The sequence below is a fragment of the Oncorhynchus clarkii genome, unplaced genomic scaffold (assembly GCF_045791955.1).
Source record: "Oncorhynchus clarkii lewisi isolate Uvic-CL-2024 unplaced genomic scaffold, UVic_Ocla_1.0 unplaced_contig_3748_pilon_pilon, whole genome shotgun sequence".
NCBI classification, from domain to species: Eukaryota; Metazoa; Chordata; class Actinopteri; order Salmoniformes; family Salmonidae; genus Oncorhynchus; species Oncorhynchus clarkii.
The window spans coordinates 1-56421 of record NW_027258749.1 but is presented as its reverse complement, the minus strand read 5'-3'; the positions used below and the strand labels follow the sequence as shown (position 1 = coordinate 56421).

Below are 56421 nucleotides of genomic sequence, written 5' to 3'. Positions count from 1 at the left end.
TAACTTTAAACATTAGCTATCTGAGCAGCTAACCCATCGCTGCAGCTGTACATAGCCCATCTGTAAATAGCCCACCCAATCTACCTACCTCATCCCCATATGGTTTTTATTTACTTTTCTGCTCTTTTGCACACCAGTATTTCTTTCTACTTACACATCATCATCTGCTCATCTATCACTCCAGTGTTAATTTGCTAAAATGTAAATACTTTCCTACTATGGCCTATTTATTGCCTTACCTTCTCACACCATTTGCACACACTGTATATAGTTTTTCTATTGTGTTATTGAATGTACGCTTGTTTATTCCATGTGTAACTCTGTGTTGTTTTTTGTGTCGCACTTCTTTGCTTTATCTTGGCCAACTCGCAGTTGTAAATGAGAACTTGTTCTCAACTGGCCTACCTGGTTAAATAAAGGTGAAATAAAAAAATAATAATAATGTTTAAAAAACGTTTAAAGTAGGGGAAATGTTTGAGAATCTTTTGGGGGGTGTAGTTACCTTTTATTTTTCTAGTGTGCAGCTATCAAGAGGCTGTTGTTTAGCAGTATTTTCTGTAGGGCACATGTGATCAGTGATGTAAATTACTTGAGTAAAAATACTTTGAAGTACTACTTAAGTAGTTTTTGGGGTTATTTGTACTTTACTATTTATATTTTTGACAACTTTTACTTTTACTCCATTACATAGAAAGTACTTTTTACTCCCTAAAGTTTCCCTGACACCCAAAAGTACTAAATATCAAATGCTTAGCAGGATATTGTCCAATTCATGCACTTATCAAGAGAACATCCTTAGTCATCCCTACTGCTTCTGATCTGGCGGACTCACTAAAGCAAATGCTTCGTTTGTAAATGATGAGTCTTGGAGAGTGCCCCTAGCTTTCTATAAATAAAAAAACACGAAAATTGTGCCTTCTGGTTTGCTTAATGTAAGGAATATGAAATAATTTATAATTTTACTTTTGATACTTAAAGATGCACTATGCAGAAATGCTCCTCCATTTCATGGTTGCTAACATTCTAATAGTTCACCTAATTTCAGTTTACAAAACAAGCAAGTAGATTGTAGAGAGTCATTGTGCCACCTAAACCGCTATATTTTCCATAACCACAAATGTTGTATTTTCAGCTGTTTGAAGCTGGTGTACAAAACTGAAAGTAAAATATTAAATTCTCCATATTGCAGATTTAGTAGGGCCCTAGCCTTGGCCTCTGTTGACCTGCTAGCTAACATTAACCGTCTATCTTATGTAGTCATACAAATCATAACGTATCATACTAGTATGGCGTACCAGATTTACTATTACTATGTTACGTCTAGTGTATGAGACCAGGCTGGCGATTTACGTCATCATTTTGGGCAACAGGCGTGTCCGTATAGCCTCTCCCTGGAGGAACGCGCCCTTAAAGAGAAGGCAGCGACGCTGACATCACTGAGATGTGCCAATTTGATAAATTGTGATCAAACGTTAATATACTGTCTGTATTGTGTGTCAATAACTACTTTTACAGCATGAGTTCAGATTCTGTCATTTTGTTGGAGACGGTTAACTTCGCTGCTGAAAAGCACCGCAATCAACGACGTAAAGATGCTGAACAAACACCATATATCACCCACCCAATAGGTACAGTTATGACAACGATCTAACGGCTATCCAGCTAGATAGGTCCTTAGCAATAACTATCTCTCTACTCGGACTTCATTGTGTGAATATCTGCATTTACATTTGCTGTGTTTATCATTTTGCAGGAGTGGCAAGGATCCTAAGCCATGAAGGTGGGATCACAGACATTGAAGTTTTGCAAGTAAGTGTTTTGTGTTTCAGACAGACTCAAAATGCTGCTTTCCACAAAATCGCACATCCACAAAGTCAAAATTGTCCATATTGTAACGACCCTTGGTTTATAAGTGCGGAAATCGACCCTGGCGCACGAGCATGCTTTTGCCGCACAGTCAATAGCGCCGCCGGACCTCGGGCTCGAAGGTCGAGGGTTCGAGACCTGCCCCCTGCTGTTTCATTACAATATATAAAAATTAAAAATAAATGTTTCAGGTAAGTGTTAGCTGTTTGGTTAAGGTTTGAAGATACATTTTATCATCAGGTGGGGTTTATTACTTTGTAATGATACATCAGTCAATGGGCAATGTTAAGCTCATTAAAACGTTCAACATTTATTGAGTTTGTGTTAGCCAGAGTTTGTTAACAGGAATGACTGGTATTTCACTGATATTTGTGTCTTTTCCAACTGTCCTCAGGCAGCTTTGCTCCATGACACAGTGGAGGACACTGACACCAGCATAGGAGAGCTACAGATCGTCTTTGGGCAAACGGTGGCGCGGCTCGTCCAGGAAGTGACAGACGACAAAGCACTGTCCAAGGAGGAGACAAAGCGTAAGCAGGTGGAGTATGCACCTCATGCCAGCCACCAGGCCAAACTGGTCAAACTGGCTGACAAACTATACAACCTGAGGGACATCAACCGCAGCACGCCAACAGGTGATTGTGCGCTCTGTCTGTCTGTCTTCAGCCTCTTGATGCAACCAACTGACTAGGCAAATGTCGTAGGCTAGACACAATAAACTGATACCCTATCAGGATACTTCTCGTTCTCGTTCTCTCTCTCTCTCTCTCTCTGTTTCGTTGCTTGTCTTCACTTGCTTCCCTCTGGTTGTCTGACTGTCCCTCTCTTTACCCATATCTTATATTTATTCTGTATTGTGGTTGCCAGGTTGGTCGACAGAGCGTGTTCAGGAGTACTTTGTGTGGGCAGCCCAGGTAGTGAGAGGACTGAGGGGGACCAACCCAGCACTGGAGAGACAACTAGAGGAGCTCTTCAAGCAAAGGGGGGTTGAGCTTTGACACCTCTCTACTTCTGATACAGGGTGGCACAACAGAGCAACTCTTGATGCACACTTTTTGTAAAGAGTAAGACTTTAAGCAAATTGTCTTTGTTAGCTTCTCCATGGAATATACTTTTATATACTCTTAGCTCTCACAAGGAAAAGGCCCACTTACTTTGGATTTATTTTTTATGGATGATTTGATTCTTCATTTTAAGTACAGTGATTTGTATACATTGTGTGTTCCTATAGGAAAACCAACAATGTCACCTTGAGTTCTAGCTGTATTGACTAAAGGAATGCTATGCACTCGTAATGGTGAACATTGTTCAATTATAATATTTCATGGTGATGCAGAACCTGTAACTACTCTGTCATGTCACACTGAACTCAAATATATTTTTGTATAGATTATTTTTTTTTGTGTGTGTGTGTGTGTGTGTGATTTATTTTTGTAAGTATATAAATGTAGGGGGTTAGGGATACAATTAGCTATACATTAAAATGGTGATATGTAAATTATTCCATAGTAGCCTGTATACATTTTGCCAGTAGAATGGGTTGGAAGCTATTTTTCCACTAACCTGTTCATGCTTCTACTTTCTTTGTTCTCGATTCGAGAAGACATGTGTACCTTAATGTCTGTGTTCAGTTGCAGGTGCTTCTCCAAAAACCAGAATATACTCAGAAAGAGTCAAATACACGTTTTGTATCGAGTGAGAAATGCCTCTTGCATGTGAAGGTCTTTTTTTTGTCACACTGTGAGATGTGCTGTCATCTACTTATACAGTGGGACAAAAAAGTATTTAGTCAGCCACCAATTGTGCAAGTTCTCCCACTTAAAAAGATGAGAGAGGCCTGTAATTTTCATCATAGGTACATACTTTTTTGCCCCTCTGTATATGTGGCTGCGTCACATAGAAATGACTAGTTCCTGCAAAGATGTTGGGAAATACAAGATGTCTGGCAGCTAAAATGGCGAGGGAACATTTGATAAGATTCACATTTCTTCCGAATTGAGAACAAAGATCATATCTCCAATACCAAGTTAGTTGAAAAGTCCAGGGCAACGTTTTGTATAGGCAAACCTGTAATGCCCAGTAATGGATATCAAAAATCTTTGGTTATATTACATTATCTGGTGTACAATCTGTAGCTAGGTAGGCCTATCCTTCATCTGAATGTTTCAGGCTACTGTATATTACCTTTTCTGTTAGATTCTAATTATCAGAGTAAGAACTCAACGGACACTATGAAAGCTTGAACCAAGTTTATTCTTCTCAAAGGATTGAACAGCTGAATCAACAAAGACATGGTTACAATAGTGGTGGTATATGTACCCCACTTTGGGTGGAGTCTGCCTCCTTGGTAGGCTCTCAGTTTCTATCTGTACCTGGCCTTCAGTCTCTGGCCCTGGTTGCAGGTTCACACTGTTCTGACTTAGGTTCCCAGACTCCTATCATACTGCTCGTCCCCCAGTCCTCTGTTGTTCTAGGTCCACAGTTCCCTGTACTGGTCGCCCCTAAGTTTGTTGTTCTGCCAGGCCCTAGGTATCCTACCCAGCTAGGCCCCACAGTCGCTGGCCTATCTGTAGGTCTGCAGTCTTCTGCCCTGCACAGATCACAGCCCCCTGCCTTAGCTGTTAGACAGTTGCCTAGCCTGCCTGGTTTAGTGCCTACTAGGCACAGAGTTTGCTGCACTAGCTTGCTGTCTCCAGACATATTCAGTCTGCCGTACCCTGGCCCACCAGGCTTAGAGCCTCGTGCCCTGCTAAGCCACCAGTTATCTGTGCTGGGTTCTCAGCCCTTGTCTGCCCTCAGTCCCTAGCACTAGGTCCTCAGTCTCTGGCTGCACTAGGTCTGCTGTCTCCAGCATTGGTCGGACCTCAGTCCCTAGCCCAGGTGGGACATCAGGCTCCTTCCCCGCCAGGCTCAAAGGTACCAATCTTTCCAGTTGGCCCTGAGCCCTACTGCTCTCCTAGCCTTCAGTAGTTTTATTTTCCCTCTCAGTTCCAGAGTCAGTTTCCATGGCAGGTCCAGAGTCAGTTTCCATAGCAGGTCCAGAGTCAGTTTCACTGGCTGGTCCAGAATCAGTTTCCATGTCCCATCCAGACTTTTTCTCCCTCTCAGGTTCAGAGTCGTTCTCCCTTTCAGGTGCAAAATAATCAGCACTGCGCTCCCAGCCTTCAGCCATTCTAGTTTTGCTGTCTCCAGCTCTAGTTGGACCTCAGTCCACTGCTCCGCCAGGCGATAGGTTCTCTGCCCCACTAGGTGTGCAGTCCCTGCCTCTAGCCAGTTCGCAGCCCCCAGCCTTAGTCTGCAACCAGTCACCTAAACTAGCACTAGGCTATAAGTTTCCTGCTCAGCTAGTTCTGCAGCCTCCCACCATAACTGGCTTGCAGTTGTCAGTCTTAGGGGTAGGTTAAAAGTCCACTGCCCTGTCAGACCCTGAGTTTCCTGCACTGATAGGTTCAGCCCCATGACTTGGGGGACCCACTGTTCCCTGACCCGGGGGGATTGCTGTCTCTAATTCTGTGGGGCCGCTCGCCTCCTGCCTTGGACAACTCAAAGCCCTGCCGATGTGGGAGACCACCTGACCTTATCTCTGGGGCCCAGCCGGCCCCTACATCCAGATCCCTGATGATCCTCGACAGTTGTGGCCGATGTGCAACATTCCTCCGCCGCAGTAGACCATACTCAGCGTTCAAAGATGGGCCCCAGCTGCCCTGCAACAGCTGAGTCAGAGGATCCTCCGCCACACCCGTGGTATTCCATGGGGTAGCCCAGGACTGTCCCTGCGTCTCCATGCACCTTCTTTATTGGGCGGCCCATAATCCCCTTGTCGGCACCCTACAGGCCCTCATGGTCCTCTAAAGTGACAGTAGTAATAAGCTTCCCTTCACTGCTCTGCCCCTTTGCCCTAACTGTCCTTCTAAACAGGACTAGGCGCTTAAGAACTAAGCCCCCATTGCGACCTTTTCCAAGTTGTTTGGATTTCCATAAGAAATCCAGGGGCGGCTGTAAAAACCATTGTGGGCCATTGAGAGATGGCGAAAGTGGATGCTTGAATCAAACAGCGCCTTGAGCCAAGTTGATGAAGATGAATGTCCTGAATGGACAACAGTAGTGTCGAAAAGTAGAACAAAAAGGGTGGATATCTCAGCTGTCAATCACAGCCCTTTGGTTTTTGGCCAATCAGTTGGCTTGGACACACATGTGGACACTGCACCTGCCCATTCTAGCTTAGGGTTTGGTCGACTTCGCAAGAAGAAGACAAGAAGAAGACAATTTTGGATGGTGACTAAGTTTACAGTTTACTCTTAAGAACATTGTGAGTGCAACAAAGGAAAACATCAGTAGATTCCTAAGTAACTGAAGAGTGTGTGTGTTAAAAGTATACAGTTGAAGTCGGAAGTTTATATACACCTTAGCCAAACACATTTAAACTCAGTTTTTCACAATTCCTGACATTTAATCCTAGTAAAAATTCCCTGACTTAGGTCAGTTAGGATCACCACTTTATTTTAAGAATGTGAAATGTCAGAATAATAGTGGAGAGAATTATTTATTTCAGCTTTTATTTCTTTCATCACATTCTCAGTGGGTCAGAAGTTTACATACACTCAATTAGTGTTTGGTAGCATTGCCTTTAAATAGTTTAATTTGGGTCAAATCCACAAGCTTCCCACAATAAGTTAGGTGAATTTTGGCCCATTCCTCCTGACAGAGCTGGTGTAACTGAGTCAGGTTTGTAAGGCCTCCTTGCTCACACACGCTTTTTCCGTTCTGTCCACAAATTTTCGATAGGATTGATGTCAGGGCTTTGTGATGGCCACTCCATTACCTTGACTTTGTTGTCCTTAAGCCATTTTGCCACAACTTTGGAAGTGTGCTTGGGGTCATTGTCCATTTGGAAGACCCATTTGCGACCAAGCTTTAACTTCCTGACTGATGTCTTGAGATGTTGCTTCAGTATATCCACATAATTTTCCATCCTCATGATTTCATCTATTTTGTGAAGTACACCAGTCCCTCCTGCAGCAAAGCACCCCCACAACATGATGCTGTTGTGAAGTGGTTGAAAAACGAGTTTTAATGACTCCAACATAAGTGCATATAAACTTCCGACTTCAACTGTATGTGGTAGTAATGAAGATGAATAAACCTCCTGGACTGAGAAGCATCCATGCTGTTTTTGCCAGACAGCTTGTAGCAAATCAGAACCAATTTTATCAGCATTAAGTTCTAGTGGGTAAGGGCATTCACAGCCGACCGCTCAGACGGGCTCCCGCTTGCTGCATTTTTACAATTGGAGTGGAGGATACATGTATGAGCGATAATTAATAGTTTCTGTTTGGGATGCGTATGTTGAGTAAGGATGCAGATGTGGGAGACCTGTTTGACGTGTTGAAAATGGTGAAGTATGCTCTGGGAAAAGTGGAGTCTATCAGAGTGACCAGGAGTGGTCTTATTTTGATTCATTGTATTTCTGAATAACCTACAGTACCTACGCATGTGAAGCTTGGTTATGTCAGATATTCTGTAAGAGCTTTCATCCCCAAACTCCTTCATGTTTCATGTGTGTACAGATGCACGGAGTATACTGAAGAACGGTGTGTAGAAGGACGACGGTGGGGAATTCAAATCAAATCAAATCAAATTTTACTTGTCACATACACATGGTTAGCAGATGTTAATGCGAGTGTAGCGAAATGCTTGTGCTTCTAGTTCCGACAATGCAGTAATAACCAACAAGTAATCTAACTAACAATTCCAAAACTACTGTCTTGTACACAGTGTAAGGGGATAAAGAATATGTACATAAGGATATATGAATGAGTGATGGTACAGAGCAGCATAGGCAAGATACAGTAGATGGTATCGAGTACAGTATATACATATGAGATGAGTATGTAAACAAAGTGGCATAGTTAAAGTGGCTAGTGATACATGTATTACATAAGGATACAGTCGATGATATAGAGTACAGTATATACGTATGCATATGAGATGAATAATGTAGGGTAAGTAACATTATATAAGGTAGCATTGTTTAAAGTGGCTAGTGATATATTTACATCATTTCCCATCAATTCCCATTATTAAAGTGGCTGGAGTTGAGTCAGTGTCAGTGTGTTGGCAGCAGCCACTCAATGTTAGTGGTGGCTGTTTAACAGTCTGATGTCCTTGAGATAGAAGCTGTTTTTCAGTCTCTTGGTCCCAGCTTTGATGCACCTGTACTGACCTCGCCTTCTGGATGATAGCGGGGTGAACAGGCAGTGGCTCGGGTGGTTGATGTCCTTGATGATCTTTATGGCCTTCCTGTGACATCGGGTGGTGTAGGTGTCCTGGAGGGCAGGTAGTTTGCCCCCGGTGATGCGTTGTGCAGACCTCACTACCCTCTGGAGAGCCTTACGGTTGAGGGCGGAGCAGTTGCCGTACCAGGCGGTGTTACAGCCCGCCAGGATGCTCTCGATTGTGCATCTGTAGAAGTTTGTGAGTGCTTTTGGTGACAAGCCAAATTTCTTCAGCTTCCTGAGGTTGAAGAGGCGCTGCTGCGCCTTCTTCACAATGCTGTCTGTGTGAGTGGACCAATTCAGTTTGTCTGTGATGTGTATGCCGAGGAACTTAAAACTTGCTACCCTCTCCACTACTGTTCCATCGATGTGGATAGGGGGGTGTTCCCTCTGCTGTTTCCTGAAGTCCACAATCATCTCCTTAGTTTTGTTGACGTTGAGTGTGAGGTTATTTTCCTGACACCACACTCCGAGGGCCCTCACCTTCTCCCTGTAGGCCGTCTCGTCGTTGTTGGTAATCAAGCCTACCACTGTTGTGTCGTCCGCAAACTTGATGATTGAGTTGGAGGCGTGCGTGGCCACGCAGTCGTGGGTGAACAGGGAGTACAGGAGAGGGCTCAGAACGCACCCTTGTGGGGCCCCAGTGTTGAGGATCAGCGGGGAGGAGATGTTGTTGCCTACCCTCACCACCTGGGGGCGGCCCGTCAGGAAGTCCAGTACCCAGTTGCACAGGGCGGGGTCGAGACCCAGGGTCTCGAGCTTGATGACGAGCTTGGAGGGTACTATGGTGTTGAATGCCGAGCTGTAGTCAATGAACAGCATTCTCACATAGGTATTCCTCTTGTCCAGATGGGTTAGGGCGGTGTGCATTGTGGTTGAGATTGCATCGTCTGTGGACCTATTTGGGCGGTAAGCAAATTGGAGTGGGTCTAGGGTGTCAGGTAGGGTGGAGGTGATATGGTCCTTGACTAGTCTCTCAAAGCACTTCATGATGACGGAAGTGAGTGCTACGGGGCGGTAGTCGTTTAGCTCAGTTACCTTAGCTTTCTTGGGAACAGGAACAATGGTGGCCCTCTTGAAGCATGTGGGAACAGCAGACTGGTATAGGGATTGATTGAATATGTCCGTAAACACACCGGCCAGCTGGTCTGCGCATGCTCTGAGGGCGCGGCTGGGGATGCCGTCTGGGCCTGCAGCCTTGCGAGGGTTAACACATTTAAATGTCTTACTCACCTCGGCTGCAGTGAAGGAGAGACCGCATGTTTTCGTTGTGTCAGTGGCACTGTATTGTCCTCAAAGCGGGCAAAAAAGTTATTTAGTCTGCCTGGGAGCAGGACATCCTGGTCCGTGACTGGGCTGGATTTCTTCCTGTAGTCCGTGATTGACTGTAGACCCTGCCACATGCCTCTTGTGTCTGAGCCGTTGAATTGAGATTCTACTTTGTCTCTGTACTGACGCTTAGCTTGTTTGATAGCCTTGCGGAGGGAATAGCTGCACTGTTTGTATTCGGTCATGTTACCAGACACCTTGCCCTGATTAAAAGCAGTGGTTCGCGCTTTCAGTTTTACGCGAATGCTGCCATCAATCCACGGTTTCTGGTTAGGGAATGTTTTAATCGTTGCTATGGGAACGACATCTTCAACGCACGTTCTAATGAACTCGCACACCAAATCAGCGTATTCGTCAATGTTGTTGTCTGACGCAATACGAAACATGTCCCAGTCCACGTGGTGGAAGCAGTCTTGGAGTGTGGAGTCAGCTTGGTCGGACCAGCGTTGGACGGACCTCAGCGTGGGAGCCTCTTGTTTTAGTTTCTATCTGTAGGCAGGGATCAACAAAATGGAGTCGTGGTCAGCTTTTCCGAAAGGGGGGCGGGGCAGGGCCTTATATGCGTCGCGGAAGTTAGAGTAACAATGATCCAAGGTCTTTCCACCCCTGGTTGCGCAATCGATATGCTGATAAAATTTAGGGAGTCTTGTTTTCAGATTAGCCTTGTTAAAATCCCCAGCTACAATGAATGCAGCCTCCGGATAAATGGTTTCCAGTTTGCAAAGAGTCAAATAAAGTTCATTCAGAGCCATCGATGTGTCTGCTTGGGGGGGGATATATACGGCTGTGGGTGGGGATCATGATCCCGAGTTCCTGGAGTGCCATGTAAGGGTGAAGGAGATTGAGATGGCAAAAGTTAGAGCGGTCAATCAAATCTCCTATGTGGAGGAGATTAAAATAGTTGAAGAGATGGTAGTGGGCGCACCACAGCCTGTAGGAAATGTTTGTTGTCAGTCAAACTGTGTGTTAAAAACGTGGATTTTGTGGAATTCATTGCCACAGTTATAAACTGTATGGCTGAAGTCTCAAAGAAGTCAAAGAAACTGGACATTATTGTGGCAGTGGAAGAAAAGTGTTTGTGATTTAAGGATTCATTGCCACTGTATGGCTGAAGTCTCAAAGAAGTCAAAGAAACTGGACATTATTGTGGCAGTGGAAGAAAAGTGTTTGTGATTTAAGGATTTTACATCTGAATACTTGCAAGGCCGTACTGGCGCCAGAAGACGGCCCGCCCTTCCAGGCTCATCTTGAGCCTATGAGGGGCTCAGATCTGTGTTGTTTTTTTACAGAAAAGTTGTTTGATTTAGTTTTGACTAGTACTGTATATACTAAAGTTTGGACACACCTACTCATTCAAGGGTTTTTCTTTATTTTGACTATTTTCTGTATTGTAGAATAATAGGGAAGTCATTGAGAGAATGCCAAGAATGTGCAAAGCTGTCATCAAGGCAAAGGGTGGCTACTTTGAAGAATCTAAAATCTAACATATATATTGATTTGTTTAACACCTTTTTGGTTACTAGATGATTCCATATGTGTTATTTCATAGTTTTGATGTCTTCTCTAATATTCTTCAATGTAGAAAATAGAAAAAATAAAGAAAAACCCTTGAATGAGTAAGTGTGTTCGAACTTTTGACTGGTACTGTATATATAATGTTTTTGGTGTAGTTTGGTTGTTTGTTTTGTTTTTTGGGAATCCTGTTTCCATCCCACACAGTAGGTGGTGAGATGTACACTAAATTGTGCCAAAGTCAATATATCATAGAAGAAGAAGGAACCATTGTAACCATAAATGTTCCATAGGTAGAAAAGTATTTCCAGTCATCCTGATGATAGATTACATATTTAAGGAGGTGGGAATGTGAAATATGTGATGAGGAAGATGCAAGAAGCTGTGGGAGTTTTGGAAGATTGGTCTCTAACATGGGGGTTTAGGATGTCTGTGGCCAAGTCCTGCTTTATAGTCAGGGTATAGGTAGGGTGTCTGAGTTTAAGTATTTAGGTATGTGGTTTGATGAGAGGCTTTCGTGGAAGAGACATGTTAAGCATATTGAAATTAAGTGAAGGAAGGTGCTGATCCTCATGAGGGAAGTGGCAGGATATGATTGGGGGTCAGATAGACAATGTACAGTGCCTTGCGAAAGTATTCGGCCCCCTTGAACTTTGCGACCTTTTGCCACATTTCAGGCTTCAAACATAAAGATATAAAACTGTATTTTTTTGTGAAGAATCAACAACAAGTGGGACACAATCATGAAGTGGAACGACATTTATTGGATATTTCAAACTTTTTTAACAAATCAAAAACTGAAAAATTGGGCGTGCAAAATTATTCAGCCCCCTTAAGTTAATACTTTGTAGCGCCACCTTTTGCTGCGATTACAACTGTAAGTCGCTTGGGGTATGTCTCTATCAGTTTTGCACATCGAGAGACTGAAATGTTTTCCCATTCCTCCTTGCAAAACAGCTCGAGCTCAGTGAGGTTGGATGGAGAGCATTTGTGAACAGCAGTTTTCAGTTCTTTCCACAGATTCTCGATTGGATTCAGGTCTGGACTTTGACTTGGCCATTCTAACACCTGGATATGTTTATTTTTGAACCATTCCATTGTAGATTTTGCTTTATGTTTTGGATCATTGTCTTGTTGTAAGACAAATCTCCGTCCCAGTCTCAGGTCTTTTGCAGACTCCATCAGGTTCTTCCAGAATGGTCCTGTATTTGGCTCCATCCATCTTCCCATCAATTTTAACCTGCTGAAGAAAAGCAGGCCCAAACCATGATGCTGCCACCACCATGTTTGACAGTGTTCAGGGTGATGAGCTGTGTTGCTTTTACGCCAAACATAACGTTTTGCATTGTTGCCAAAAAAGTTCAATTTTGGTTTCATCTGACCAGAGCACCTTCTTCCACATGTTTGGTGTGTCTCCCAGGTGGCTTGTGGCAAACTTTAAACAACACTTTTTATGGATATCTTTAAGAAATGGCTTTCTTCTTGCCACTCTTCCATAAAGGCCAGATTTGTGCAATATACGACTGATTGTTGTCCTATGGACAGAGTCTCCCACCTCAGCTGTAGATCTCTGCAGTTCATCCAGAGTGATCATGGGCCTCTTGGCTGCATCTCTGATCAGTCTTCTCCTTGTATGAGCTGACAGTTTAGAGGGACGGCCAGGTCTTGGTAGATTTGCAGTGGTCTGATACTCCTTCCATTTCAATATTATCGCTTGCACAGTGCTCCTTGGGATGTTTAAAGCTTGGGAAATCTTTTTGTATCCAAATCCGGCTTTAAACTTCTTCACAACAGTATCTCGGACCTGCCTGGTGTGTTCCTTGTTCTTCATGATGCTCTCTGCGCTTTTAACGGACCTCTGAGACTATCACAGTGCAGGTGCATTTATACGGAGACTTGATTACACACAGGTGGATTGTATTTATCATCATTAGTCATTTAGGTCAACATTGGATCATTCAGAGATCCTCACTGAACTTCTGGAGAGAGTTTGCTGCACTGAAAGTAAAGGGGCTGAATAATTTTGCACGCCCAATTTTTCAGTTTTTGATTTGTTAAAAAAGTTTGAAATATCCAATAAATGTCGTTCCACTTCATGATTGTGTCCCACTTGTTGATTCTTCACAAAAAAATACAGTTTTATATCTTTATGTTTGAAGCCTGAAATGTGGCAAAAGGTCGCAAAGTTCAAGGGGGCCGAATACTTTCGCAATGCACTGTATATAGATAATCGGTTTTATTTGTTTTTAAGGATATCTACAGATGGTTAAAATGATCCAGTCAGTGGTAGGGTGGGGGCAGTGGTGTATATCCCAGATTTCAATGTTAGAGTATGTTAGCGGTTAACTGATTATGTGTCAGTGTATGCGGCCGAGTTGATGGCCATGATTATAGGTTTAAGATCGGTGGAGGAGGTGAAACCACTCCGTGGTGATCTGCTCTGACTTGCCTGCAGTTTGAGTAGTGTGAAGATGGGCAGGTCGGATAGGGGAGGCTTGTTTGTGGCGATGATGGTGCTGTTATTGAATTGGAGAGGATGGGAATGGTGGTAAGCTTTTGCTGGGTTCCTACCCATGTGGGTGTGGAGGGGTAATGAGAAGGCAGATGTGGTGGCTAATAGTGCTGTGATGAGAAAGGGGGTAGATATTCAGGTCCCGCTGGGCTGCAGGGAAGTCAAGTCCTTGATCTGGGCAAAATGGCTTGATCTTTGGCAAAGGGAGTGTGATGCTAGTAGTAAGGGGAGGCAATTACAGCATGCACCAGTCAGGAAAGGAAGATGTGGGGAGTATGGGATGTAGGACAGAGGAAGTTGTGTGGAGTAGACTACAGTTGGAGTTTTAATGCCACGTTGTGGATGATAGAGAGACAAGAAACAGGTATGTGTGATGAGTGTTTAGTGGAGGAAACGGTGGTGCAGGTGTTGATATTTTGTGGACTGTATGACGTAGATAGGGAGAGATTGTGTAAAAGGGTTACAGGCTGGCTGGGTTGCTGTAGTGGACGGAGGAAAGTGGTGTCTAGGGCTCTATTTCACTTTCTTAGAGGAACATGAATAATGAATATAATTTAATATAATATAGGTAGGCCGTGACTGGCCTCACACTCCAGTAATGTAGGTGGCAGTGTATGCTCCTTAAAAGGATGCGATCCGATCCGCCAACCCAATCCCAACGAAGAAGAATGATTTCCGGTAATGTTAGAGTATTTCCTGTGGTGGTCGAGAAAATAAACGACGGGTTTGTTTTGCTACCTAGAAGTCGATTTAATTTTTGTTAATATATTGATATTGTTGATCGGGCAATCATGTCTGGACGGGACGCCCTCAACATGAAGCAACCGCCGATCCAGTCCACGGCTGGTGCTGTGCCGATTCGAAATGAGAAAGGTGAGTTTCCCTGTAGCTAACGTTAGCTAAGGCAAGATATCCTGGACTAGGTGGTAGCCGATGTCATGGTAGCAATAGATAGCTATCTAGCCATCCAAGTACACAACTTTGTATAACTTTGCTAGTTAATATCACGATATAATTGCATGCTGCATTTTCTTAATTGTACGGACAAACTTTTTGTCTGCGTCTACAGTAGATATAAAAATCACAATTCATGCCCTTACTCATGTTTCAATCCATCACAAAACCAAAACGACAGTATATACAACTTAACCTCACTAAATGTAACAGAGTAAGTAGAGCCATCTATGATAATGGACCGTTCATGTTAACCAAGTGTGCTCGCCTACTTTCGTCCCCAGGTGAGATTTCGATGGAGAAGGTGAAGGTGAAGCGCTATGTGTCGGGTAAACGTCCCGACTATGCTCCCATGGACTCCTCTGACGAGGAGGAGGAGGACTTCCAGTTTATAAAAAAGGCTAAGGATGCCGAGCCTGAGATGGAAATGGAGGAAGAGGTGGTGTCTGACCCCCGTCTCAAGCGTCTGCTAAACCGCGTCTCTGAGGATGCGGAGGAGAGGTGAAGATAATTCTCATTGATCCATCTTGTAAAACCAGTGGGATCCTGTGTTGGTTGTGATAGCTCCCAGTCCCATCTTCATTGAGCTGAACTGTATTTGTCAGTAGACACCCATAGTTGGGTGAGGGGTTGTTAAAACCTTTCTGCACATATTGTGGGTTATCAGGAATTTGAATACTATGAATGACTGACTGATTTTTATTGGGCTTTGATCTCTAAACCATTTAGGCCTAACTATTAGCCCTATTGGATGTTGAGTGCTGTGATGATTGTAAATGTTTCTTTCTCTCTCTCTCAGGTTGGCAAGACACAGACAGATCGCAGAGCCGGAGGTGGTTGAAGAGAGCAGTGAAGACTCCGACGAGGGAACCTGGCACCCAGAGAGAGCACCTGAAGAGAGCAGTGATGAAGAGGAGGAGGAAGAGGAAGAAGTGGACGATGAGGTGAGTGGCACAAGGATCTTCTTGGAAAGCTGGATCAGGCACCCCTTTTATTCATTAAGATTTTAAAGACAAAACTGATCTTAGAACAGCACTCCTACTCTGAGATGCTTTGTGAATACGGTCCCAGGTGTGTATTATGGAATGGTATACAAGATACCCTTTACGTAACACGTTGACTTTGTTTTGTGTGTAGGAAATCGAGAGGCGGCGAGCGATGATGCGCCAGCGAGCGCAGGAGCGGAAGAACGAGGACATGCCGGAGATCATGGAGGTGGAGGAAGAAGGGAATTCAGGCGCGGAGAAGGAGGAGTCGGAGTCAGAGTACGAGGAGTACACGGACAGTGAAGATGAGGCCGAGCCGCGGCTAAAACCAGTCTTCATCCGCAAGTAAGGAGTCCTGCCATCCAAGATCACTCCTGAACCATTATCATGGCTTAATATAATTTATTTCATAGAATGTAATATCTTTATTTTTCTAAGGGAAACTTTGATCGTGGGCTTGGGATTAGACAATTCAAAATGGCCAAATTGACTGATGAAAATACATAAGGCTTATACGAGAAACAATTTTAATTTAAAAGCCAGTACAAAACTGTTACCAGCTGTGCTGTTTTCTACTGCATGCATCAGTTTGTGTATACCTGCTGTCCTGTTAGTGAGAAAATTAGATTTTGATGTGTATCTCCTCAGGAAGGACCGAGTAACAGTGGCGGAGCGCGAGGCGGACGAGCTCAAACAGCGGGAGCTGGAGGCGGAGGCCAAGAAGCAGGTGGAGGAGCGGCGGCGCTACACCCTGAAGATCGTGGAGGAGGAGGCCAAGAAGGAGTTTGAGGAAAACCGCCGCACTCTGGCTGCTCTCGACTCCCTGGACACGGACGGGGAGAATGAGGAGGAGGAGTACGAGGCGTGGAAGGTCCGGGAGCTCAAGCGCATCAAGAGGGACCGGGAGGCCCGTGAAGCGTGAGTACAGTCAGACTTAAACATGAACCATGGTGTTCACTAGGCACAAAATGAATATAGATCTGAAACGGTCAAGTACTATCTTGAAACACTCGTTTTCATCTTTGAAACATTTTGCTACAGTGTGCCCTAAAGTGCTCCACGGTGGTACATTTAATTGTGCAGCACTTTAAACCATTCAAAACAATTTACAGGCAAATGCATAAGAGCGGAACATATTAAGACAGTCTTGAATGACAATGGAAGTAGACATCAGAAATACTTCACATAGGGCGTTGATTCACTTAACCATTGAAAGCTGGTGTTGTTCCCTCTCAAAGTAAAAAAGGCTAACGTCTTTGTTTTTATATTATTTGATTATCTGTATGATTATCTGTATGATTATCTGTATGAATGATCTGTACACTTGAAGTGTTTATACCCATGTTAATAATTACTGGTCCAGAGTTAATTATGTTGACACAGGTCTTTGCTGTCCATGTAACCCACTTGCCTTGTCGGATTTTCCAGAATGGAGAAAGAGAAGTCTGAGATTGAGAGGTTCCACAGCCTCACCGAGGAGGAGCGCAGGGCCGAGCTGCGGAATAATGGCAAACAGATCACAAACAAGGCCTCTAAGGGCAAATATAAGTTCCTCCAGAAGTACTACCACAGAGGAGCCTTCTTCATGGTGAGTTGTAGACACGGGGGTTCAGAGAACTCCGTACAGTGCATTCTTATAAGAAACACACCACCAGATGTTGCTGATGATTGATTGTTAGAATTGTAGGAGAAAGTGTAAGTATAGGAGTGAACTATCCCATGTTTGTTAGCCACTACATGTGTTAGATTGTTGTATGAGTGATTCTTAAAAGCAGTGTGTGCACTGTTGTAGAATATTCAGAGATGTGATTCAGGTATATAAAATATGTATGATCCTTCATTCATATAATTGAAACTTGGTAAACGTATTTTGTCCGACTAGCTCGTCTTGTCTTTGATGTTGGCTGAATGTGATCTGTTTCCAGGACGAAGAGGAGAATGTGTTCAAGAGAGACTTCAGTGCCCCCACTCTGGAGGACCACTTCAACAAAACCATCCTCCCCAAAGTCATGCAGGTCAGCTGGACTTCTTTCAAACATCATACTTTTGTAGCACATGTATTCCCCCTATGTTTATTTATTATAAATGTACACTATCGATGTAAACAGAAAATTCATACTGTTTTTGAACCCAGTGTATTGGCAACCCCTGTGTAAATTAATGTCTTTCATTTATAGTGGCTATACAGAATGTTTTGTTCTGGAGCTGCTCTTGAGACAATGTTCTCCTAAATGGACAGATATTATCCAGACATTACCTCAAAATAAGGATGTGTGTGGTTTCATAACAAATTATACAATTATATGAGCCATACAGCCAACAATCAATCCAAAATGTGATGTCAACAATTGGCAAATAAACGTCCACAGATAGTTCATCTTTAACAACCCCCTCATTTAATTCCAGGTCAAGAACTTTGGTCGCTCCGGACGCACTAAGTACACCCACCTGGTGGATCAGGACACCACATCGTTTGACTCAGCCTGGGCTCAGGAGAGCGCTCAGAACAGCAAGTTCTTTAAGCAGAAGGCTGCAGGAGTGAGAGATGTGTTTGACCGACCAACAGTGCAAAAGAGGAAGACCTGAATCTAAGTTGAGGGGGAAGAGAGACACACTTGGGGTGTGTTCATTGGGATGAAATGTTGCAGATGGAAATGAACTACACTTCACTGAAGTATATTCTATGGCCATACATTTACCTGCAATATCTTGAATGCACCAACCCTTTGAGCAAGGCCCTGGGTTTAGGGCTATGCCCTGATAATGTGTGGATGCTTCATGGAGGCATATTGATGTAATTTTGTACATTTTCAAAGTTGTGTAGCTATTTTGTTTTATCGCCATTGATCTGACATCTGTTAATTTCTTCTAACTTGGATATAAAGTGTACGTGATTAAAACATAACATTTTCATCCATTGGTTTTATTTCATTCCACATTTATTATAAATCAAAAACAGGTGCTTGCAAAAGTAATCAATTTTGAAGTATTGTTGAATATACATAGAGAAATGCAATGTTTTATTTCAGTTGACAAAATATCTGATTTGAGCTATGGAATGGAGTCAATGAATACGGTCAGGCTAGGAAGCAGTCCAGTGTCCAATGCTGCTGCATAAAGCTGCTCTAGGGTCAGTTTCTCCTGGTCAGTTTGACAGGTCAATCAGAGCCTCTACCACATTTCCCATGTGTTCTCTCAGACTGCGCTCTGCCACTCCCCGGGAGATCTCCATCTCACCCATCTGTGGAAAGACAGTTGAGGCAGGACATTAGAATAATCAGAATGGGTAGTTGTATTGATAGAACACTTCAGACGGTCCCGGTCTATGAATGTATCTCTGAAGCATAGTTTCTAATAACACCGCCTAGTAGAATATGGATGACTAGAGTTCCAGAGGACTAATTTGATTTAATGCTTTTGTGATGCAAAAGACTAACTTTAGATGAGAGTTGTGACACTTAAACAAGAAACATGTCTGGGGGGATACTTACAATGAGTTCTACATCCTCTTTCTTGATAGTGACTTTAGCCAGTTCCTTTTCCCTGAAATCATAACCCCATTCAAGTCATTAGTGTACTCATTCATTTCCAGATCAATGATTGTTGAATGAAAATCTGACAGTGACTCACCTATCTTGTTTAGCTTTCTGTTCTCTTGATCTCCTGTCTCCAATCACTGACATAGCCTGAAACAGGACATGCAGACATCAAATAGTCAAAGGGATCATATTGGTATGACAGCACTGACGAGTCAGTAACTAGAACTCCCAAAACAGGTTGGAAGAGTAAATTACGCAAGGCAGAAAAACATACAAGCAGCCATAGGCTAACGCTTGCTGAATAGACAGAAGCTCTACCCTGTCCTGTTCTGTTCAGGGCTGACTTGGTTAAACAGCACGTGCCAAAGTGAAATGACGCGTTTGTATGTTGATTACGGTAACATTTTCACAACACATGGTTTGTGCAAATATGTTTTCATTCTTCACTGTACGCCGGTTAGGCCCGTTGTTAGCATACGCTAGCTAGCCTTCATGCTAACGTGGGCACCCATCGTCACCCCGCGTGCTTGGCCCAGCCTCACCGTTTCAAGATCGGAGCTCGATATTTCCTTCTCCTCGGCATAATCGGTGACTCTCTCCAAATCGGCAGCCCCACTATCATGTTTCCGAGGCTTTTCTGCTGGTTTTCCAGTGCAGTTCTCCTCAGCTTCCAGGTCCAAATCCACATCTCCCTCTGCCGCCATGTTTGCTCCTGTAGAGCCGGAACGAAAAGAGAGTGGGTATCCGTTTACAAAACTATCGGAAAGCAAATTAAGAAGCACCGATGTCACATGGTTTCCAGTGTGAGTGCTAACCGAGTCCTTCGGACGTTCATACCCTCATTGCAGGTTACAAAAAGGTTAAGGTTATGTAAGAGTTGGGGTTATAGGGTAGGGTCGTCCCAAGGATCCCAGATAGCGAATATAGAAAAAAACGCAATCCATTATCAGCAATTTTTAAGCAAAAATTTAAATATTTTACATTGATATTCAGTTTTAATTTGTATTTTGTTAACTTCATATACAATTACATTAACTAAATCTTCATCCTAAATTATGTTATAGTAGTTATGCTCATATTACTACAAATTATGCATATTCTAGCATGCCAGGCAAATATTTAATTTACCATGCAAGATACATTTCTTGATATCCTTAAAGTGATACAGCCAGCAGTTTTGAAAGTAGCGCTCATCACCAGCCAAAACTGGTCTCTGAAAAGTGTGCAAGGTGATATGTTACATCCTGGAAAAGAAGAAATGTCATGCAATTACGGATTTGTAAGTGCTTAAAGTAACTGTCCAGTGTTTCCAGATTTCTATGATATATGACATATAATTAATTACAATACGAAGGAAATAGTTTTCCTGCTCAAAAATTGTAATTAAGTATGTTAAAAATCAGCTTTTCTGTGTTGGAATGGTGTGGGCGTACCACAACAAGGTAATGGAATGGGTGTATACCGGTCATTATAGATATTCATGAGCGTAGACCACTGATTGGCCAGCTGGATGACATTATAGTCTTTATTTTACTAGGCAAGTCTGTTAAGAACAAATTCTTATTTTCAATGACAGCCTAGGAACAGTGGGATTAACTGCCTTGTTCAGGGGCAGAACAACAGATATTTTTACCCTGTCAGCTCAGGCATTCAATCTTGCAACCTTTCGGTTACTAGTCCAACACTCTAACCACTAGGCTGGCTACCTGCTGCCCCACTCTATGAGGAAATAGCAAGCATTTTTTAATTGGTCTGTTTGAGATACAAGTTTGAGATTGGATTTTGTAAAGTGTTTTTTTTTTCTCCAATTTATGCTTTGGCCACAAATACAAGTATAAGATGAGTCAAAACATTATTTGGGTATGAGTTAACAGAGCATTAACTTTCAAAAGTCAGATTTTCTCAGGACAGTTACTTTAAGATCCAGTTCAATCTCTTTAAAAAAATGTGATATCCAACTTCCAAGTGTCACTTGGCCAGATGGGCCAAATGCCAAATTATATTCTGACTGGATAGGTTGATGTATAGACTGCATGAGGTTGGATTAAAGGGTACTCCGCACACCTAGGCCTATTTCTGTCTTGCATAAGAGGTTTACAGTACTTTAATACTCGGAGTCCCAACAACCTGGCCAACCTCCTACGTTTCTCTCTTGATCCCCCCACAATAGTTTTCCCGCCTCATGTACACTACACTACACTTACCAATCAATCCAATTTATTTTAATCGGCTTAATCCTAAAAAGTAGAGAAACCTTCCTTGATCACATCTGAAGCCAGAATCTCTTTGACTGGCTCTCCCTCTCAGGGTGTTTGCCTTGTACATCATCCATGCCTGTCTGTTGGGGGAGATGTGTGGGATGATCGATGGGGCCCAGAGAAATGGTGGTGCTGGGGCTTATTAATGAAAAACAGGAGGGTGATATGCATATACTAAACTTGAGTGTTTCCGGGCTTGTTAACTCTGTACTGCTGTCCCAGTACCCCTTTCATCCTGATTTATGATTGACCGTTGAGAGCCAGTGGACCTGGAGCTTCGTCGCCCCCCTCAGTGCCTGCTGCACCAGTCTGGGAAGTAATGTTGTGTCGCTGTCTCTGTACTCAGGTGAGAAACTGATGAACTCAGAACGAAACATTCAGGGAGTGAGCTTGGGCTTTTGCAAGTGGTGGTACTGGTGTTGGGGTCAATTCCATTTCAATTCAGTCAATGTAGTTTAAGTTTATTTCCTGAATTTATTTCATTTAAATGGAATTGAATCTAACTGGTGGGACTGCCTTCAAAATGGATGAGATTAGACTATCTACCTTTAATTCAATAACAAATAATACTTTATGAATTCTATCAAATTCTATAGTTTTTATGGATCGCATTCCCAGCCTGAGAAACAGTGAATGGTGTTTCAGACATTACTATCCTGGTAAACACAATGGAATGAATAGAATGTCTTATTGTGTCATGCCCCCCCCCCTCCCTTCCCCTGCCTGGTGGAATTTGTCCCACTGACTGCCTTCCTTCTCACCCAATTCAGCTCCTGGCCATGTTCAGTAGTTCATCAACACCACACAATGATCCACTTCTTGATCTGTAATAGTTACTGTTGACCTAGACATATACAGTTACAGTATACTATAGGCAGGCAGGCAGGCCACTGTGATCATATTGTTATGAATCTTTAGAGTGAAATGGCCCATTTTACTGTTATACAATTCATGTCACATAGGCCTATACTGTATATTATTTTTGATAGAAAGTCTCATTGAATTCATTAAGATATTAGTTTGAACTTTGCACTCATGGGTTGCTGAGCCACATAGAAAAGGCAGTCAAATACTGTTTATAATCTCCTAACCTGCAAAGCAGAAATATTATGTTTCATCCTTTCAAAAATGTTTGGGATTGTGGTGTAGATTATGTGTAGGAAGTTTGCCGTAATCTGCAGTTTCTGTGTAATCCAGAAAGCGTAAACTGGAAAATGGACTGTTATGTACACTCAATCAGTTATGTCACTGTTGATGAATGGATAAATTGTGTTGGCATGGGAATCCTCTGACTGACATGTGAGGCTTGCCTCTCTCTGGGTCATCGTCTTAGTTCTGTGTCTCTTCACTCTCAATGAACAGTAAGACTACAATGTTTATACATTCTTACACTTCAAACATATCTCTAAATAACTGGGCTCTAAAGAATCATAAGATTTTACATTTTTTACACACAAAAAAAACTACAGTCAACTGTGTTTTTTGGAAAACATGTGTTTGGACTCGATCCAACCGTTCTTCCAAAAGACCTATTGAAACCATAGATCGAATGCTTCCACTCAAGCGTCGTTTGGCTCCTTTAATTTGCTTTTGTCTGCTCGCTTTGGCAGTGTCTCCTCTCCCACGAGGCAAAAGCAATTATCTGTCAGTGAAAGGGCCCCCAGGAATGCTGTGTAGTACCGAGGGCGACGGTGGTGGGCCGCCCTGACCGACTCTCGAGAGTAAAACCCGGGTCTTATTCACCCTCTTATGCACCAAACGGAAAAAAACGAATTGAAACAGGGAGCGACAACTGTTTTTTCCGTTGTATATTTTTTGAAAATGTTTTGCTACAGCGTGCGCTAATGAATACAAGCCTGTTTATCTGAAGGGACTAATTGGTTCATGGAAGTTCACGGTGGAGTAATTTAGCCAACAGCAGATTAAAGATCTTCAAACCAGATTAAAGTTCTTAGTGATTCTACTCTGCTGCGATTACATCAGTTAATGTTAATTCTTGGAGAATAGTATTTGTTCATTGTCACTGTAAGGAATTAATTGGTAGTCACTATTGTGTTTTTTAGGGAATTGATTGTGAGTGTTGATGGTTTTGTGATCTCAGACAGGAGCTATGATTGCGTGACAACCAGCTGGGATGAAGGAAAACAAATAGTACCACTGTCACATTTGAAGAAGAAAAACAGTCCTCACCGTGTCACATGTAGCATATTGATCAACATATTTCCATTTGTAGCTTACAACAGATAGTAAATATTGACACAATGTGAACTTTCCACTTTGTCTGAAAAGAGTTTTGTCATTGATCATCAACAAAGCTTTACAGTGCATGCAGGGAGAATCAGTGTATCAGAGAGTGTGCAGTTAGATAACATAGGCCATTCTTAAATCAATCCCTAGACCCTAGACTAGGGTTGCAAAATTCCATTAACTTCTGGTTGGAAGATTCCACATATAAGTGTATATACCCCATCAAAGTATTCAGACCCCTTGACATATTCTATATTTTGTTACGTTATATCCTTATTCTAAAATTAATTTAATTTTTTTTATAAGAAATCTATACACAATACCCCATAATGACAAAGTGAAAACAGGTTTTTTGGAAATGTTTGCAAAATTGTATATATATAAAAACCTGAAATACCTTATTTACATAAGTATTCAGACCCTTTGCCATGAGACTCGAAATTGAGCTCAGGTGCATCCTGTTTCCACTGATCATCCTTGAGATGTTTCTACAACTTGATTGGAGTCTTCCCGTGGTAAATCCAATTGATTGGACTTGATTTGGAAAGGCATACACCTGTCTATATAAAGAGAACCAAGCCATGAGGTCAAAGGAATTGTCTGTAGCGCTCCGAGACAGGATGGTGTCGAGGCACAGATCTGGGGAAGGGTACCAAAAAAATTCTGCAGCACTAAAGGTTCCCAAGGACACAGTGGCCTCCATCATTCGTAAATGGTGGAAGTTTGGAACCACCAAGACTCTTCTTAGTGCTGGCCACCCATCCAAACTGAGCAATCGGGGTGGAAGGCCTTGGTCAGTGAGGTGACCAAGAACCCGATGGTCACTCTGACAAAGCTCTAGAGTTCCTCTGTGGAGATGGGAGAACCTTCCAGAAGGACAACCATCTCTGCAGCACTCCACCAATCAGGCCTTCATGGTAGAGTGGCCAGACGGAAGCCACTCCTCAGTAAAAGGCACATGACAGCCCGCTTGGAGTTTGCCAAAAGGCACCTAAAGACTCCCAGACCACGAGAAACAAGATTCTCTGGTCTGAAGAACCCAAGATCGAACTCTTTGGCCTGAATGCCAAGCGTCACGTCTGGAGGAAACCTGGCACCATCCCTAAGGTGAAGCATGGTCAAATCAAATCAAAGTTTATTTGTCACGTGTGCCGAATACAACAGGTGTAGACCTTACAGTAAATTGCTTACTTACAGTCTCTAACCAACAGTGCCAACAAGGTATTAGGGGAACAATAGGTATGTAAAGAAATAAAAACAACAGTAAAAAAGACAGTGAAAAATAACAGTAGCGAGGCTATATATATACCGGCACCGGTTAGTCGGGCTGATTGAGGTAGTATGTCCATGTAGATATGGTTAAAGTGACTATGCATATATGATAAACAGAGAGTAGCAGTAGCATAAAAGAGGGGTTGGCGGGTGGTGGGTGGCGGGACACAATGCAGATAGCCCGATTAGCTAATGTGCGGGAGCACTGGTTGGACGGGCCAATTGAGGTAGTATGTACATGAATGTATAGTTAAAGTGACTATGCATATATGATAAACAGAGAGTAGCATTAGCATAAAATAGGGGTTGGGGGGAGGCACACAATGCAAATAGTCCGGGTTGCCATTTGATTACCTGTTCAGGAGTCTTATGGCTTGGGGGTAAAAACTGTTGAGAAGCCTTATGATCCTAGACTTGGCACTCCGGTAACGCTTGCCATGCAGTAGTAGAGAGAACAGTCTATGACTGGGGTGGCTGTGGTCTTTGACCATTTTTAGGGCCTTCCTCTGACGCTGTCTGGTGTAGAGGTCCTGGATGGCAGGCAGCTTAGTTCCAGCGATGTACTGGGCCGTGCGCACTACCCTCTGTAGTGCCTTGCGGACGGAGGCCGAGCAATTGCCGTACCAGGCAGTGATGCAACCAGTCATGCTCTCGATGTTGCAGCTGTAGAAGCTTTTGAGGATCTGAGGACCCATGCCAAATCTTTTTAGTTTCCTGAGAGGGAATAGGCTTTGTCGTGCCCTCTTCATGCCTGTCTTGGTGTGTTTGGACCATTCTAGTTTGTTGGTGATGTGAACACCAAGGAACTTGAAGCTCTCAATCTGCTCCACTACAGCCGCATCGATGAGAATGGGGGCGTGCTCAGTCCTCCTTTTCCTGTAGTCCACAATCATATCCTTAGTCCTGGTTACGTTGAAGGATAGGTTGTTATTCTGGCACCACCCAGCCAGGTCTCTGACCTCCTCCCTATAGGCTGTCTCATCATTGTCATTGATCAGGCCTACCACTGTTGTGTTGTCTGCAAACTTAATGATGGTGTTGGAGTTGTGCCTGGCCATGTAGTCGTGGGTGAACAGGTAGTACAGGAGGGGACTGAGCACGCACCCCTGAGGGGCTCCAGTGTTGAGGATAAGCGTGGCAGATGTGTTGCTACCTACCCTCACCACCTGGGGGCGGCCCGTCAAGAAGTCCAGGATTCAGTTGCAGAGGGAGGTGTTTAGTCCTAGGATCCTTAGCTTAGTGATGAGCTTTGAGGGCACTACGGTGTTGAACGCTGAGCTGTAGTCAATGAATAGCATTCTCACATAGGTGTTCCTTTTATCCTGGTGGGAAAGGGCAGTGTGGAGTGCAATAGAGATTGCATCATCTGTGGATCTGTTTGGGCGGTATGCAAATTGGAGTGGGTCTAGGGTTTCTGGGATAATGGTGTTGATGTGCACATCAACAACAGTCACCCACGAAGCATCGTTACCCATCGCTCCACAAAAGCCGCGGCCCTTGCAGAGCAAGGGGAACTACTACTTCAAGGTCTCAGAGCAAGTGATGTCACCGATTGAAACGCTATTTAGCGCAAACACCGCTAACTAGCTAGCCATTTCACATCCGTTACACCTACGTGCTTTTGGGCACAGGGACTAATGGTGGTCTGCTTGAAACATGTTGGTAATAGAGATTCAATCAGAGACATGTTGAAAATGTTAGTTAAGACACCTCCTAATCTGTCAGGCCCAGCGGCCTAGTGAATGTTGACCTGTTTAAAGGTCTTACTCACGTCGGCTACGGAGAGCGAGATCAAACAGTCGTCCGGAACAGCTGATGCTCTCATGCATGCCTCAGTGTTGCTTGCCTCGAAGCAAGCATAGAAGTAATTTAGCTCGTCTGGTAGGCTCGTGTCTGCTGGTGGTGGCAGCATCTCATGCTGTGGGGATGTTTTTCAGTGGCAGGGACTGGGAGACTAGTCAGGTTTGAGGGAACGATGAACGGAGCAAAATACAGAGAGAGACCTTTGATGAAAACCTGCTTAAGAGCGCTCAGGACTTCAGCCTGGGGCGAAGCTTCACCTTCCAACAGGACAACGACCCTAAGCACACAGCCAACAGAATGCAGGAGTGGCTTTGTGACAAGTCTCTGAATGTCTTTGAGTGGCCCAGCCAGAGCCCAGATTTGAACCCAATCAAACATCTCTGGAGAGACCTGAAAATACCTATGCAGCGACACTCCCCATCCAACCTGACAGGGCTTGAGAGGATCTGCAGAGAAAAATGGGAGAAAATCCCCAAGTACAGGTCTGTCAAGCTTGTAGCGTCATTCCCAAGAAGACTCAAGGCTGTAATCACTGTCAAATGTGCCTCAACAATGTACTTAGTAAAGGGTCTGAATACTTATGTAAATGTTACAATTCACTATTTCTTAAATATTTTTGGCTAAAATGTCTAAAAAAAAACTGTTTTTGCTTTATCATTATTGGGTATTGTGTGTAGATTGATGAGGGGGGGAATTTTAGAACAAGTCTGTAATGTAACAAAATGCGGAAAAAGTCAAGGAGTCTGAAAACTTTCTGAATGTTTTGAGTTGCTGACAGTTCTTTATAGGCTACAGGTGGCAAAAACTGTGTTCTGGTAGAATTTGTTATGTTTACTTGGTCTGTAACAAGAACATTTGACAGGCCCTAGTTGGGTCACACAACCCCAAAAGGTTTGGGAACCACTGATGAGTTAGGCCTATGCTGTCGTAGAGTAGTAGCCCCAGTAAGAACTGTTCTGCAGCCGAACGATGATAACCCAGTCTGGGTTATGGAGTTAGTCTACGGCAGGGTTGGGGAGAGCGAGAGGGACTGATGAAGGTCACGCTAACTGAGACTGAGGGGACTGTACAACTTCCCTGGATTATCCTGGCACAGTGCCCTGCACACTGACCCAAATCTATTCTGACTCACTCTCTCTGTGTACTCCCTCCCTGTGTAAACAACCCGTGTGGGCTACTGCACTTCAGATAAGATTGTGGGCGCAGTCCTTCTCTTGTCTTGATAAAGGCCACAAGCCATCGATCAAGTCCACCTTTGTAAACATGGATTACAAACATACAGATCACCAGCATTTTTTATAGTCTACTGTACTCTTCTGCCATGGTAGGGCCCACGCCCTGCCACTCAGCCCCAGTCAAAGCCAGTTTAAAACAGAACTGAGGAGATTAAGTGAGAGTCTGTCTTGTGGAGAAGGGTTGAACAGAGATTACTGTATATCAATGGATAACATAGAGATAGATAGAGATCTTGACTTTGTATCTGTGCCAATATGGTGTCTATGACAGAATCTCTATTTCAAAGTAGTCAATTTACTTATTTTGTGTTTGGAAATAAAACAACTTTTAACTAGAAAATGACTTCTTCAAGATTTCACGTTATATATTTTGCCCGCTGGATTGACTAGAGGCCTACATCCTCTTTCTCCTGACTCAGACACAACCCTACATGTGTCCTCTTTCTCCTGACTCAGACACAACCCTACATGTGTCCTCTTTCTCCTGACTCAGACACAACCCTACATGTGTCCTCTTTTACCTGACTCAGACACAACCCTACATGTGTCCTCTTTCACCTGACTCAGACACAACCCTACATGTGTCCTCTTTCACCTGACTCAGACACAACCCTACATGTGTCCTCTTTCACCTGACTCAGACAACCCTACATGTGTCCTCTTTCTCCTGACTCAGACACAACCCTACATGTGTCCTCTTTCTCTTGACTCAGACACAACCCTACATGTGTCCTCTTTCTCCTGACTCAGACACAACCCTACATGTGTCCTCTTTCTCCTGACTCAGACACAACCCTACATGTGTCTTCTTTCTCTTGACTCAGACACAACCCTACATGTGTCCTCTTTCTCTTGACTCAGACACAACCCTACATGTCTTCTTTCACCTGACTCAGACACAACCCTACATGTGTCCTCTTTCTCCTGACTCAGACACAACCCTACATGTGTCCTCTTTCACCTGACTCAGACACAACCCACCGGGAAAACGTCAACAGTATATCAATGTAATCTGTCAACATACTGACCTTGAACATCAATAGAATTTTGTGTTAAAAAGTTGTCAAAGTACACTACTTTTAACCAGAATTCAACAACAAATCAACAACAGGATTTCAAAGATTGGTTAATTTCAACTACAATAGAATTCACGTTTGTTGAGAACTCAACTAAAAATCAACCAAATATGGACATATGGATTTTGCGTTCCGTCAGGTTTTTGCCTGGAGAGAGACCTAGCCTGTGCCCACTCCTCTTGTACTGTGTTTCTGGGCCGGTCAGCAAAATGATGATAGGATTATGGATGTGGCCTCTTTCCATTATGGACAAGCACGGAGGATCAGAGTTTAGCAAGGAGGTGCCATGGGGCGGTGGGCGGTGCTGTGTAGGAAAGCAGAAGGTATCAGATAACATCCTTAAATGTAAAAAGAACATGACAGTAATTTGCGGGTAATTCCATTCTGATGGGTATGTAACCCAATGAACAGCGTGGCCCAAGCCTATTGTGACCATGGGGCTGCTATGTCCTGTGTGTGTGTGTGTGTGTGTGTGTGTGTGTGTGTGTGTGTGTGTGTGTGTGTGTGTGTGTGTGTGGCCTGGAGGCTGTCTCTGGAGCAGTGGAGCAAGGGCCCTGGGGGAAGGGAGGGACAGATGGGACTAACACATGCCCCGCCTCCCTCTCTCCCTGGCTCTGCCTAATCTGCCAGGGTAAAGCGGAGCAGGGGGAGGAGGGGTTGAGGGCATTCATCATCACCACCTCTCTCTCCAACTCTTCTGACAGCGCCCGACACAGTAGCAAAAAGAGAGCACACAGGATATGAGTAAAATAAGTACCCGGACACTTTCTATCCCCCCGAAGTTGGATTGAGGTTGAGGCCGAGATTTAGCAAGGTTGGTTGGATGTGTCTTTGTGTTACATGTGATCCAGGATATAGCAGAGAAGAACTCAGGAAGAACTACCCTGTTGACCCGTTGGAAGTTGGGCACAACAACAAGTGGCGCTTTTGTTTTGTATCGCCGCTACTTATTTTGGGAAAACAATTTGTACTGTTTTAGATGTTAGAGGATCGTTTTCTGGGGACTTTTAGGACGTCATCCTCACAGGGTCTGTGATCTAGCACCCAAAGCTGTCCGTTTTGGAGGGTTCTGAACGGATGACAGCCCAGGAGATGCACCAGAGTGGCATCTACAGCTACTTCCTCAACATGTTTGCCTACCAGGTGAGACAGAGTCCTGAATGACAGAGAGTTGGCGGGAGGGAAAGAGAGAACATATAAGAGGAATTATGGAGACGTTACACATGAATGAGAATGGGTTTGGATTGCTGTCTGTTTAGTAAGACATTGAGTCCCATATTTTCATGATACGTTTGCTAGTAGTTGTGTTAAAACAAAGTTATATTAGTTGTTCTGTTTAAGACATAGTTATATTAGTTGTTGTGTTTAAATCATAGCTATATTAGTTGTTGTGTTATAACATAGTTATATTAGTTGTTCTGTTTAAGACATAGTTATATTAGTTGTTGTTTTAATACATAGTTATATTAGTTGTTGTTTTAATACATAGTTATATTAGTTGTTGTTTTAATACATAGTTATATTAGTTGTTGTTTTAATACATAGTTATATTAGTTGTTGTGTTAAAACATAGTTATATTAGTTGTTGTGTTATAACATAGTAATGTAGTTGTTGTGTTAGAACATAGTAATGTAGTTGTTGTGTTAAAACATAGTAATGTAGTTGTTGTGTTATAACATAGTAATATTAGTTGTTGTGTTATAACATAGTTATATTAGTTGTTGTGTTATAACATAGTAATGTAGTTGTTGTTTAATACATAGTTATATTAGTTGTTGTGTTATAACATAGTAATATTAGTTGTTGTGTTATAACATAGTTATATTAGTTGTTGTGTTATAACATAGTTATATTAGTTGTTGTTTTAATACATAGTTATATTAGTTGTTGTGTTATAACATAGTTATATTAGTTGTTGTGTTAAAACATAGTTATATTAGTTGTTGTTTTAATACATAGTTATATTAGTTGTTGTGTTATAACATAGTTATATTAGTTGTTGTTTTAATACATAGCTATATTAGTTGTTGTGTTAAAACATAGTTATATTAGTTGTTGTTTTAATACATAGTTATATTAGTTGTTGTGTTATAACATAGTTATATTAGTTGTTGTGTTATAACATAGTTATATTAGTTGTTTTAATACATAGTTATATTAGTTGTTGTGTTATAACATAGTTATATTAGTTGTTGTGTTATAACATAGTTATATTAGTTGTTGTTTTAATACATAGTTATATTAGTTGTTGTTTTAATACATAGTTATATTAGTTGTTGTACAGAGCTATATTAGTTGTTGTGTTAAAACATAGTTATATTAGTTGTTGTGTTATAACATAGTTATATTAGTTGTTGTGTTATAACATAGTTATATTAGTTGTTGTGTTATAACATAGTTATATTAGTTGTTGTGTTATAACATAGTAATGTAGTCGTTGTGTTATAACATAGTTATATTAGTTGTTGTGTTAAAACATAGTAATGTAGTTGTTGTGTTAAAACATAGTAATGTAGTTGTTGTGTTAAAACATAGTAATGTAGTTGTTGTGTTAATACATAGTAATGTAGTTGTTGTGTTATAACATAGTAATGTAGTTGTTGTTTTAATACATAGTTATATTAGTTGTTGTGTTATAACATAGTTATATTAGTTGTTGTTTTAATACATAGTTATATTAGTTGTTGTTTTAATACATAGTTATATTAGTTGTTGTTTTAATACATAGTTATATTAGTTGTTGTTTTAATACATAGTTATATTAGTTGTTGTGTTAAGACATAGTTATATTAGTTGTTGTTTTAATACATAGTTATATTAGTTGTTGTGTTAAAACATAGTTATATTAGTTGTTGTTTTAATACATAGTTATATTAGTTGTTGTTTTAATACATAGTTATATTAGTTGTTGTGTTAAGACATAGTTATATTAGTTGTTGTTTTAATACATAGTTATATTAGTTGTTGTGTTAAAACATAGTAATGTAGTTGTTGTGTTAAAACATAGTAATGTAGTTGTTGTGTTATAACATAGTTATATTAGTTGTTGTGTTATAACATAGTAATGTAGTTGTTGTGTTAAAACATAGTAATGTAGTTGTTGTGTTATAACATAGTTATATTAGTTGTTGTGTTATAACATAGTAATGTAGTTGTTGTGTTATAACATAGTAATGTAGTTGTTGTGTTAAAACATAGTAATGTAGTTGTTGTGTTATAACATAGTAATGTAGTTGTTGTGTTATAACATAGTAATGTAGTTGTTGTGTTAAAACATAATAATGTAGTTGTTGTGTTATAACATAATAATGTAGTTGTTGTGTTATAACATAATAATGTAGTTGTTGTGTTATAACATAGTAATGTAGTTGTTGTGTTATAACATAATAATGTAGTTGTTGTGTTAAAACATAGTTATATTAGTTGTTGTGTTATAACATAGTAATGTAGTTGTTGTGTTATAACATAGTAATGTAGTTGTTGTGTTATAACATAGTAATGTAGTTGTTGTGTTAAAACATAGTAATGTAGTTGTTGTGTTAAAACATAATAATGTAGTTGTTGTGTTAAAACATAGTTATATTAGTTGTTGTGTTATAACATAGTAATGTAGTTGTTGTGTTATAACATAGTAATGTAGTTGTTGTGTTATAACATAGTAATGTAGTTGTTGTGTTAAAACATAGTAATGTAGTTGTTGTGTTAAAACATAGTTATATTAGTTGTTGTGTTAATACATAGTTATATTAGTTGTTGTGTTATAACATAGTTATATTAGTTGTTGTGTTATAACATAGTTATATTAGTTGTTGTGTTAAAACATAGTTATATTAGTTGTTGTGTTATAACATAGTAATGTAGTTGTTGTGTTAAAACATAGTAATGTAGTTGTTGTGTTATAACATAATAATGTAGTTGTTGTGTTAAAACATAGTTATATTAGTTGTTGTGTTAATACATAGTTATATTAGTTGTTGTGTTAAAACATAGTTATATTAGTTGTTGTGTTATAACATAGTAATGTAGTTGTTGTGTTATAACATAGTAATGTAGTTGTTGTGTTAAAACATAGTAATGTAGTTGTTGTGTTATAACATAGTAATGTAGTTGTTGTGTTAAAACATAGTAATGTAGTTGTTGTGTTAAAACATAGTAATGTAGTTGTTGTGTTATAACATAGCTATATTAGTTGTTGTGTTAAAACATAGTTATATTAGTTGTTGTGTTAAAACATAGTTATATTAGTTGTTGTGTTATAACATAGTAATGTAGTTGTTGTGTTATAACATAGTAATGTAGTTGTTGTGTTATAACATAGTAATGTAGTTGTTGTGTTATAACATAATAATGTAGTTGTTGTGTTAAAACATAGTTATATTAGTTGTTGTGTTAATACATAGTTATATTAGTTGTTGTGTTAAAACATAGTTATATTAGTTGTTGTGTTATAACATAATAATGTAGTTGTTGTGTTAAAACAGTTATATTAGTTGTTGTGTTAATACATAGTTATATTAGTTGTTGTGTTAAAACATAGTTATATTAGTTGTTGTGTTAAAACATAGTTATATTAGTTGTTGTGTTATAACATAGTTATATTAGTTGTTGTGTTAAAACATAGTTATATTAGTTGTTGTGTTAAAACATAGTAATGTAGTTGTTGTGTTAGAACATAGTAATGTAGTTGTTGTGTTATAACATAGTTATATTAGTTGTTGTGTTATAACATAGTAATGTAGTTGTTGTGTTATAACATAGTAATGTAGTTGTTGTGTTAAAACATAGTAATGTAGTTGTTGTGTTATAACATAGTAATGTAGTTGTTGTGTTAAAACATAGTTATATTAGTTGTTGTGTTAAAACATAGTTATATTAGTTGTTGTGTTATAACATAGTTATATTAGTTGTTGTGTTAAAACATAGTTATATTAGTTGTTGTGTTAAAACAGTTATATTAGTTGTTGTGTTATAACATAGTAATGTAGTTGTTGTGTTATAACATAGTAATGTAGTTGTTGTGTTAAAACATAGTAATGTAGTTGTTGTGTTATAACATAGTAATGTAGTTGTTGTGTTAAAACATAGTTATATTAGTTGTTGTGTTAAAACATAGTTATATTAGTTGTTGTGTTATAACATAGTTATATTAGTTGTTGTGTTAAAACATAGTTATATTAGTTGTTGTGTTAAAACATAGTTATATTAGTTGTTGTGTTATAACATAGTTATTAGTTGTTGTGTTAAAACATAGTAATGTCGTTGTTGTGTTATAACATAGTAATGTAGTTGTTGTGTTAAAACATAACTTTAACACATAATAGTTGATGTGATAAAACACATCTTCACTTTCTCATGACTATTGTTTTGTACCTAACTGGCCTGTTGTTAATACGTATCAGATCCAGAACTAGCAGATGTCAGTATCTGTTACAATGCAGCAGGTGTTCTATGTTGGATAGAGATCAATACACCCGTTGTACAGTAGTCTATACTGTGTCTCGTTTTATTTTGCCCCATTCTCCACCCCCTACGCTTGAGACCTGAGACTGTGTCCTGTATTAATATTAGGTCTATTGGACCCTGAAGTGTTATTGGCAAGATATACATTTGATACAACAATGCAGGTTAATCTCATATTGGAAAGACGTGAGTCATTGTCCCACAAATCCAACATGACCTAGCCACTCTACAGTTTACACTCACCTAGTGAACCAGCTTTCTGTTGTAGATTAGAGAGATTAGAGCAATTAGAGAGATACAGATAGATCGATCGATAGATAGGATAGCTTTCATCTACAGTTCTGGATGTTTATCAAAGAAACAGTCTATGCTTGTGTTTATACTCCTCCCTCATCCAGTATCCCCCCCACCCCCAGTAAAATCCCAGATAACAACGACTTAAAACAGGACAAGCAGTTCAACACAGTGTATTACAGTACAATGCTGTTAGTCTATAAATTGGTTTGACTCCAGGCGGATCAGATATTCTGTGTGTTTGGACTAAATTCAACCACCTGTAACACACAACGACCCCCTGTAACATGCAACGACCACCTGTAACACGCAACAACCACCTGTAACACGCAACAACCACCTGTATCACGCAACAACCACCTGTAACACACAAAAACCACCTGTAACACACAACAACCACCTGTAACACACAACAACCACCTGTAACACGCAACGACCACCTGTAACACGCAACGACCACCTGTAACACACAACAACCACCTGTAACATGCAACAGCCACCTGTATCACGCAACAACCACCTGTAACACACAACAACCACCTGTAACACACAACAACCACCTGTAACACACAACAACCACCTGTAACACGCAACGACCACCTGTAACACGCAACGACCACCTGTAACACGCAACGACCACCTGTAACACACAACAACCACCTGTAACACACAACAACCACCTGTAACACACAACAACCACCTGTAACACGCAACGACCACCTGTAACACGCAACGACCACCTGTAACACGCAACGACCACCTGTAACACACAACAACCACATGTAACACACAACAACCTCCTGCCCAAAACCCTCATATCAAGGTGAAGCTCCTCTGAGAATAGTTCACTGAGTTCATTCACTGTGTAAAAGGTGTCCCCTCATATAAACAAATGTTGGTTATTGAGAGCGTCATGTTTTCTCTGTGGTACTACAGTGAATTAGATGCTGGTGAATTTGTAAGCAGTTATGTGCACCTTCGGTGAGTTATGGCAAGAATTTCCTCTTAAGGGATAATCAATGTCATTCATTCACTCACTCACTCACTCACTCACTCACTCACTCACTCACTCACTCACTCGTCACCTCTCTCTTCCTTCAGTTATGTAGCTTTCTGTCTAGCACTAAGGCTATGTTCAGTTGACTTCTGATTCACAGACATGTTGACTCCACTCCATCCTAAAATATGCTAAACACCCCTCTCCTTTCCAACATTAAAATATGTTGACGTTGGAGTGTTGGAGTGGTTGATGATGACCAAGGATTTGATCCAATTGGTTAAATGCAGTATAATCCCTTTATTGTTGAATTTACACATCTCCTCACAGATATTGAGCATCTCTCTCTTCACCTCCTCCCAGTTACAGCTCTCATATCATTTATATTGAAAATCCCTCTCTCCGCCTCCCGCAGATACAGTGCCTTGCGAAAGTATTCGGCCCCCTGGAACTTTGCGACCTTTTGCCACATTTCAGGCTTCAAACATAAAGATATAAAACTGTATTTTTTTGTGAAGAATCAACAACAAGTGGGACACAATCATGAAGTGGAACGACATTTATTGGATATTTCAAACTTTTTGAACAAATCAAAAACGGAAAAATTGGGCGTGCAAAATTATTCAGCCCCCTTAAGTTAATACTTTGTAGCGCCACCTTTTGCTGCGATTACAGCTGTAAGTCACTTGGGGTATGTCTCTATCAGTTTTGCACATCGAGAGACTGACATTTTTTCCCATTCCTCCTTGCAAAACAGCTCGAGCTCAGTGAGGTTGGATGGAGAGCATTTGTGAACAGCAGTTTTCAGTTCTTTCCACAGATTCTCGATTGGATTCAGGTCTGGACTTTGACTTGGCCATTCTAACACCTGGATATGTTTATTTTTGAACCATTCCATTGTAGATTTTGCTTTATGTTTTGGATCATTGTCTTGTTGGAAGACAAATCTCCGTCCCAGTCTCAGGTCTTTTGCAGACTCCATCAGGTTTTCTTCCAGAATGGTCCTGTATTTGGCTCTTCCCTGTCCCTGCTGAAGAAAAGCAGGCCCAAACCATGATGCTGCCACCACCATGTTTGACAGTGGGGATGGTGTGTTCAGCTGTGTTGCTTTTACGCCAAACATAACGTTTTGCATTGTTGCCAAAAAGTTCAATTTTGGTTTCATCTGACCAGAGCACCTTCTTCCACATGTTTGGTGTGTCTCCCAGGTGGCTTGTGGCAAACTTTAAACAACACTTTTTATGGATATCTTTAAGAAATGGCTTTCTTCTTGCCACTCTTCCATAAAGGCCAGATTTGTGCAATATACGACTGATTGTTGTCCTATGGACAGAGTCTCCCACCTCAGCTGTAGATCTCTGCAGTTCATCCAGAGTGATCATGGGCCTCTTGGCTGCATCTCTGATCAGTCTTCTCCTTGTATGAGCTGAAAGTTTAGAGGGACGGCCAGGTCTTGGTAGATTTGCAGTGGTCTGATACTCCTTCCATTTCAATATTATCGCTTGCACAGTGCTCCTTGGGATGTTTAAAGCTTGGGAAATCTTTTTGTATACAAATCCGGCTTTAAACTTCTTCACAACAGTATCTCGGACCTGCCTGGTGTGTTCCTTGTTCTTCATGATGCTCTCTGCGCTTTTAACGGACCTCTGAGACTATCACAGTGCAGGTGCATTTATACGGAGACTTGATTATACACAGGTGGATTGTATTTATCATCATTAGTCATTTAGGTCAACATTGGATCATTCAGAGATCCTCACTGAACTTCTGGAGAGAGTTTGCTGTACTGAAAGTAAAGGGGCTGAATAATTTTGCACGCCCAATTTTTCAGTTTTTGATTTGTTCAAAAAGTTTGAAATATCCAATAAATGTCGTTCCACTTCATGATTGTGTCCCACTTGTTGTTGATTCTTCACAAAAAATACAGTTTTATATCTTTATGTTTGAAGCCTGAAATGTGGCAAAAGGTCGCAAAGTTCAAGGGGGCCGAATACTTTCGCAAGGCACTGTATATTGAGCATCTCTCTCCTCATCTCCTAGGATATATTGAGCATTGTCACTATATTGTTGAGCTGACTCCTCACTTGTTCTGCTCCCCAGATAGGTTTCTTCCTCTCTCCAGGTAGGTACCCTCCTCTCCTCTCCCCCTCCCCTCCCCTCTCTCATCTTCTCTCCTCTCTCTCTCTTCCTCTCCTCTCCTCTCTCCTCTCAGATATATATGTGAACATATCTCTCTCCTCTCCACAGATATGTTGCTGCTGTGGCCCGGCCCCGTGTTCACTGTGCTGCTCCTTCTGCCCCCCGGTGAAGTCATCGTCCAGCACGAGGATCATGTACACACTCTTCCACATCATGGCCTGCGCCGTCTCCTGTCTCATGCTCTCACGCACTGTCTCCGAGGCTGTCCGGGACAATGTGAGTGTCTGATGTCATGTCCTCCTTTGGGGATCAACATCCCATCCAAACCCTCACGTGTGCCATCCACGTCTCACGCATCCCATCCAAACCCTCACGTGTGCCATCCCACATCTCACACATCCCATCCAAACCCTCACGTGTGCCATCCCACGTCTCACGCATCCCATCCAAACCCTCACGTGTGCCATCCCACATCTCACGCATCCCATCCAAACCCTCACGTGTGCCATCCAAACCCTCACGTGTGCCATCCAAACCCTCACGTGTGCCATCCCACGTCTCACGCATCCCATCCAAACCCTCACGTGTGCCATCCAAACCCTCACGTGTGCCATCCAAACCCTCACGTGTGCCATCCCACGTCTCACGCATCCCATCCAAACCCTCACGTGTGCCATCCCACATCTCACGCATCCCATCCAAACCCTCACGTGTGCCATCCAAACCCTCACGTGTGCCATCCCACATCTCACGCATCCCATCCAAACCCTCACGTGTGCCATCCCACGTCTCACGCATCCCATCCAAACCCTCACGTGTGCTATCCCACGTCTCACGCATCCCATCCAAACCCTCACGTGTGCCATCCAAACCCTCACGTGTGCCATCCAAACCCTCACGTGTGCCATCCAAACCCTCACATGTGCCATCCAAACCCTCACGTGTCCCATCCCATGTCTCACGCATCCCATCCAAACCCTCACGTGTGCCATCCCACGTCTCACGCATCCCATCCAAACCCTCACGCATCCCATCCAAACCCTCACGTGTGCCATCCAAACCCTCACGTGTGCCATCCAAACCCTCACGTGTGCCATCCCACGTCTCACGCATCCCATCCAAACCCTCACGTGTTCCATCCCACATCTCACGCATCCCATCCAAACCCTCACGTGTGCCATCCAAACCCTCACGTGTGCCATCCCACATCTCACGCATCCCATCCAAACCCTCACGTGTGCCATCCCACGTCTCACGCATCCCATCCAAACCCTCACGTGTGCCATCCCACGTCTCACGCATCCCATCCAAACCCTCACGTGTGCCATCCAAACCCTCACGTGTGCCATCCAAACCCTCACGTGTGCCATCCAAACCCTCACATGTGCCATCCAAACCCTCACGTGTCCCATCCCACGTCTCACGCATCCCATCCAAACCCTCACGTGTGCCATCCCACGTCTCACGCATCCCATCCAAACCCTCACGTGTGCCATCCCACGTCTCACGCATCCCATCCAAACCCTCACGTGTGCAATCCCACGTCTCACGCATCCCATCCAAACCCTCACGTGTGCCATCCCACATCTCACGCATCCCATCCAAACCCTCACGTGTGCCATCCCACGTCTCACGCATCCCATCCAAACCCTCATGTGTGCCATCCCACATCTCACGCATCCCATCCAAACCCTCACGTGTGCCATCCAAACCCTCACGTGTGCCATCCAAACCCTCACGCATCCCATCCAACCCTCACGTGTGCCATCCCACGTCTCACGCATCCCATCCAAACCCTCACGTGTGCCATCCAAACCCTCACGTGTGCCATCCAAACCATCACGTGTGCCATCCAAACCCTCACGTGTGCCATCCAAACCCTCACGTGTCCCATCCAAACCCTCACGTGTGCCATCCAAACCCTCACGTGTGCCATCCAAACCCTCACGTGTCCCATCCAAACCCTCACGTGTGCCATCCAAACCCTCACGTGTGCCATCCAAACCCTCACGTGTGCCATTCAAACCCTCACGTGTGCCATCCAAACCCTCACGTGTGCCATTCAAACCCTCACGTGTGCCATCCAAACCCTCACGTGTGCCATTCAAACCCTCACGTGTGCCATTCAAACCCTCACGTGTGCCATCCAAGGGCCAGACTGATTTCTTGATTGTGTAGTAGCGAAACATTTAGGAGAGAAACAGAACATGGATTCCCGTTTGGATATCAGGCAAGTGTAGTATGTAGTAAGTCGGTTAAGTACGTTTCAATAGGTAGTGTTGGTCCCATCCACACACAAAAAGAGTCAGTAAGAAGTAGGGTTGCAAAGGGAGGGTATGTCACTGGAAACTTTCAGAGTTTATTAGTGAACTACCAGAATTTTGGTATCTTTCAAGGATTTGATATAATCTATCACAAGACATGTAAGTGGGCCTTTTGGGTACTACAGGTGTCTGTAATTATCTCTGGCCCTCTGTGGCCTTATCACGTAACAGTTACGAATTAATTAAATAAGATGATTTTCAAATAAGAAATAGAACAACAAAGCTGTAAAACATTATCCTAAATATAAACCATCAACTTAGTGAATACCATTAGTGTTTAACATGAGGGTTTCAGCATGAAATATCCTTTGTATTTGTTTTTACACACTTCTATTTATTTGACTATGTCAGTATGTATTTATTTGTTGTCAGTGTTTTGGCATCAAACTGGTGACACTTGTGAAAAAAGTAAACAGTTGGAAGAGTTGCAGAGTTAATTACAAATAATGCCATTGTTGGTTAGATGCTTTTCCCATTCATTTAGGCTATTTTCTCTTGAACCGTATGTTCTATCCACTAGAAACTCATGAACAATATGGACACAGATGTATAAAAAAACTATATATGAATACATTTTGTAAAAGTTATTCAAGTATAAATTACCAAAATTACATTACTAGTGCTTTTGACCAGGGCCCATGGTAGTGCACTATGTAGGGAATAGAGTGCCATTTGGGATGCATACCTACTCTCTCCCTGTCACTTTTTGTGGTGTAAATCCACTCATAATGTGTGCCAATGAGAATACTAGTTCTGTTTGTTGTGTCATGTCACATTCAATAAGTGTCTGGTTAATCGCTATGCCAAGGATACATGCAGTAGGCTGCAGGATCATTTCAGTACACTATTTTCCTCCCAAAGACAGACAGAGAAAGGCCTGGAGGCTTCCACTACCTAACCTCTAGGTTACACACACATATACTGTACATGCATGTACACACACACACACACACACTTAAAAAGAGAGATACACACACACGCACACACACACGCTCACAAACGGGCACACACACACACACACACACACACACACACACACACACACACACACACACACACACACACACACACACACACACACACACACACACACACACACACACACACACCATAAAAGAGTGTGTTTGTGTGTTTCAGGTGCCTTTCTTCAACATGGTGTGTGACCAGGCCCATGGCGGAGGGCACTGTGAGATGCTGGTTGGCTACTCAGCGGTCTACAGGGTCTGCTTCGGCACTGCCTGCTTCTACCTGATGATGGCGTTGTTCCTCATCGATGTCAAGTCCAGCCAGGACTTCAGAGCGCTCATCCACAATGGGTCAGCAGTAGCCCTGAAGGTTAATTTATATTGGGGAGACGCAGGAGAACTACCATGGCGTATATGTGAATGAAAGTTTGCGTTCTACATGTAATACCACTGTGTTTTGTGCTAATACATCGTGTAACACCTGTCCCACTAGTACAGTACTATTGTCAATATCAACAAGTCTATTTGAGGCTACGTGGGCCTATTCCTCACCTGCCTGACCAATGCACCAGTGTCCTTTTTTTAACCAGCTTGTGATACTGTCCACTGCTGTGCTGTTGATTAGAGCAGTGACACGCTCTAGGGGGGTTGATTAGAGCAGTGACACGCTCTAGGGGGGATGATTAGAGCAGTGACACGCTCTAGGGGGGTTGATTAGAGCAGTGACACGCTCTAGGGGGGTTAATTAGAGCAGTGACGCGCTCTAGGGGGGTTGATTAGAGCAGTGACATGCTCTAGGGGGGTTGATTAGAGCAGTGACACTCTTTAGGGGGGTTGATTAGAGCAGTGACGCGCTCTAGGGGGGTTGATTAGAGCAGTGACGCGCTCTAGGGGGGTTGATTAGAGCAGTGACACGCTCTGGGGGGTTGATTAGAGCAGTGACACGCTCTAGGGGGGTTGATTAGAGCAGTGACACGCTCTAGGGGGGTTAATTAGACTAGTGACTCGCTCTAGGGGGGTTAGAGCAGTGACGCGCTCTAGGGGGGTTAATTAGAGCAGTGACGCGCTCTAGTGTGTTAATTAGAGCAGTGACGCGCTCTAGGGGGGTTAATTAGAGCAGTGACATGCTCTAGGGCGTTAATTAGAGCAGTGACGGGCTCTAGGGGGGTTAATTAGAGCAGTGACACGCTCTAGGGGGTTGATTAGAGCAGTGACACGCTCTAGGGGGGTTGATTAGAGCAGTGATGCGCTCTAGGGGGGTTGATTAGAGCAGTGACGCGCTCTAGGGGGTTGATTAGAGCAGTGACACGCTCTAGTGGGGTTGATTAGAGCAGTGACACGCTCTAGGGGGGTTGATTAGAGCAGTGACACGCTCTAGGGGGGTTGATTAGAGCAGTGACGCTCTCTAAGGGGGGTTGATTAGAGCAGTGATGCGCTCTAGGGGGGTTGATTAGAGCAGTGACTCGCTCTAGGGGGGTTGATTAGAGCAGTGACGCGCTCTAGGGGGGTTGATTAGAGCAGTGACACGCTCTAGGGAGGTTAATTAGAGCAGTGACACGCTCTAGGGGGGTTGGTTATAGCAGTGATGCGCTCTAGGGGTGTTAATTTGAGCAGTGACGCGCTCTAGGGGGGTTAATTAGAGCAGTGACGTGCTCTATGGGGGTTAATTAGAGCAGTGACACGCTCTAGGGGGGTTAATTAGAGCAGTGACGGGCTCTAGGGGGGTTAATTAGAGCAGTGACACGCTCTAGGGCGTTAATTAGAGCAGTGACGAGCTCTAGGGGGGTTAATTAGAGCAGTGACACGCTCTAGGGGGGGTAATTAGAGCAGTGACGCTCTCTTAGGGGGGTTGATTAGAGCAGTGACGCGCTCTAGGGGGTTGATTAGAGCAGTGACACGCTCTAGGGGGGTTGATTAGAGCAGTGACGCGCTCTAGGGGGGTTGATTAGAGCAGTGACACGCTCTAGTGGGGTTGATTAGAGCAGTGACACGCTCTAGGGGGGTTGATTAGAGCAGTGACACGCTCTAGGGGGGTTGATTAGAGCAGTGACACGCTCTAGGGAGGTTGATTAGAGCAGTGACACGCTCTAGGGGGGTTGGTTATAGCAGTGATGCGCTCTAGGGGTGTTCATTCGAGCAGTGACACGCTCTAGGGGGGTTAATTAGAGCAGTGACGTGCTCTATGGGGGTTAATTAGAGCAGTGACACGCTCTAGGGGGGTTAATTAGAGCAGTGACGGGCTCTAGGGGGGTTAATTAGAGCAGTGATACGCTCTAGGTGGGTTGAATAGAGCAGTGACGCGCTCTAGGGGGGGTTGAATAGAGCAGTGATGGGCTCTAGGGGGGTTAATTAGAGCAGTGACGCGCTCTAGGGGGGTTGATTAGAGCAGTGACACGCTCTAGGGGGGTTGATTAGAGCAGTGACACTCTTTAGGGGGGTTGATTAGAGCAGTGACGCGCTCTAGGGGGGTTGATTAGAGCAGTGACGCGCTCTAGGGGGGTTGATTAGAGCAGTGACACGCTCTGGGGGGTTGATTAGAGCAGTGACACGCTCTAGGGGGGTTAATTAGACTAGTGACTCGCTCTAGGGGGGTTGATTAGAGCAGTGACACGCTCTAGGGGGGTTGATTAGAGCAGTGACACTCTTTAGGGGGGTTGATTAGAGCAGTGACGCGCTCTAGGGGGGTTGATTAGAGCAGTGACGCGCTCTAGGGGGGTTGATTAGAGCAGTGACACGCTCTAGGGGGGTTGATTAGAGCAGTGACACGCTCTAGGGGGGTTAATTAGAGCAGTGACGCGCTCTAGGGGGGTTGATTAGAGCAGTGACATGCTCTAGGGGGGTTGATTAGAGCAGTGACACTCTTTAGGGGGGTTGATTAGAGCAGTGACGCGCTCTAGGGGGGTTGATTAGAGCAGTGACGCGCTCTAGGGGGGTTGATTAGAGCAGTGACACGCTCTGGGGGGTTGATTAGAGCAGTGACACGCTCTAGGGGGGTTGATTAGAGCAGTGACACGCTCTAGGGGGGTTAATTAGACTAGTGACTCGCTCTAGGGGGGTTAGAGCAGTGACGCGCTCTAGGGGGGTTAATTAGAGCAGTGACGCGCTCTAGGGGGGTTAATTAGAGCAGTGACATGCTCTAGGGCGTTAATTAGAGCAGTGACGCGCTCGAGGGGGGTTAATTAGAGCAGTGACACGCTCTAGGGGGTTGATTAGAGCAGTGACACGCTCTAGGGGGGTTGATTAGAGCAGTGATGCGCTCTAGGGGGGTTGATTAGAGCAGTGACGCGCTCTAGGGGGTTGATTAGAGCAGTGACACGCTCTAGTGGGGTTGATTAGAGCAGTGACACGCTCTAGGGGGGTTGATTAGAGCAGTGACACGCTCTAGGGGGGTTGATTAGAGCAGTGACGCTCTCTTAGGGGGGTTGATTAGAGCAGTGATGCGCTCTAGGGGGGTTGATTAGAGCAGTGACTCGCTCTAGGGGGGTTGATTAGAGCAGTGACGCGCTCTAGGGGGGTTGATTAGAGCAGTGACACGCTCTAGGGAGGTTAATTAGAGCAGTGACACGCTCTAGGGGGGTTGGTTATAGCAGTGATGCGCTCTAGGGGTGTTAATTCGAGCAGTGACGCGCTCTAGGGGGGTTAATTAGAGCAGTGACGTGCTCTATGGGGGTTAATTAGAGCAGTGACACGCTCTAGGGGGGTTAATTAGAGCAGTGACGGGCTCTAGGGGGGTTAATTAGAGCAGTGACACGCTCTAGGGCGTTAATTAGAGCAGTGACGAGCTCTAGGGGGGTTAATTAGAGCAGTGACACGCTCTAGGGGGGGTAATTAGAGCAGTGACGCTCTCTTAGGGGGGTTGATTAGAGCAGTGATGCGCTCTAGGGGGTTGATTAGAGCAGTGACACGCTCTAGGGGGGTTGATTAGAGCAGTGACGCGCTCTAGGGGGGTTGATTAGAGCAGTGACACGCTCTAGTGGGGTTGATTAGAGCAGTGACACGCTCTAGGGGGGTTGATTAGAGCAGTGACACGCTCTAGGGGGGTTGATTAGAGCAGTGACACGCTCTAGGGAGGTTGATTAGAGCAGTGACACGCTCTAGGGGGGTTGGTTATAGCAGTGATGCGCTCTAGGGGTGTTCATTCGAGCAGTGACACGCTCTAGGGGGGTTAATTAGAGCAGTGACGTGCTCTATGGGGGTTAATTAGAGCAGTGACACGCTCTAGGGGGGTTAATTAGAGCAGTGACGGGCTCTAGGGGGGTTAATTAGAGCAGTGATACGCTCTAGGTGGGTTGAATAGAGCAGTGACGCGCTCTAGGGGGGGTTGAATAGAGCAGTGATGGGCTCTAGGGGGGTTAATTAGAGCAGTGACGCGCTCTAGGGGGGTTGATTAGAGCAGTGACACGCTCTAGGGGGGTTGAATAGAGCAGTGATGCGCTCTAGGGGGGTTAATTAGAGCAGTGACGGGGTCTAGGGGGGTTAATTAGATTAGTGACACACTCTAGGGGGGTTAATTAGAGCAGTGACACACTCTAGGGGGGGTAATTAGAGCAGTGACACACTCTAGGGGGTTAATTAGAGCAGTGACGCGCTCTAGGGGGGTTAATTAGAGCAGTGACGGGCTCTAGGGGGGTTAATTAGAGCAGTGATACGCTCTAGGTGGGTTGAATAGAGCAGTGACGCGCTCTAGGGGGGGTTGAATAGAGCAGTGACGGGCTCTAGGGGGGTTAATTAGAGCAGTGACGCGCTCTAGGGGGGTTGATTAGAGCAGTGACACGCTCTAGGGGGGTTGAATAGAGCAGTGATGCGCTCTAGGGGGGTTAATTAGAGCAGTAACGGGCTCTAGGGGGGTTGAATAAAGCAGTGATGCGCTCTAGGGGGGGTAATTAGAGCAGTGATGCGCTCTAGGGGGGTTAATTAGAGCAGTGATGCGCTCTAGGTGGGTTGAATAGAGCAGTGACGGGCTCTAGGTGGGTTGAATAGAGCAGTGATGCGCTCTAGGGGGGGTTGGGGATGGGAGGGTTACCCTTTGAGATACGCATGGCCTCTAGCTGGCCCTCTGTGGCATATCTCCCATAAGGCTCTTATTAATGAGAAGCCAGACAGTCAGCCACAGGGCCCTGGAACTCCTGGGCACTTCTCAGTGCGCACTAGGGGCAGAATCCTAACTTGAGATCAGTGTTTTGACCTGTACAGGTTTGAAATACTGTAATCGATCAAGACTATACAAGGTGATTACAGCTTCACTTCCCTTAGACCTGCCTACTCAGCTATTCCTCCATTCACTTCCCTTGTGTCATGCAGCTTCTTAACGAAGATGCTCTTCGTCTGCACGTCCTCTGTATGTAGGGCAGTATATATTGTAGGTGGGTAGTTGTCCCTAGGTGGTTTCAAACAAACATATCAAAAACATGTTATTATGCGAATGTTAGGCATACAACCATATAACTGGTCCTCTCTGGTCCAAATGCAGGTTCTGGTTTCTGAAGTTCATCACCCTGCTTGGGATGTGTACTGCTGCCTTCTTCATCCCTACCGAGTCCTTCCTGCATGGTGAGCAGCCTGGACACACAATCAAGATTCCCTCTTAGAATACATTGCTAAACTTTCAACACAGAATTGCCCTAGCTGAAAGCAATAGGTGCAGTTATATTTCAATACCGATAGGGGGCACTGTAGACCTACTCATCATCTCACGAGATTCACCCTGCAGTCAAGCCACCATAAATTTCTCTGTGGTTGGATAGTGTTGTGCTAGCAGCAGTAAATCTCATCGTGACACAGTAACTGATTTCAGATTCTACATGTTTTATGGCTGTTCCTCTGCCTCAGAATCTTCTGTGCTATAAGTTCATTATTTAATAGATGACTACAGTATGTTATTATTGATGAGGAACTGTGTTTTGCAACACACACATAAGAAAACACTCTCATATACAGTACCAGTCAAAAGTTTGGACACACCTACTCATTCAAGGGTTTATCTTTCTTTTTTAAAAATATTTTCTACATTGTACAATAGTGAAGACATCAAAACTATGAAATAACACATATGGAATCATGTAGTAACCAAAAAAAGTGTTAAACAAATCAAAATATATTTTATATTTTAGATTCTTCAAAGTCGCCAACCTTTGCCTTGACGATAGCTTTGCACACTCTTGGCATTCTCTCAACCAGCTTCATGAAGAATGGTTTACAACAGTATTGAAGGAGTTCCCACATATGCTGAGCACTTGTTGGCTGCTTTTCCTTCACTCTGAAGTTCAACTCATCCCAAACCATCTCAATTGGGTTGCGGTTGGGTGATTGTCCTGTTGAAAAACAAATGATAGTTCCACTAAGTGCAAACCAGGTAGGATGGCAAATCGCTGCAGAATGCTGTGGTAGCCATGCTGGTTAAGTGTGCCTTGAATTCTTAATAAATCACTGACAGTGTCACCAGCAAAACACCCCAACACAATCACACCTCCTCCTCCATGCTTCATGGTGGGAACCACACATGCAGAGATCATCCGTTCACCTACTCTGTGTCTCACAAAGACACAGCGATTGGAACCAAAAATCTCAAATTTGGACTCATCAGACCAAAGGACATATTTTCAATGTCTGTTGCTCGTGTTTCTTGGCTCAAACAAGTCTCTTCTTATTATTGGTGTCCTTTAGTAGTGGTTTCTTTGCAGAAATTCGACCACGAAGGCCTGATTCACGCAGTCCCGTCTGAACAGTTGATGTTGAGATGTGTCTGTTACTTGAACTCTGTGAAGCATTTATTTGGGCTGCAATTTCTGAGGCTGGTAACTCAAATTTACTTATCCTCTGCAGCAGAGGTAACTCTGGGTCTTCCTTTCCTGTGGCTGTCCTCATAAGAGCCAGTTTCATCATAGCGCTTGATGGATTTTGCGACTGCACTTGAATAAACTTTTTTGACCTTCATGTCTTAAAGTAAGGATGGACTGTCGTTTCTCTTTGCTTATTTGAGCTGTTCTTGCCATAACATGGACTTGGTCTTTTACCAAATAGGGCTATCTTCTGTATACCCCCCACACCTTGTCACAACACAACTGATTGTCTCAAATGCATTAAGAAGGTAATAAATTCCACTAATTAACTCTTAACAAGGCACACCTGTTAATTGAAATGCACTCCAGGTGACGACATCATGAAGCTGGTTGAGAGAATGCCAAGAGTGTACAAAGCTGCCATCAAGGCAAAGGGGGGCTACTTTGAATAATCTCAAATAGAGATTATATTTAGATTTTTTTTTACATTTATTTTGTGTTACTACATGATTCCATATGTGTTATTTCATAATTTTAATGTCTTCACTATATTATACAAAGTAGAAAATAGTAAAAATAAAGAAAAACCCTTGAATGTGTTGTGTCCAAACTTTTGACTGGTACGTATGCCTATATTTAATTTAAAAAGTACATTTGGACTATACACACATTCAGAATGGGCCTGCATCAAGTGAGTTAGACAGCAAACCTGTTTCTTTCTGTCTGTCTTTTTGTTTCTCTCTGTCTGTCTCTCTCTTTCCATTTCTCTCTCTCTCTCCCAGCCTGGCACTACGTAGGCGTGGTGGGAGGATTTGCCTTCATCCTCATCCAACTCAGTCTCATCACAGCATTTGCCCACACCTGGAACAAGAACTGGTGAGAGGGGAGGGAGAGCAGGGAGAGCTGTGTGTGTGTGTGGGGGGGGGGGGGGGGGTCCTTGTGCTGGAGAAGGACAGGCCACATCCTCCAACCATAGAAGCGCAAGTTTGACTGGACGTTACCTTGTACTGATCTGTTTCAGCTAGGAGCTGCAGTTCGACTGGACGTTACCCTGTACTGATCTGTTTCAGCTAGGAGCTGCAGTTTGACTGGACGTTACCCTGTACTGATCTGTTTCAGCTAGGAGCTGCAGTTTGACTGGACGTTACCCTGTACTGATCTGTTTCAGCTAGGAGCTGCAGTTTGACTGGACGTTACCCTGTACTGATCTGTTTCAGCTAGGAGCTGCAGTTTGACTGGACGTTACCCTGTAATGATCTGTTTCAGCTAGGAGCTGCAGTTTGACTGGACGTTACCTTGTACTGATCTGTTTCAGCTAGGAGCTGCAGTTTGACTGGACGTTACCCTGTACTGATCTGTTTCAGCTAGGAGCTGCAGTTTGACTGGACGTTACCTTGTACTGATCTGTTTCAGCTAGGAGCTGCTCCTCTCCTCTGCAGCTGCTGCAGTGGGCTAGGGTTTCCATTTCTCCCATTCAGGGTCGTCTGTAACTCATGATTCAACTCAATGCAATGCAACTTTAAGGGGCAGTTCAGAAGGCATGGTCTGGGCACAAGGGTGCAGCACAATTACATATCCTTTACTTCCTATACATCACAGGTGGCTACTGGCACCTTAATTGGGAAGGACGGGCTTATAGTAATGGCTGGAATGGAATTAATTCAATGTGTCAAACACATGGTTTCCATGAGTTTGACACCACTCCATTCACTCTATTCCAGCCATAGTTAGAAGCCATCCTCCCCTCACCATTATCCTGTGCTACACATGTAGCATAGAGTATGTAGCATATCACTTTGACTGCCCTGCTCAGTCCCTCACTGGCCTGCTATCTGTCTCCTCTGCTCCACCTCTCCTCCCCTCTCCAACATCGCTGTATAAATCCAACAGACTTGTTTTAATAAAAACTGTCCTCAAAGGGAGGGCCTCAAACAACACTACTACTTCTTACCCTCTCTCTCTCTCTGTAGCTTTTTCATCTCTCCCTCCATCCCATCTCTCTGTCCAACTTCTCTTATTTGTTCTCTCGCTCTCTCTCCTCCGTCTTTCCTTCTCTCTCCCCTCTCCCTTTCTGTTTCTCTCTCTCTCTCGCCCCCTTTCTGTTTCACTCTCTCTCTCGCCCCCTTTCTGTTTCTCTCTCTCTTTCTCTCTCCCCTCTCCCTTTCTGTTTCTCTCTCCTCTCTCCCTTTCTGTTTTTCTCTCTCTCTCTCGTATGGTGGAAGTTCAGCTTTACAGCGTTATTGAAATTTAAGGGAAATGTGCTGCATATGTCTGCTCAATCGGCAATGATCTTTACATTTTCTATTGCGCAATCTGTACCGCCTCACTGATACAGACTGAATAGAGCCCTCTGTCACTGACCTAAACCAGCTGCCCTGTCACTGACCTAAACCAGCTGCCCTATCACTGACCTAAACCAGCTGTCCTGTCACTGACCTAAACCAGCTGTCCTATCACTGACCTAAACCAGCTGCCCTATCACTGACCTAAACCAGCTGTCCTATCACTGACCTAAACCAGCTGCCCTGTCACTGACCTAAACCAGCTGCCCTATCACTGACCTAAACCAGCTGTCCTGTCACTGACCTAAACCAGCTGCCCTGTCACTGACCTAAACCAGCTGTCCTGTCACTGACCTAAACCAGCTGCCCTGTCACTGACCTAAACCAGTTGTCCTGTCACTGACCTAAACCAGCTGTCCTATCACTGACCTAAACCAGCTGTCCTGTCACTGACCTAAACCAGCTGTCCTATCACTGACCTAAACCAGCTGTCCTGTCACTGACCTAAACCAGCTGTCCTGTCACTGACCTAAACCAGCTGCCCTGTCACTGACCTAAACCAGCTGCCCTGTCTGTCACTGACCTAAACCAGCTGCCCTGTCTGTCACTGACCTAAACCAGCAGTCCTGTCACTGACCTAAACCAGCTGCCCTGTCACTGACCTAAACCAGCTGCCCTGTCACTGACCTAAACCAGCTGCCCTATCACTGACCTAAACCAGCTGCCCTGTCTGTCACTGACCTAAACCAGCTGCCCTATCACCGACCTAAACCAGCAGTCCTGTCACTGACCTAAACCAGCTGCCCTGTCACTGACCTAAACCAGCTGCCCTATCACTGACCTAAACCAGCAGTCCTGTCACTGACCTAAACCAGCTGCCCTGTCAATGAGCTAAACCAGCTGTCCTGTCACTGACCTAAACCAGCTGTCCTATCACTGACCTAAACCAGCTGTCCTGTCACTGACCTAAACCAGCTGTCCTGTCACTGACCTAAACCAGCTGCCCTGTCACTGACCTAAACCAGCTGTCCTATCACTGACCTAAACCAGCTGTCCTGTCACTGACCTAAACCAGCTGCCCTATCACTGACCTAAACCAGCTGTCCTGTCACTGACCTAAACCAGCTGCCCTATCACTGACCTAAACCAGCTGTCCTATCACTGACCTAAACCAGCTGTCCTGTCACTGACCTAAACCAGCTGTCCTATCACTGACCTAAACCAGCTGCCCTATCACTGACCTAAACCAGCTGCCCTGTCTGTCACTGACCTAAACCAGCTGTCCTGTCACTGACCTAAACCAGCAGTCCTATCACTGACCTAAACCAGCAGTCCTGTCACTGACCTAAACCAGCTGCCCTGTCAATGACCTAAACCAGCTGTCCTGTCACTGACCTAAACCAGCTGCCCTGTCACTGACCTAAACCAGCTGTCCTGTCACTGACCTAAACCAGCTGTCCTGTCACTGACCTAAACCAGCTGTCCTATCACTGACCTAAACCAGCTGTCCTATCACTGACCTAAACCAGCTGTCCTGTCACTGACCTAAACCAGCTGTCCTATCACTGACCTAAACCAGCTGTCCTGTCACTGACCTAAACCAGCTGTCCTGTCACTGACCTAAACCAGCTGTCCTATCACTGACCTAAACCAGCTGTCCTGTCACTGACCTAAACCAGCTGTCCTGTCACTGACCTAAACCAGCTGCCCTATCACTGACCTAAACCAGCTGTCCTATCACTGACTTAAACCAGCTGTCCTGTCACTGACCTAAACCAGCTGTCCTATCACTGACCTAAACCAGCTGTCCTATCACTGACCTAAACCAGCTGTCCTATCACTGACTTAAACCAGCTGTCCTGTCACTGACCTAAACCAGCTGTCCTATCACTGACCTAAACCAGCTGTCCTGTCACTGACCTAAACCAGCTGCCCTATCACTGACCTAAACCAGCTGTCCTATCACTGACTTAAACCAGCTGTCCTGTCACTGACCTAAACCAGCTGTCCTGTCACTGACCTAAACCAGCTGCCCTGTCAATGACCTAAACCAGCTGCCCTGTTAATGACCTAAACCAGCTGCCCTGTCACTGACCTAAACCAGCTGGCCTGTCACTGTCCTAAACCAGCTGGCCTGTCACTGTCCTAAACCAGCTGCCCTATCACTGACCTAAACCAGCTGCCCTGTCACTGACCTAAACCAGCTGTCCTGTCAATGATCTAAACCAGCTGCCCTGTTAATGATCTAAACCAGCTGCCCTGTTAATGACCTAAACCAGCTGCTCTGTCACTGACCTAAACCAGCTGCCCTGTCAATGACCTAAACCAGCTGCCCTGTCTGTTGAGTCTGTCTCTCTCAGGGTGTGCAGGTCAGGGATGCTGGGTTTTTGAGTGGAAAAAGATTGAGTTTCAGAAAAGGGGAATGGAGAGAAAGGGGAAGAGAGGGAAGAGAGGAGAGGGAATAGAGGAGAGGAGAGAGGAGAGGGAATAGAGGAGAAGAGAGAGGAGAGGGAACAGAGGAGAGGGAATAGGAGAGAGGAGAGAGAGGAGAGGGAATAGGAGAGAGGAGAGGGAACAGAGGAGAGGGAATAGAGGAGAGGAGAGGGGAGAGGGAACAGAGGAGAGGGAATAGAGGAAAGGAGAGTCGAAGTGAGGGAAGAGAAGAGAGGGAATAGAGGAGAGGAGAACGGAGAGGGAACAGAGGAGAGTGAATAGAGGAGAATAGAGAGGAGAGGGAACAGAGGAGAGGGAATAGGAGAGGAGAGGGAACAGAGGAGAGGGAATAGAGGAGAGAGGAGAGGGAACAGAGGAGAGGGAATAGAGGAAAGGAGAGTCGAAGTGAGGGAAGAGAAGAGAGGGAATAGAGGAAAGGAGAGAGGAGAGGGAACAGGGGAGAGGGAATAGAGGAGAGGAGAGAGGGAACAGAGGAGAGGGAATAGAGGAGAGGAGCGAGGAGAGGGAACAGAGGAGAGGGAATAGAGGAGAGGAGAGGAGAGAGGGAACAGAGGAGAGGGAATAGAGGAGAGGGAATAGAGGAGAGGAGCGAGGAGAGGAGCGAGGAGAGGGAACAGAGGAGAGGGAATAGAGGAGAGGAGAGGGAACAGAGGAGCGGGAATAGAGGAGAGGGAATAGAGGAGAGGAGAGAGAAGAGGGAACAGAGGAGAGGGAATAGAGGAGAGGAGAGAGGGAATAGAGGAGAGGAGAGAGAGGAGAGGGAGAGGAGGAGGAGAGGGAACAGAGGAGAGGGAATATAGGAGAGGAGAGAGGAGAGGGAACAGAGGAGAGGGAATATAGGAGAGGAGAGAGGAGAGGGAACAGAAGAGAGGGGATAGAGGAGAGGAGAGAGGGAACAGAGGAGAGGGAATAGAGGAGAGGAGAGAGGGAACAGAGGAGAGGGAATAGAGGAGAGGAGAGGGAATATAGGAGAGAAGAGAGGAGAGGGAATATAGGAGAGAGGAGAGGGAATAGAGGAGAGGGAATAGAGGAGAGGGAATATAGGAAAGAAGAGGAGAAGAGAGGGAACAGAGGAGAGGGAATAGAGGAGAGGAGAGGAGAGGAGAGGGAATAGAGGAGAGGAGAGGGAAGAGAGGAGAGGGAGGAGAGGGAAGAGAGGAGAGGGAATAGAGGAGGGAATAGAGGAGAGGAGAGATGAGAGGGAACAGATGAGAGGGAATAGAGGAGAGGAGAGAGGGAAGAGAGGAGAGGGAATAGAGGAGAGGAGAGGGAACAGAGGAGAGGGAATAGAGGAGAGGCGAGAGGGAACAGAGGAGAGGGAATAGAGGAGAGGAGAGGGAATAGAGGAGAGGAGAGAGGGAACAGAGGAGAGGGAATATAGGAGAGGAGAGGGAATATAGGAGAGAGGAGAGGGAATAGAGGAGAGGGAATAGAGGAGAGGAGAGGGAATATAGGAGAGAGGAGAGGGAATAGAGGAAAGAAGAGGAGAAGAGAGGGAACAGAGGAGAGGAGAGGAGAAGAGAGGAGAGGGAATAGAGGAGAGGGAATAGAGGAGAGGAGAGGGAACAGAGGAGAGGGAATAGAGGAGAGGAGAGAGGGAACAGAGGAGAGGGAATAGAGGAGAGGCGAGAGGGAACAGAGGAGAGGGAATAGAGGAGAGGAGAGGGAATAGAGGAGAGGAGAGAGGGAACAGAGGAGAGGGAATATAGGAGAGGAGAGGGAATATAGGAGAGAGGAGAGGGAATAGAGGAGAGGGAATAGAGGAGAGGAGAGGGAATATAGGAGAGAGGAGAGGGAATAGAGGAAAGAAGAGGAGAAGAGAGGGAACAGAGGAGAGGAGAGGAGAAGAGAGGAGAGGGAATAGAGGAGAGGGAATAGAGGAGAGGAGAGGGAACAGAGGAGAGGGAATAGAGGAGAGGAGAGAGGGAACAGAGGAGAGGGAATAGAGGAGAGGAGAGGGAACAGAGGAGAGGAAATATAGGAGAGAAGAGAGGAGAGGGAACAGAGGAGAGGGAATAGAGGAGAGGAGAGGATGGGGAAGAGAGGAGAGAGGATCTGTCAAATTTCCCATTAGGCAATGGGCATCCAGATGTTATTTCAATTTACCAACGTAATGTTATTTTAAACAACAATTTTAATATCCATTTAATATCCATCAATCTGTCATGAGCCAATTGAATGAGCACTTTATGATGGTAGTGAAGGTTGCTGGTGGGTATGTGTTTATGTATTTAAGTGTCATAAACCTTTCATCAGTCAACTGCACGACTCTACAATTAATATGATGTTATTAGGTTTTATAGTATGTTGGCTGCACCAGAGCAAGCATTGGGCACTCAAGTCACCCTGCGTAACTATGACCCTTGCTTAACCAAGACCATGGTTTTTATTGAGCAATTGGCTAGAACACTGCTTTGGCTAGTGCGTTGAAATCTGGGGCGGTATTTGTGTTCCGGAGGCAGCGGCTTAGACCGCTAGACCACCCTAGGTTACTCAGTTACATATCAATGTGTGTATTTCTGGATTCTCCTCTCTGGTTGATGGTGATGTGTGTATTTCTAGATTCTCCTCTCAGGTTGATGGTGATGTGTGTATTTCTGGATTATCCTCTCTGGTTAATGGTGATGTGTGTATTTCTGGATTCTCCTCTCAGGTTAACAGTAATGTGTGTATTTCTGGATTCTCCTCTCAGGTTGATGGTGATGTGTGTATTTCTGGATTATCCTCTCTGGTTGATGGTGATGTGTGTATTTCTAGATTCTCCTCTCAGGTTGATGGTGATGTGTGTATTTCTGGATTATCCTCTCTGGTTAATGGTGATGTGTGTATTTCTGGATTGTCCTCTCAGGTTGATGGTGATGTGTGTATTTCTGGATTCTCCCTTCAGGTTGATGGTGATGTGTGTATTTCTGGATTCTCCTCTCAGGTTGACGGTGATGTGTGTATTTCTTGATTGTCCTCTCAGGTTGATGGTGATGTGTGTATTTCTGGATTCTCCCTTCAGGTTGATGGTGATGTGTGTATTTCTGGATTCTCCTCTCAGGTTGATGGTGATTGTGTGTATTTCTGGATTCTCCTTTCTGGTTGATGGTGATGTGTGTATTTCTGGATTCTCCCTTCTGGTTGATGGTGATGTGTGTATTTCTGGATTCTCCCTTCTGGTTGATGGTGATGTGTGTATTTCTGGATTGTCCTCTCTGGTTGATGGTGATGTGTGTATTTCTGGATTCTCCTCTCTGGTTGATGGTGATGTGTGTATTTCTGGATTCTCCCTTCAGGTTGATGGTGATGTGTGTATTTCTGGATTGTCCTCTCAGGTTGATGGTGATGTGTGTATTTCTGGATTCTCCCTTCTGGTTGATGGTGATGTGTGTATTTCTGGATTCTCCTCTCAGGTTAACAGGAGCGGCAGAGGACAAGCGCTGGTACCTGGCGGTGATGTGTGCCACCCTGTTCTTCTACAGCATCGCCACCATGGCCTTCACCTTCATGTATAAGTACTACACCCACCCCACCGCCTGCCAGTCCAACAAGGTCCTGCTGTGGACCAACCTGACCCTGTGTGGCATCATGTCCTTCATCGCCGTCACGCCCTGTGTACAGCAGAGTGAGCAGTCGCACGCACACACACATTCTGGCTCTCTCTCACACACATATATGCGTGTACAAACACACACAAAGATGTGGACACACTAATGCACATGGCATACACATACACACACACTCCCTTTCTCTCGAATGGACGCACACACGCACGTGAACACACACATGGTATTATTTCATCAGGATGTCTTTTAGCCCCGTAAAGGGTTAGTACAGACACAGACCCATGGTGTCATCCAGTAAGCGCTTAAAGCTGACA

At 44.0% G+C, this 56421-nt stretch overlaps 4 protein-coding genes across 4 annotated transcripts; 3 read left to right on the top strand and 1 right to left on the bottom strand.

Moving 5' to 3' along the window:
- Window positions 1-1432: 1432 nt before the first annotated feature.
- LOC139398487 (guanosine-3',5'-bis(diphosphate) 3'-pyrophosphohydrolase MESH1-like) lies at window positions 1433-3253 on the top strand. The gene is made up of 4 exons (XM_071144435.1): window positions 1433-1628; window positions 1754-1809; window positions 2261-2501; window positions 2734-3253. Exons 1-4 carry the CDS (start codon window positions 1517-1519, stop codon window positions 2862-2864), a joined length of 540 nt encoding a protein of 179 aa, XP_071000536.1. The 5' UTR covers window positions 1433-1516; the 3' UTR covers window positions 2865-3253.
- A 10912-nt stretch (window positions 3254-14165) lies between these two features.
- On the top strand, window positions 14166-18351 carry LOC139398488 (microfibrillar-associated protein 1-like). Its single transcript, XM_071144436.1, has 8 exons — window positions 14166-14367; window positions 14733-14949; window positions 15248-15392; window positions 15586-15779; window positions 16083-16352; window positions 16863-17022; window positions 17360-17449; window positions 17841-18351. The coding sequence occupies exons 1-8, from the start codon at window positions 14286-14288 to the stop codon at window positions 18018-18020; spliced, it is 1338 nt and encodes a 445-aa protein (XP_071000537.1). The 5' UTR covers window positions 14166-14285; the 3' UTR covers window positions 18021-18351.
- Window positions 18339-19699, bottom strand: LOC139398489 (huntingtin-interacting protein K-like). The gene is made up of 4 exons (XM_071144437.1): window positions 19516-19699; window positions 19065-19120; window positions 18926-18977; window positions 18339-18675 (listed from the first exon to the last, which is right to left on the bottom strand). The coding sequence occupies exons 1-4, from the start codon at window positions 19675-19677 to the stop codon at window positions 18580-18582; spliced, it is 366 nt and encodes a 121-aa protein (XP_071000538.1). The 5' UTR covers window positions 19678-19699; the 3' UTR covers window positions 18339-18579.
- Window positions 19700-29577: 9878 nt separating this feature from the next.
- Window positions 29578-56166, top strand: LOC139398490 (serine incorporator 5-like; the record flags this gene model as incomplete). Its single annotated transcript, XM_071144438.1, has 6 exons — window positions 29578-30007; window positions 37864-38031; window positions 41217-41395; window positions 46515-46594; window positions 48606-48699; window positions 55955-56166. Coding segments are annotated over exons 1-6 (799 nt in total), but the record flags the coding sequence as incomplete, so codon positions are not given.
- Window positions 56167-56421: the final 255 nt, after the last annotated feature.

Bases quoted from the DNA above. Each gene is read 5' to 3' on its own strand.
- LOC139398487 (XM_071144435.1), top strand. From the start codon at position 1,517: ATGAGTTCAGATTCTGTCATTTTGTTGGAGACGGTTAACTTCGCTGCT. The intron at 1,629-1,753 runs GTACAGTTATGA...ATCATTTTGCAG, and splicing joins ATATATCACCCACCCAATAG to GAGTGGCAAGGATCCTAAGC. The intron at 2,502-2,733 runs GTGATTGTGCGC...TGTGGTTGCCAG, and splicing joins CAACCGCAGCACGCCAACAG to GTTGGTCGACAGAGCGTGTT.
- LOC139398488 (XM_071144436.1), top strand. From the start codon at position 14,286: ATGTCTGGACGGGACGCCCTCAACATGAAGCAACCGCCGATCCAGTCC. The intron at 14,368-14,732 runs GTGAGTTTCCCT...TTTCGTCCCCAG, and splicing joins GCCGATTCGAAATGAGAAAG to GTGAGATTTCGATGGAGAAG. The intron at 15,780-16,082 runs GTAAGGAGTCCT...GTATCTCCTCAG, and splicing joins AAACCAGTCTTCATCCGCAA to GAAGGACCGAGTAACAGTGG.
- LOC139398489 (XM_071144437.1), bottom strand. From the start codon at position 19,677: ATGGCGGCAGAGGGAGATGTGGATTTGGACCTGGAAGCTGAGGAGAAC. The intron at 18,978-19,064 runs GTGAGTCACTGT...TTATGATTTCAG, and splicing joins CAGAAAGCTAAACAAGATAG to GGAAAAGGAACTGGCTAAAG. The intron at 18,676-18,925 runs GTAAGTATCCCC...GTCTTTCCACAG, and splicing joins AAGAGGATGTAGAACTCATT to ATGGGTGAGATGGAGATCTC.